This window comes from Trachypithecus francoisi, unplaced genomic scaffold, assembly GCF_009764315.1.
Source record: "Trachypithecus francoisi isolate TF-2019V2 unplaced genomic scaffold, Tfra_2.0 Lachesis_group21, whole genome shotgun sequence".
Taxonomy (NCBI): domain Eukaryota; kingdom Metazoa; phylum Chordata; class Mammalia; order Primates; family Cercopithecidae; genus Trachypithecus; species Trachypithecus francoisi.
Genome location: NW_022681467.1, coordinates 48,300,563 through 48,372,651, shown reverse-complemented (window position 1 = coordinate 48,372,651; position 72,089 = coordinate 48,300,563). Strand labels below are relative to the sequence as shown.

Genomic DNA, 72,089 nt, shown 5'->3' with positions numbered 1-72,089 from the left:
GCTGTCAAGCTCACAGTGGCGGGTTCAACTTTTACAAAATTCTCATTTTTGCTTGAAAATAAGGATTTTATCATTGGCAACAAATACCACTTGCTATTTTCCTTGCAGTGATACTCATTTTGCTCATTTTCAAAAAAAAAGTCAGCCAGATTCTGAGGTCTGAATTACCATAATTTGTCAGTCATTCTTCCAAATAAAAACGTTTTATGAAAGCCATGTCTACTTCAGCTCCCAATTCAATCATACAAGTGTTTTGCTAGAAACAACCATCATGATACCTTATAGAGCAGAAGTGCTATAAATACACTTCCCTTTTTATCACACAGAACATTAAAAAAATCAAGATTTAATAAAATTAAGAAATGTTACTACTTCATCAAGGCTGTTCTTCAGTTTCATTTTTCCCCCCGCAAGTGGTGCAGAATACCAAGACTGCTAGCACAATTGGTGCCACCACTTGTCATACTAAGGCATCACTGTCTACCCAGCATTGATCTTGCACCATTATTCCAAAAGTCAACTAAGTGAAAAGGCAAATTACTTCTTAATATTTTTATGAACATACTTTTGATTTTGTGGATCCTAGGTCTCTGAGGCCCTTTGGAATCATCAGAATAACTCTATAACATGGCTGTTATTATCCCCATTTTATAAATAAGAAAATTGAAGCAAAGTGAGCTCACTTAAGATCATACAGCCACCAAGAAGGACCAGGATTTAGCTGGAGTGTGTGCTCCTAACCACTATGATGAAATAAAGGCGTGGTTGTTATCTGCATATTTTACAACCACAGTTTTTTAAGACATTGGCTATGGTGATAAGAAAAAAGAAAAAGGACCTAAAGCAAGACAAAGGAATGAAGAGAAAGATCAAAAAGAGGAAATTATCTCTGATGAAAGATTCCCATTTATCCATGAGATTAAAATGCCTCCCTGGACACAGTCAGAACACAGCACACTTAAAATCTCATTGATTTACAATGCAATTTAGATTTTTTTTTTGAAACGAGGTAATATAAGAACAAGTGTAAACTAAAAGCCTTGGATGACAAACTTGGGTCAGCGTCAGAGTTCAAGGAGAAGGTGGTTACAACTGAGCCAGGTTCTCAAAGAGCAGTGCATTCCTTTCTCTTTAAAGGCAATTTATCAGGATTTATCCAAGCCTGTAAGAACAATCCCTTAAGACCATCCAATTTCCTTTCTTTCTAATTCCATACTTAGCAGAGCAACCTTCTGATAATTAATTTGGTTCCTCAGGTAAGTCAATACCAGGAAAGAGACTGATTGAGTTATTGTGCCGGCTACATCGCCTGCTGTAAATGAATAAATTGGTTTGTGGATTTATCAATCTACCTCCAAGAGTTCAGTTGGCAAACACCACTTTTCCTAGGGTGCCCTGTCATTTGACTTGCAGACCTGCAATGCTATGTCACCAAAGTGAGAAGGGCTCTTTTAAGACTTTTGTAATCCTGGCCATTCTTGTCATAGGAGGTACCACCTTGTGTTATGTCAAGAATATTAAAATGCACTCATTCCCTGGGTTGCCATGTTGACAAGCCCAGTTTTGAGTGGAGCTCCCTGGAATTGTATAATACGTGACCCTGCTTCCATTGTATATGAACTAAAAATGTATTTTGTGAAAAACAAACGGAAAGACTGTTTATTAAGCTCCTTATTTAGTTCTGAGTTACTCATTTGCCCAAAAGTTCCCAGCAATCATTATGTATAGCAGAGAATGCTGCCCTGACCACCCTATTTAAAAGTACAACTTATACTGCCCACACCACCATGGACCCTACTTACTTCTCCTCCCCTGCCTTATTTTCTTTATGGAACTTATGAATATAAGATGCTGGTGCAGGACAGGCAACTCCGGATTGGAGTTTAGCCCATGAGGGTTCTTGGCTTCACCCAGGAAACAATTCAGGGGTAAGCCAGTGGTAGAGTAGAAGAAAACAACTTTATTGAAGGGACAGTGTTATAACTCCAGCAGTGTTACAGCTCCGTGACTGCTCCTGCAGAGCTGGGCTACCCCATGGGCAGTGTGCCAAGAGTAGCAGCTCAGGGCAGTTTTGCAGCCATATTTACACTTACTTTTAATGACTTGTAGATTAAGGGCCAGTTGATGCAGAAATTTCCAAAGGAAGGGTGGTAACCTTTGGATCCTTGGGTCATTGCCATGGAAAGGGGTGGTAACTCCCGGGTGTTGCCATGGCAATGGTAAACTGACATGGCAGACGGGTGAGGTGTCTTATGGAAAGCTGTCCCGTCGGGTCCCTGTTTTAGCTAGTCTTCAATTTGATCTGGAGTCATCGGAACCCAGTCTCCAGACTAAAGTCCCGCCTCCCTCCTCAACACCATAGATCTAATTTATCTTGTTTATTGTCATTCTCTTTTCACCACGAGGTCTGGTATTTTTGTGTTTTATTCACTACAGAAACCCCAGCACCTAGAACAGAATGGAACCTAGTAGATAGCTAACAAATATTGGTTGAATTAATAAATGCATTAATTTCAAGTGAATTTTTTGTTACAATCATGATTTTTTTTTTTTTTTTTTTTTTTTTTTTTTTTAGTTTTTAGGTCTCAAATATTTTAGAGGTCCTCAAAATCTATCTAGACTGTAGGTACTCTGCCTTTAGGCGGGGCTCCTCCCCCAGCTTCCACCTTGTAGGCACAGAGTACTTGATACTCCTTCCTGGGGACAGCAGACTCTGCTGTTCTCCTCTCACGCCACCTTGGATCCCTCTTACAGTCCCTTGTGGGTCATATACCCACTTCCCCCCTTTCTTTGGGCTTTTTTCTACACCTGTGATTCTTTTTAAGGAGCTGCCGCAGGCTATGAGGGCTGCTTTGCTTACAGGGAAGATAACCAAAAGTGCCTGGGAGTTTATGCCTCTTCCAGTGGCTCTTAGCCAGGGACCAATGGTAGGAGGAGTATGAAGGCCCACTTCTTTTGCTGCCAGTTGAGAAAACAATCTGGGGTGAGATTTATACTCCTGAGCTCCCCACAGGATCAGGCGGAGGCTGAGATTTGCCTGAAGTCACATCTTGCCTGGCTTCTTTCCCTTCCCTGGGCTGCTTCTCCCATCACCCTACACAATTCTTCTGGGGGAACATTCTCAGTAAATCCTTGCCCATGAATCCTCATCTCAGGTTCTACCACTGGAGAATCTGGCCTGGCAACCCAAAAGCAGCCTCATGTAACATGTGCTTAATTTCCTTAGGATGAAGTTCACTATGGCTGCTGCTGCTGCTGCCCGCACACCCAAGAATCCAGGTAGGACCAGGTACCTCCTTCGTGTTCTTCATGGAGCAAATGGCCTTCCGGGTGCACAGCCATCCCCAGACAAATACCTGAGGGGAGGGAGAAATAACGGGATGAAACAGTTTAAAAAATGACCACATGATGCGCAGAAGTACAAAGGTTGGAAAATAGTGCCAAAACATTGAGAAATGGGTTCAAGCTAAACTCACCTACAGATTTATTATGCGACCCTAGACAAGCCTCCATTTGATCAACTCCAGCTATCTTGCCCCCTAAGTTCAAGCCTGTGTTGGGCTTTTGATTCTCCCAAAGAAAATTATACCACTGCAATAGCTCTTGTTTCCAGCCTGCTTGTTTGAATTAAAGCTTTGCGGCATTTTAGTTTATGGTATCTCTGGGGAGGAGTGAATATGTCAGTGTAATTAACTCATCTGATGAGAGAGGTCTTGTTTATTTCCCCTACAAAATAACAGGTGGTGGTTGAGCTCCAATACATTATGGTGATATGAAACGCATTTAGAATAAATCACATTAAATAAATAGGGAAACAAAATGATTTCGAGGTACATTTTTTATTGTTTTAAATTAAGTTTTGAAAGTGAACAGCTGCATACCAAAAAGCCACACAACTGCTACTCACCTCCAATCTGCTTCTTTGAGAAAGGGTTAATGGCATTTTTAGGTTCAACTGACTAGGACTACTAGAAACTTGAGTATTCTCAAATTATTATCCAGTCACTGGCTTTCTGAGCACCCTCTTTTCGCATGGGACGTGGCAGTCTAATCAACTTGAGTGATCAGTTAAAAAAAACCACATGCATTTCATTTCACAAAATCCACAGTGGCATGCATTTCAGAAACATGTAAGAGTAACCCCATGTGCTGGGCATTAAGTAAATTAAAACAAACATGGAAGAGTCTTTGCTATGGGAAGTTCACAGTCTAAAGAAATATTGTAAATAAAAAGGCATTTCCAGGTATTAAAATTGTAAAGAATATTATTCCTTCCTCCAAAAACTTTTTTTTTTCTTTGAGATGGAGTCTCACTCTGTCACCCAGGCTGGAGTGCAGTGGCATGATCTTGGCTCGCTGCAACCTCTGCCTCCTGGGTTCAAGCGATTCTTGTGCCCCAGCCTCCCAAGTAACTGGGTCTACAGGCATGAACCACCACCCCTGGCTAATTTTTGTAATTTTTGGAGAGAGGGGGTTTCACCATGGTAGCCGGCCTAGTCTGGAACTCCTGACCTCAAGTGATCTGCCAATCTCAGCCTCCCAAAATGCTGGGATTATGGATGTGAGCCACTGTGCCCCGCCAACCTGCAAAAACTGAATGTGACTTCAGAAATTGATTTTTCTTTTTTACAATTAAGTGAATCGAGATCCTAGAAAGCAAGAACAAAAAATAAATTCAGCAAACCAGAAATGATGAAGAATTCCTGATGTGGTTCAAGGTGAGAATATTTGATTGGAGCTGTGGAGATATTAGGCAGAGACAACCTGTGAGAATATGATGTGAGAATATGGGAAAAGGGGAAGGAGAAGGTAGAGGGGAGGCACCGAGGAGATGAGGAGGGGTAGAGGGAAAAAGAATGCAGAAAGCAAAGAAGGAAGGGGAAGAAGGTAAAAGTGAGAGGAAAGAAGAAGGTGGTGAAGGAAGGAGAGAAAGGGGAAGTGGAAAAGAAAAAGGAAAAGAGGTAAGTACTTGGAAAGATTGAATGGGTGGAAAAAGGAAGCAAAAGGGCCGGGAAAAAGGAGACAGGGTGGAGAAAGTGAGAAAGTCTAGCAAAGCTGGATCAGATGGATGAGGACAACGTCATGACTTCCGGCACATAATAAAACTCCAGCCTCAGGGTCTACAATCAGAAGGAACAAAAAGGGCCCTTATGAAGCTGAATAAGGACCCTCAAAGATACTAGGTCCTTGCCCCTGGAACCTGTAAATATTACCTTATATGGAGAAAAGGTCTTTGCAGATATGATTTAATTAAGGATCTTGGGATGAGGAGATGATCCTGGCTCACGGTGATGCAAAAAAATAATTTTAAAGGCATAGAATATAGATCCAAAATTTCTACCGTTTATCAAGAACGAGTTCTAGAAGGAAAGAAGAAAATTATATAACAAATAATCATAATAAAAGAAAATTTTCTAGAGCTGAAGAATAAGAAGTATCTTTAAATTGAATGGGGCCTTTGAACATTAAGCAACAGAAAAACTGATGGCAATAAAAGACCCGCCCCTATAAACAGTATGATAAAATGTCAGAACAAAATCCAAAGATAAAAACCTGAAAATAGAAAAGCTAAAGTCATCTCCCTTTAAAGGCTAAAGTTCTGATTGTCTTTAGCTATCATTGTGGGCTAGATAACATTGTAAACTAGAAGACAGTGGATCTGATCAAACAGGTGCTTGACTATTTGCTAACACGTAAGAAATCAGAAACCTTACCATCCACAGAGTCTCCTTGAGTTCCTTTAAGATATACCACAGGAAAATTACCAAAGCATCTATGGTAGAAGAAAATGACATACAAGAAAGGGTAGAAAATAAGTAACCAGTAAAATATAAGGTCAAATTGTGGAATCAAAAAAAAAAAAAACAAAAAAAAAAAACAGTTGAATACAAAGAAACAGAGAGTAGAACAGTGGTTACGGGAGCAAGAAGGAGAAGGAAATGAGAGCTTATAAGTCAAAGGGTACAAACTTGCAAGTAGATAGGGGGAATAAGTCTAGATATCTAATGAACAGCATGAGGACTATAGTTAATAATATTATATACTAAAATTTTTCTAAGAGAGTAGATTTTAGGTGCTCTTACCACAAAAAAGAGACAAATAAGGAAGGGGATGGATATGTTAATCTACTTACCCGTAGTGATCATTTCACTATGTAATGTATATCAAAACATCATGTTGTACTCCTCAAATATATACAACAAAAATAATAGTGAAAATGTGTAAAAACCTTATAAAAGGATAAAAAAGAAATAGACCTTTAAAGAAGGCAGAATTAATACAACCTCTTCATTCACACTTTGATAAGTTGGATAGAAGCATAGCCAAGCCAAATGCTTCTAAAGTGTGAATAGTTTTAATGTGATTCTGGAATTGAAATTTCAAAAGGTCACTGTATCATAGATAAGGAAGTGAGAGTGGAAAGGAGTGAAACATACTAATGTTTCTTTCCTGCTCAGAGGATACTGACTGACTCAAGATACACTGGGTAGATAATTTTCCATGTATGTGATTTAAAGTGTACATATAAATGTCAAAACATAGAAATAAGATATAAAACTGTGAAACTACTATATAAACACAAAAATAAGTAAATCCAATCCACTGATAACAGTCAAGTTAAAAAAAATGTACCTAGCAAAGGAAAGATACCAATGCAATGGTATATAGATGTTCAATTAATAAATATAAATGAGTTAAATTTAGTTATAAAATGTTAGATAATTTTTAAATGATAAACATTTTAACATTACAAAATATTATTCAGTATGAGTGAGAAATAGGGCAATATGGGCAAACATAAGACCAAAAGAAGTATTTTTAAGATGGCAGAGATTTTGGTCAAGTTAAAATGCTGAGGAGAAGAAATTGATAGAGGGGAATGAGATGAGGAAGCGGTGATTTATAAATTGATATCTCTGAAAGGTAGGATTGACTGGATCCAGAGCCAGATGAAGGGATATACCTCAAAGAAAAAAAAAAAAAAAAAGAAGCTTCCAGGTTATTCAGATTTTTCTATATGTCGTTTATAAGCTGTCACTGAGAGTCAATAACCAAGGTTTCTCTATTATCACCATGGTGGGAGGATTCTTTATACAAACACATTTTTTGTTAAAATATTGTGAATATTTATTATTATGGAGTTAAAAAAAAAGATTATAAAGAAGATTTTTAAAACTTCCTAAAACACCATCTTCCAACTTCTTTCCACTGTTATTTTAGTTAAAAAATAATGTTTCGATTATTCTTTTTTATGACCAGTGTTGCCAAATACTACCTGTTTTTTGCTTTATGTGTGACCTTTCCATTGAACAACTAGAAATACAGCTTTTGTGATGGAAAAGGAGCCATAATTTAATTTTAATAAATCATAATTCTGCTTGATTATTAAAAAGCATTTGTATGAAAAAGTACATTTCCAGTTTAGCCCACATGGTCTTCCCCAATTTCTACAGACAATTCCTTGCTAACATGGCTCTCTTTCCAAGGAGCCCTACTACCTCTAGAATGGAGATGAGGGTAAGTTCAAAGACGTACAAGGTTAGAGGCAAGTCTTCACACCCTGGAAGTCTCATCAATGAACAGCAATGGTAGATAGTGATTGAGAATATGGACCCTGGAGCCAAACCTTCTGTTTTTAAATCCAAGTTCTGCCATTTATGAGATTTGTGGTCTTAAATGACATAATGATCTTCTCTATGCCTCAGTGTTCTCATCTGCAAGATGGGGTGGGTGTGTAAAAATACCCTGAACATCATAGGGGTGTCTAGAGATTTTAGTGTATTGATGAATATTAAATGCTTGGTTACAAGAGTGTCTAACACAGACAGTAAGCATTATTTAAACATTAGCTTGCATCATAAAATTATTTCCTAACTGTTGGGTTTTCCTGAGAGTATCCGGTCTTGATGAGTCTTTCTCTTGTGTGAAATTTCATGTTTATACTAGCAAAGTTCTGAGTTTCTACTCTATGCCAGGCCCTGTACTAAGTGTTTTTATGAGCAGGGTCTTTATTTGATCATTCATGTAAGAACTATTAATATTTATTCAGTCCCTTCTTTGTATTAAGAAACATTATGTCCAGAAATATTATAGTGAAGAAAATCAGGGATTATCTCTAGTTCATTTACAATAGTCAAATAATTTCCCATTTAATTCTCACAATGGTCCCATCAGGAAGATACCATTGTGCCATTTTGCAAATGAAGAATTTGAGTATCACGAGGGCCAAAGGGCCCAGGCCTGTTAATAGCTGAGTCTGGCTCCAGAGCTCAAACTCTTCACCATTTTTTTTATACTATTGCTGGTGATGGGCTCTCTGGGCTGGTTGTGGCTGGCAGAGAATCACATTTGTCTCACGCCTGGTTGGTAGAGGGCCTTTCAGCTGCCTCCCTAAATGCCCTGCCCTCAGGATCACCTGGACCCTTATTGCCCATGGTATTGACCTGCCTCTACTTAGGAAACGGCCTGATTAACCAGAAGCCCATGCCAATGGCCAAATCCTCAGCAAGGGTTTGATCATATTTTCTCCTTAATCCCTCAGCATGGGAGAACCCCAACAATTGGGCTTAAGCATGTCATTCATTTTTCTTTTGATTCCTCATGCCTTTTGAGAACCTCTTTTCAACTGTTCAGTCTACTTCCTGGTTGGGCTAATCTTCACCTGCTATATCCTGTTGTGGTCACTTCTGGTACCCAGATACCTGTCCTAGTACTCCAGAAAACTGGTTGAAGCTGGACACTCTCTGGAAAACCCAGCAACAAAAAAAAGACCAGAAGCCTTAGGGCTGATACCAACAAAACACTTCCCTCTGTCATTTTTATTGAGGACACGGTATACTCAGTCTGCATGGTGGCCTACCTCCAAATTCTACAGGATTTGAAGTTTTGAATAATCCCAGGTATTAGTTGAATCCTGCCTCTACCACGTACCTGCTCTGTGACCCTGGACCAGTTCCTTAGAATCTCTTGCCCTGCTTTTGTATGTGTCATGTATAAACTTTAGATCGGTGAAACAGTTCCCAACTCATATGGTTATCATAAGCAAAGAGATGTACTAAGTTAAACATTAATACAGTGCTTAACAAAGAATATGTCCAATAATAATAATAATATCATTATAATTATTATTTATTTTGGCCATTTAGATCTGGGACCATGCAAAGTATGGTCTCAATGGTACTTTCATTCCTGGAAAAGCTATCCCTCCTTACACACACACAGAAAGTCTTTTTAACTCATAGTATAGCTAAAATGTAGTCACTTTTAAACAAAACAGAAAAATAAATATATTGAATAAAACATGATTTCTCATTTATCCTGAATGTTGACGTTTGAAGGAAAACATATAATCGAGGATGAAGAGACAGAGGAAGAGAGAGATGAGGTAGCAGTTTTATAGGGCCTTGCTACTCAGTATGGTCCACAGATCAGCCTCATTAACATCACCAGGAGCTCCTAAGAAAAGCAAAAGTCCAGGCTCACCCTTGTCCTAATGAACCAAAATCTGTATTTCAAATGATCACAGCTAATGCCTACCCACTTTAAGGTATACACTTAGCAGCACTGTCCAGGGCTTAAAGCTGGTGGTGCTGGCTCTTCATGAAGTCAATTTTCACTTTGGAAAGTCTAGGTGACCTTTTTCTAGATGTGTGTCTCTTAGTACAACTTTTTTACTTACCAGTAATAAATAAAACATTTTTTAAAGTTCAAAAATTAAAATAGAGACAATGTTGGTGAGGAGAAAGAGAGGGACAGAGACAGAGACAAACAGATCAAGACAGATTTTCCTAAATGACTGCATTACAAGTCTCAGAGGCTACAGTGCTTGGGCTCTGGTTGCCAAGCAGACTAGCTGCAGTGCTGAGATTGGACAACACTGGTTTCAGTTCAGGTCCTGCATTTCTTCTAAATCCTACGGTGGCCATGAAAAGATGATCCAAAGAGGATGTTTCCTCATAAATCGGTGGTGCTCCAGGCTTGACTCAAATGGATACTTGCACTGGATTTTGAAGAAAAGGAAGAACAGAAAAGAAGGAAAGAACACAGGATTTGGAGTCAGAGTCTTGAGTTCAATTCCACTAACACCATCGATTCACTGGTGGGAAGTGTAGCACAGAACCAAGAGCCTAAGTGTCAGTTCAGGCCAGGATTCAATACTCAGTCCTCCACGGGCCAGTTTCAGAACATGGTTATGTTAGAAAACCACCCTGCTGTGGTCTGAATGTTTGTGATCCTCAACATTCATCTGTTGAAATGCTAATCACCAGGGTGATGGTATTAGAAGGTAGGGTCTTTCAGGAAGTGATTTGGTCATGAGGGCAGAGCCCGCATAAATGGGACTCATATCCTTATCAAACAGGCTCAAGGGAGCTCATTTGCCCCTTCTGCCGTGTGAGGACAAAGCAAGAAGGTGCCATGTGTGAACCAGATAGATCCAGAGTCTGTTGATGGCTTGCTTGATCTTGGACTTTCCAGCCTCTAGAACTGTGAGAAACAAATTTCTGTTGTTTATAAGCTACCTGGTCTATGGCATTTTGTTATAGAAAAAGGAAAAAGTATTTTATTACTTTTCGTAAGTAAGATTCTTTACTGACAATTATAGTAAGCTTCAACTATATAGAGTCCCATATGGTTGTTCTCACTGAAAACAGATAAAAGAAGCATCATAAATACAGAAAGTGAAAAGGTATCTTTGTGAATCAGGAGTTACAAACCAGACAATTTGAATTGGTTCTGGTTCAAAGACCTATTTTGTTGCTCTAAACATGAAAAAAAAATTAAATATCAGAGTGCCGATAATAATACAGATTTTTGACTTCTTTTAAGGAAATTTGTTAATACTGAAACCACATTTCGGCAGTATAACTACCAAATGGCACTGACCTTGGCTTATCCCTATGGAGTTCAGCGAGACAGTACCCTCCAGTCCCTGTTTTCTTATATATGCCCGATTCACCCAGTTACTTTGGCTGATGAATCTTGAGAAGTATTTCAATTTGCAACCCCTGCCATAAATGAGAGACCTCTGTTAACCAATTCGCGGTGAGCTGGAGTGAGGTTCCTTCCCCACCATCCAGTCTGGAACCTAGACTCAAGGGACCAAGGTCCTCAGTTCATAATGGGCATGTTATACAATCACAATGCAGAAGAGTTATCATTTCATTTAAAAGCAGTGACTGCTGGAATTACATTTCCCATGTAAAACAATAACACAATTCCCAGTTGATCAGCAAATAAATAAGAGAAAACAGCTTTGTAATTATTTCGATAGTGGTTGGGCTCAAAGAAACCCATCAAATCCCATTTCATGAGAGACAGCACTAAGCAGAATTGAGCAAACATTTTACCTGAGTCTAGTCCAACACATCCTGCTCCAAAGATGACTCCTATAATGAAAATCTGTCGTTTGCAAATGACTCATCATCTGAAAACTGTGCAGAAGATGCTGGAAACGCGGGTGATGCATGTGAAAATGAAATTAATCAATATGAAGATGAAGATCAGCAGTCTATCACAGCTGAGCTGTTTGATAATAATGAAACTGGGGAAACAGACAGGGCTCAAGAAACTCATGAAAGTGCAGGAAATGTCAACAGGAATTATGAATTTGTAACTATTGCTAGAAATGGAGAAACAAGAGTAAGCAGACAAAAGAACAGTATTATGTCGAGAAACAACCCTGTCCATTTCTACCTCCTTTATCTAAGCCACCAATGTTGCTCCTATGTATTATGACACTGGACTCCTTACTTGCCTGATCCACATCATGTTATCCTCACAGCAGCCAAAATGATCCTGCTGGAATGCAACTCACGTCAAGGCACCCCTCTACTCAGAATCGTCCACTGGCCTCTATGTCACTTGCCATAAAAGCCAACATCCCCACAATGACCAATGAGATCTGCCTCACTGGGATCCCCCTTCCTCCTATTGCCCCTTCACTTACTCCAGGCACACCAACCAGGAACACAGTGTTCCCAAGACATGAGCCGTGGCTCCTTCTTGGAGCACTAACAGGTGCTCTTCCAAGAACTTGGAAGTTGCCTCTCTCAGGCAGCCTCAGAACTTGTTACCTCACTTCTTTACAATCTTCCCTCAAAAGACTTGTCTCAACCCAGCCCTCCCTAGCCAACCTATCTGAAGTTACAACCCTCTACGTATCCTAGCCAGAGAAATTCCCTACTCACCACCCTCCTTCATTTTGTTCTTTAACATATTCTTATCTCAAATACACATATTTTAGCCAAGCATCTGGTTTATTGTCTGCCTCACCTGTTAGACTACAAGCTCCAGGAGATCTGGAAGTTTTGCTTGTCTTATTTTCTGCTGCATCTCCAGTACCCAGATATGTACCTGCAATGCAGTAGATGCTTAATAAATATTTGTCAAATACGTAACTATAATTCAGAGATGTACAGGAAAAGAATGATGATAGCAATGTGTAAAAGAGATTTGTTAAATTTGCCAGAAATATGCCCAGGTAACAGCCTCCAGCCTCTCCCAGAAGATTTGTAAAGGTGGTGAGACAACACCAATCTTCTCCCAAGTGAACAGATAAAACGAAGGTTCTGGGATCACTAGAGCTGAACACTCTTCCTGCATTGGTGGTATCCTGGTCCTTTTTTCCCCTCTAGGGTAGTTATATGGTGACTCCCAGCCTGAAATCACCAGTCAGTCTCTTTCTCTCCCATTTCTTTATCAAGAATCAAAATGGATTGATTTGCAATTCAATTCAACAAACATTTATTTACTGAATTGAATTTGCAAGTGTATTAAGGCTTCAATGTGACATAAAGGGAAAATTGTTAAGTTAGTCTTACAATGAGTTTTACTTCCACTTATTTATGAAGATTAATGATAAATATTTGGCATCAATCTGATTGCTTTTTATTTGCACATGTCTTATGTAAAAACCACTGATGGTAATTCAGCAATATTTGATGCCTATCTGCAAAACTACAGCAAAGGGTATGAATTAGGAAATGGTGCATTTGCAAGATGGCCATTCTCAAAATTTATTATCAGCATCTGAATGGGTCCTCCTCCTGTATCTAGAAAACTGATCCTCTTCACTGCTTCAAGATAGACCACTGGACCACAGAGGAAAGGACATATTCAGTAATAGCCATACACCTAAGTTGGTATATATTTTGCATGGAGTCTCACTCTATTGCCCAGGCTAGAGTGCAGTGGCATGACCTCTGCTCACTGCAACCTCCTCCTCCTGGGTTCAAGCGATTCTCCCGCCTCAGCCTCCTGAGTAGCTGAAATTACAGGCACACATCACCACACCCAGCTAAGTTTTGTATTTTTAGTAGAGACAGGGTTTCACCATGTGGGCCAGGTTGGTCTCAAACTCCTGACCTCAAGTGATCCACCCACCTCGGCCTTTCAAAGTGCTAGGATTACAGGCATGAGTCACTGCACCCAGCCAGTAAGTATATTTTTCATTATCCTTGTCCTTCCTTCAACTTAGAGGAGATATCTCAAAGGTCCAAGAAGGCCCGCTGACAAATAATCATGCTGTGTCTGAGTGCACTGTTTGCTTCCACAATATTCTACAGAAGTGTTTCTCAACCTCAGCACTATTGACTGTTGGAGATGAAAATTTTTGTTGTGAGAGTCTGTCCTGGGCATTGCAGGATGGTTAGCAGCATCTTTGGCCTCTACCCACTAGATGCCAGCAGTACCCTCCTCCCAATCAAAACATGTCTCCAGACATTGCCAAATGTTTTCTGGAGGGCAAAATTGTCCTCAGTTGAGACCACTGTTGTAGAATGAGTCTTTCCATAAATTGAATTATGTTTTCAGCACCCACTGAAAATAGTACATAATTAGGCCCTACGAATGTATCACCGTGGTGTGTCTTATAGTCATCCCCTCCTCTTCTCATGTATTATCTCACCGTACTTCAGGGTCTTGGGAGTGTCCTAATCAGAGAGCAATTTGGTTGTTAAAAAAAATAGAAATCTACTTAATTTAACCAAGTAAGGAATTATATGTCCTAAGCATGCACAAGAACTTCTCAGACCAGAGAAGACAGAGTGAAGACTTACAGGACTTACAATGTAGACAAGTAGTCAACTCTTTCTTCTCTCTCCCTCCTCCTTTCACTCCCCTCTTATCATTTGTCCTTCACATGATAGCAAGAGTGATCCATTTAAAATATAAATCTGGACTAGGCACAGTGGCTCACGCCTGCAATCCCAGCACTTTGGGAGGCCGAGGCGAGCAGATCACTCAAGGCCAGGAGTTCGAGACCAGCCTGGCCATCAAGGTGAAATCCCGTCTCTACTAAAAATATATATATATAAATTAGCTGGGCATGGTGTCATGCACCTATAATCTCAGCTACTCAGGAGGGTGAGGCAGAAGAATCGCTTGAACCTGGGAGGAAGAGGATGCGGTGAGCCGAGATTGCCCCACTGCACTCCACCCTGGGTGACAGAGTGAGACTCTGTCTCAAGAAAAACAAACAGACAAACAAAAATCACATCTATATAAACCTGGTCATGTTATTCCATGGTTTTCCATCATGCTTTAAATAAAATCACCATGATGACAGTGACCTTCTGATCTGGCCACTGCTTATGTCTCAGAACTTATAACTCTCTCCCTCCCTCTCACTTCTATAGCCACATAAGCTTTCTTGTCCCGCTATATATGCTCACATCCCATGGATCTGCACCTGCTCCCTCTGCCTGCAATGTCTTTTCCCCAGATAGCCCTGTGGCTCACTCTCTCATTTATTTAAGTTTCTATTCAAGTAGTATCTTCTAATAGATATCTTCTGCAGCTATTCTGTCTAAAGTAGCAAGGTACCCTGCCCCCAGTTCCTACCTATTCTCTATATCCTTATTCTCTTACCCTTTCTTCATTGCCTTTAACTCTGTAACATAATTTCAGATGGCATTATTTATTTATTTTCTTCCTCTCACCTCAATTAAGCACATTCTGGGAGGTTAGGCCATTCCACTCTCATAATTTCAAAGCCTAAAACAGACGATGGCATTTTAGTAGGTTCTCAGTCAATATTTGTCAAGTGAATGAATGTACATCTCATTCTGTATTCTTTGAGGAGGGACTCATATGTTCAACACACTTACAGGTAATCCATCATAGATAGTCCAAAATGGCAGCCTTAAACCTTGAGTCTATGAAGTGAAGTTTGAGCTTCACTCCAGTTAATTAATCCAATCTCAGTATTGCTCTAAATTTGGAGGAAGTAACTGTCTTTTATAGTCACTCTTGGCTGGGTGTCCATTCCTTGTTCAAGCAGCTGACATCAGAGATCAGGTTTCAAGGCTAAAGCTCTTAAGCCATAAATAGGGCAGATTCTATAAGAAAAAGGAATAGAATGGGCTAAGATGCTCAAATATTAGGTATTGGGTATTTTAACCTCATCCTCCCCTCCGCTATCAATACTCTAAGACTTTCCTGACTGCTAATTTTCAGGGAGCCAGGAAATAAAACCCCTTCACAGAGTGAAAACTCAAGAGTTATGTTGTCAAGAAAAAATGGCTAAGGTAATACATAGGCCAGAAACCATGGCAAGCAGATGCTAACCCCACCCTATAGTTTGCTCATAACTAAGAGTTTTAATCTTGAGATCAAAGTCAAATGCCAAGATCAAAGTCAAAGGAATCTGACTGAGAAGAATGTAAAGTAATCTCAAAGACCATGAAGGCAAGAAGAAAGTATGCCCCAATTAGAAATCAGATGCAGCCCAGGTTGCAGTATGGTTGGGTATACACATGGGAACGTGTATTGGGGGAGAGAAGGGAACATTGACAGTCAAAGATTTAAGACAGGCAGGAAGAAATAAGCATGTGGGCTTCTATGCTTGGAATATATCCCTCCTTCAGGCGCGGTGGCTCACGCCTATAATCCCAGCACTTTGGGAGGCCAAGGTGGGCATATCACTTGAGATCAGGAGTTCAGGACCAGCCTGGCCAACATGGTGAAATCTCGTCTCTACTAAAAAAGTACAAAAACTAGCTGGGCATGGTGGCACATGCCTGTAATCCCAGCTACTCAGGAGGCTGAGGCACAAGAATTGCTTGAACCCAGGAGGCAGAGGTTGCAGTGAGCTGAGATCACGTCACTGCACTCCAACCTGGGTGATAAGAGCAAGACTCCATCTAAAAAATAAAAAGAAAAAGAATATGTCCCTCAAAGTTCATGTGCTGAAAATTTAATTCCTTATGTGACAGTTTTGAGAGGTGGGGTGGTTTTAAGAGCTGATTAGGTCATGAAGGCTCTTCCTTCATGAAGGGATTAATGTTATTTTCATGGGAGTGGGTTTAGAATCACAAGAGTGAGCTCGTTATAAAAGTAAGTTGGACCCCTTTTCCTCCCTCAAATGCTCTCTCTCACCCTTGTGGATACTTTCAACCATGTTATGATACAGCAAGAAGGCTCTCATCAGATGCCAGCACCATGCTCTTGGACTTCAAAACCTCAATACCCATGAGCCACATCAATGTCTGTTCATTATAAATTATCCAGCTTCTGGTATTCTGTTATAGTAGCACAGAACAGACTAAGACATGGATTGAGCATGAGGAAATAGGTAAGAAATTGAATTCTTACCTATTATTTGATAAGAATGTCTTTCACAAGAGGGTAGACAGAGCAGTACCCTTTAGCAGCAGATCAACTAGGATGAGCTCTGATTGCTGGAAAGGATGTCCACATACTGCCTTAGGATGATAGGCCTTTCTAGTGTGAGATGTGTGCTCTGTACCAAACAAAAGGCTGAGCTCAGCAGCAGGCAGTGATTGCAATTGGGCGCTAGGCTCAGGAGATTTCTCATGGTCTTAATAACCAGCTTCCATCATGAGCCAATCCATCATGTACACTATTTCCATGTTAATGTTGTTAAAATGACACTAACAGCATGTCACTCCTTTCTTCAGAAGCCATCAGTGGCTCATTGATGCCTAGTGGATGAAGTACAAATGTCTCAATCCTGCACTTACAACTTTCCATAATTTACACTAAAGAGTTCATTGTACAAGAACCAAAGAATGCAGGACTGGGCCTGATGGGTTAAACTGTGTCCTCCAAAAAAAGATATGCTGAATTTCTAACCCCCAGAATCTCAGAATGTGACCTTATTTGGAAATGGGGTCTTCGCAAATTCATCTAAGTTGAGATGAGGTTATTAGAATGGGTTCCAACCCAATACTACTGGTGTCCTCATAAAAAGGGGGAAATTTGGACATAGACAGTACAGAGAGAAGATTATGTGAAGACACATATAATCTTCATAGAGAGAAAATGGCTACGTGACAATGGAGGCAAAGAGGGGAGTGATGCATCTACCAAGCCAAGGAACACCAAGGGCTGCTGGCCTTGGTCTCAGAAGCTAGAAGACTCAAGGAAGGATTCTCTCCTAGAGCTGTCAGAGGGAACGTGATGCTGCTGACGCCTTGACTTCAGACTTCTAGCTTCCAGAACTGTGACAGAACTAATTGTTGTTGTTTTAAGCCATCCGGTTTATAATATTTTGTTAAAGCAGCCCTAGAAAACTAACATATCGAAAAAGGGGCATACCAGGATCTTCGATTTAATTTCACATGGGAGTACAGTGACCAGCGTCTCAGTTTGCCTGGATTTTCTCAGGAATTTTCAGTGATAAAACTGGGAAAGTCCCAAGCACACTGGGACAAGTTGGTCACCTTGTGTGGCAGCCTCCCCCCTTACTAGGCAGAGTTCCAGAGAGGAAGTAAAGCAGCTTTCACAAAGTTCCTCTTTCAAGAGTCAAGTTAGGGAAAACTGTTAGGTAGGATATGGCAGCCTTAACCACAGGGGCAAGGAAATGTCAAGAGAGCTAAATATGAATTTAACATGAAGGTCCTAGAAATTACTATTGGTGAACTAGTCCCCACAGGAGCTAAATCAGGAGAGAGATAAAACAAAGGGTAATTTCATCTTAGGGAGATGATGAGAAATAAAAATAGTCCATATTTGGCCCTCCTGGAGCAGATTCACCAAATGTTCCCCAGCATTGATATTTTTAAAAATTTGTATTTGTTTATAGAATAAGTAGAAAGATATCTTTTTAGTATGAATTTATTTCTTGTTAGGGTAGAGCACTTTCAAATATTTACTAACCACTTGTATTTCCTCTTGTGTGAATGGAGTATTTGCCCATGTTTCTTCCATAGGTTTTAGTTGTGAAAAATTGGTTCACATGAGTTCTTCAATAGTAAATATATTTACAATGCATGTGCCACATATATTGCACATATCTATCCATGTTTATAGTATGCTTTTTTTTTTTTTTTTTTTTGAGATGGTCTCTCTCTGTTGCCCAATCTGGAGTGCATTGACACAATCGCGGCTCACTGCAAGCTCCGCCTCCCGGGTTCATGCCATTCTCCTGCCTCAGCCTCCTGAGTAGCTGGGACTACAGGTGCCCGCCACCACGCCCAGCTAATTTTTTGTATTTTTAGGAGAGACGGGGTTTCACCGTGTTAGCCAGGATGGTCTCAATCTCCTGACCTCGTGATCTGTCCGCCTCGGCCTCCCAAAGTCCTGGGATTACAGGTGTGAGCCACCATGCCCGGCCTATATAGTATGCTTTTTAATGTGGTCTATGTTCCTTTCAAAGTATAGAAAATTTATTTAAATTGTTGATGCTTCCTTTGTGATTTTAAACCATTTATTTTTAATTTTGCTCTTAGGCAGTCCTTACCCACAATTTAAACTTGTTTTTAATTTTTAATAGATAATGGTAATCTTTTATCCTTGGAAAGAGAGGAGCATAAGGTTAAAACACTCATCATTCCATTTCATTACAAAAAGTCATGTCATCTTCACTTACTGTACTAAATGGCTCTTGTTCTTCCTTCCTATGGCTGGCACAGCATAAACCAGTGCCTGGACTAGGGTGAGGGGAATAAGGTGCAAGGGCACCAAATGGAAGGATTAAATAGTAATTAGCTAATTAGTATGTTTGTAAACATAAATACAACACTAAAAATCCAAAGAGTGACAGAGGGTAACAGGGGAAACAATGTTAGAAAAATAAGGAGGAGAGTAAGAAGAGAATGAAACAACTTTAAAAATTGGTATCAGACAAAATCAATGTGCAAAATCACAAGCATTCTTAGACACCAATAACAGGCAAACAGAGAGCCAAACCATGAGTGAACTCCCATTCACAATTGCTTCAAAGAGAATAAAACACCTACAAATCTAACTTACAAGGGATGTAAAGAACCTCTTCAAGGAGAACTACAAACCACTACTCAACAAAATAAAAGAGGACACAAACAAATGGAAGAATCAATGTTGTGAAAATGGCCATACTGCCCAAGGTAATTTATAGATTCAATGCCATCCCCATCAAGCTACCAATGACTTTCTTCACAGAATTGAAAAAAAACTACTTTAAAGTTCATATGGAACCAAAAAAGAGCCCGCATTGCCAAGACATTCCTAAGCCAAAAGAACAAAGCTGGAGGCATCATGCTACCTGACTTCATACTATACTACAAGTCTGCAGTAACCAAAACATCATGGTACTGGTACCAAAACTGGTACCAATGGAACAGAACAGAGCCCTCAAAAATAATACCACACATCTACAACCATCTGATCTTTGACAAACCTGACAAAAACAAGAAATGGGGAAAGGATTCCCTATTTAATAAATGGTGCTGGGAAAACTGGCTAGCCATATGAAGAAAGCTGAAACTGGATCCCTTCCTTACACCTTATACAAAAATTAATTGAAGATGGATCAAAGACTTAAATGTTAGACCTAAAACCATAAAAACCCTAGAAGAAAACCTAGGCAATACCATTCAGGACATAGGCATGAGTAAAGACTTCCTGTCTAAAACACCAAAAGCAATGGCAACAAAAGCCAAAATTGACAAATGGGATCTAATTAAACTAAAGAGCTCCTGCACAGCAAAAGAAACTACCATCAGAGTGAACAGGCAACCTACAGAATGGGAGAAAAATTTTGCGATTTTCTCATCTGACAAAGGGCTAATACCAGAATCTACAAAGAACTCAAACAAATTTACAAGAATAAAACAAACAACCCCATCAAAAAGTAGGCAAAGGATATGAACAGACACTTCTCAAAAGAAGACATTTATGCAGCCAACAGACACATGAAAAAATGCTCATCAACACTGGCCATCAGAGAAATGCAAATCAAAACCACAATGAGATACCATCTCACACCAGTTAGAACGGCAATCATTAATAAGTCAGGAAACAACAGGTGCTGGAGAGGATGTGGAGAAATAGGAACACTTTTACACCGTTGGTGGGACTGTAAACTAGTTCAACCATTGTGGAAGACAGTGTGGCGATTCCTCAAGGATCTAGAACGAGAAATACCATTTGACCCAGCCATCCCATTACTGGGTATATACCCAAAGGATTATAAATCATGTTGCTATAAAGACACATGCACATATATGTTTATTGTGGCACTATTCACAATAGCAAAGACTTGGAACCAATACAAACGTCCATCAATGATAGACTGGATTAAGAAAATGTGGCACATATACACCATGGAATACTATGTAGCCATAAAAAAGGATGCGTTTATGTCCTTTGTAGGGACATAGATGAAGCTGGAAACCGTAATTCTCAGCAAACTATTGCAAGGACAGAAAACCAAACACCAAATGTTCTCACTCATAGGTGGGAATTGAACAATGAGAACACTTGGACACAGGAAGGGGAACATCACACACTGGGGCCTGTCGTGGGGTCGGGGGAGGGGGGAGGGCTAGTATTAGGAGATATACCTAATGTAAATGACGAGTTAATGGGTGCAGCACACCAACATGGCATATGTATACATATGTAACAAACCTGCACATTGTGCACATGTACCCTAGAACTTAAAGTATAATAAAAAAAAAAAATAAAAGTGGTATCAGAAATAAAATAGAGAGGAAATTTCATTGAGGTGGGGTTGTGAGGATGAATTGAAAATTATTATTTCCTCATTAATGAATGCAATAGATACTGAAGAACCATATTAATTATTGCTCATTTTTATGTTATTTTGTACTTATAGAACTTACCTGCTCAATCCCTATTTCACAGGTTTGCTATGTGATATCTTTGGCTGGAAGAAGTGAAAGAATGGTGCCTTGAAACACTAAAAGTCAAGAGTCTTAATGGAATACAGTCCATATTCTATTCCTTCCTTATGCACTTGAAGAATTATCATTCTCAGTCCTCTGATAGACTGCAACTGCTCTCTGTCCTTCTGCACCTAGCATCCCAAATGTCAACATGGACTTGAGAGAGCTGGCTGTGAGCTTACCTTCCACTCTCTGTACCACTGGGGTACCACAGAAAGACAGTTGGTCTTTGTCCTGTCTCCTGACACATATTTCTTAAGTTCCTTGTAATTTCCTGTGTGATAAGGGTGACAGGAGCATCTTTTGCTCAAATGAGGTGACTCTTGGTGGGTCCCTAGATAGCTTCAGGATGGGGAATAGTTGCCAGAAAGACCAAGCCTTGATTAAAAGCATGGAACTTTTAGCTCCCAACCACAACCTCCAGGGAGGGGGAAAAGGGCTAGAGATTGAGTCAGTCATCAATGGCCAATGATTTAATCAATCATGTCTACTTAATTAGACCTGCACTGCAAACTCAAAATGACCAGGTTCAGAGAGTTTTCTGGCTGACAACCACATCTGTGTGCCAGGAGGGTGGGGCACCTGAACTCCATGAAGAGAGATGCTCCTGCACTCAGGACTCCTCTAAACTTTGCCCTATGTACCACTTTATCTGGCTACTCATCTTTATCCTTTATAATAAACCAGCAGAAGTAAGTTAAGTGACTTCCTGAGTTCTGTGAGCCATCCTAGCAAACTGTCAAACCTGAGGAGAAAGTTGTGGGAACCCCCAGTCTATACAGCTGGTTGGTCAGAAGTATAGGTGACCTGGGATTTGCAACTGGTGTCTGAAGTCAGGGCAGTCTTGTGGGGCTGAGCCCTTTAACTTGTTGAATCTGTTGCTAATTCCAAGTAGATGGTGTCAGAGATCAATTGAATTATTGGACACCCAGCTGGTGTTCAGAGAATTGGATAATTCGTTGATGTGAAAAGAAACCTCTGATTTGGTGTCAGAAGCATTGTTAAGTAAAAACAGTTCACCTGCACAACTTCCCTCTTTTTGGGAATTCCCTTGCATAATTTCTGCCTTTGATAGCAGAGCTTGGTGGCTCTTTTGATCTCATCATCCAGAAGTACAAAGTTCACCTTTTAAAGGAGAATTAATTATATAAAATATTGTATTTTTAAATTATTTATGTAATTTCTCTTAAGTAAGATTTAACATGCATAGGGTAATATTAATTGATTTAATGTGGCTCATCTTTTGTTTTAAATTAAATTTCCCTAAAAATAATTTTTATGTATAAATTCCTTATAAGGTGTGTATTTTTGTGTGTGTGTGCTCTCAACATTTATCGAAGACTAAATAATTCCCATTGACAAACGGTGTTTTTACTTTAAGCTGCACTTTCCTATAATGTGATTTCAACATATAGGAAAAACCAAATCATTCCATATATATTTTTCTATACACATAACCTTGATGTGTATAGAATCTAGGTGCTTGGAATTTAGGTTAACAAGATGGACGTAGCCTTTTACATCAGGATGTTTAGTATAGAGAGTGTGTTAGGAAATGACTTCCCTCTTCTGGCCTAGAAGTTCTGCTTCTCTGTCCTGCAGCACTTAGTTGGTGGACAGGAATGGTCCACAGGCTCTTGGAAAATTTGTTGGTGTGTAGCAAACAAGCTCACCTCTATTGGTTCCTGGCAGGAAGGAAGGATGCAGCAGCAACTCTGCAATTGTGAGCAATAATTTCCAAGACAGATGTAAGACTGTGCTAATATTGTCAACACCTTGTTGATTAACTTTCTTTGGAAGAGCATATATAGCAACTAATCAATAACAAGTCCAAGTCTTCTCTTCTCCTACTACTCACTCTTTGGTTGATGGAAGTTAAAAAAAAAAAAAAAAAGAAAGAAAAAACTTATGTTTATGCGATTTTTAACAACTACCAGAACAAATCCTGAGTCAATGTTTGACAATCTAAATCTCTTTAAAGTCCTCCTAGGGATTGCAAGTTGTTTATTGATCAAATCCTCGTGTTTAGAAAATGAATTCCTCTATGAAATTGGGGGAAGAAATTCCAGTCATATGAATGAGTTGGTCTTTTCTTCCAAGGCCAATAGTGAAATAATTTATAAAGAAGAATTATAAGTGAATTAGCAATTGAGACACTGGGACTTATCTTCAGAGGAGAAAATCTAAATATTTGTCCAGTTGAAAATAGTCACACTTCTGTCTGTTAAAGAAAAAAGTAAACAAGAGACACAGTATTTAAGTCCTAAGAAGAGTGGCTAGAAAATGAGGATTTAAAATTTTATCCAAGATAAAGAATGAAATAAGCACATTTTTACCTATTTCTCCTTTAAACTAGTTACATCTGTTGAAATTACACATTTATGGACATTAACAATTTGGATAGTTGAGCAATCCTTTATTGCATTTGGTTCCTTAACTATTACTTTTAGGCAGGAGTGATATTAAAACAATCAGCAACCTACATATCACTGGCATGGCACTAACCAATCAGAACAGACATTCCCTTGTGCAGCCTTTTTTCTTTACTCTTTATTCTGTATTCTGCAGCTGCTTGATCCATAAGGAGTCTTAGTGTAGGACCTTAGGTGACCAGGATGAGGTAGGAGATCTTCAGAGGAAACTAGAGAAGGAGCAACATATAAACTAGTAAGGCAATACCAATCATCTTTGCTGAATATAAACTCTTGCTTTAAGTCCAAAGTCAAACTCCGTTATAAAAGACATCACAGGACCATCCCAGTTTTTTTTTTTTTTTTTTTTCTGGGATACTATTTTGTCTTAAGCAATTGTGTTATTAGCATAATCCCAATGATACGTTCTTGAGTTAAAGCTGAAAGAAAAAACCTGAGGCGTAGTCTTCAGGTTAAATGTCAACAAGGAAATGGGAGGTTCTTAACAAAATAGAAAGTTTTAATGTTATGTGCTTGTCATTCCAACCTCTTCTTTTTTCATGCTCTTAAATGTTTTGGTATGTTACATTTAGTTTGGATGGTGTATTAATCAGGGTACACCAGAGGGAAAAAAAAAAGACCAATGAGATGGGGAGAGAGAGAAATAAGATTTTTTAAAATTTGCTCATGCAATTGTGGGGACGGGCAAGTCCAAAATCTGTAGGGCAGACAGGCAGACTGGAAATTCAAGTACGAGTTGATGTTGCAGTCTAGTATCTGAATCTGCAGGGTAGGCCAGCAGGTAGAAAACTCAGGCAGGGTTTCCATGTTCCAGTCTTGAGACATAATGGTGTCTTCATCTGGAAACCTCAGTCTTTGCTCTTCAATGAACAGAATAAGTACCATCCACATTATGAAGAGAGCAATTGGCTATACTTAAAGGCAATTGCTTTGAATGCTAATCACATTCACAAATACCTTCACAGTAACATCTAGACCACTGTTTGACCAAATCATTGGGCATCATAGCCTTGCCAAATTGATACATAAAATTAGCCATCACAGATAAGTATTTTTGAAACTTAATAATAGGAAGGATGATGGAACTGCTAAGGTATGGCAAAATAAAATACCCATGACTAATCCAGTTACCTTTAAATACATACTTTATGGTGGGCCCGGTGCCAAGTGCCTCTCTCTTCTACACCTTACAATAGCTTGAAGGGGTAAATATTGTTATTATTCCACTTTGTACATGACCAAACAATGATTAGGAGAGATTGCATCACTTTGCTGTATTAATTTCCTATTGTTGCTATAACAAGTTAGCACACATGTTGTGGCTTTAAAACAACACAAATTCATAATCTTACAGTTCTGGAGGTCAACAGTCAAACTGGGTCACACTGGGCTAAACTCAAGGTGTCAGCAGGGTGGGGGCTCTAGATCTAGAGGAGAGTCCATTTTCTTACTTTTTCCAGCATTTAAAAGCTTCTTATATTCTTTGGCTTGTCATCTCTTTTTCCATTTTCAAAGTCAACAGTCTAGCAGTTTCTAACCTCTCTGATTCTGACCTCCTTTTTGGGATGACATTTGTTCCACTCAGATGATTCAGGATAATCTCCCACTTCAAGATTCTTAACATAATCATATCTGCAAAGTTCCTTTTGCCAGATAAGGCAACATATTCACAGATTTCAAGGACTGAGACACTAGCATCTTCAGGGAGCCATTACTCTGCCTGTCACACTTGCTTAGTCTCACACAGCTGATAGTAGTGAAGCCAGGATTCAAACCCAGTCTCATCTAACCCCAGAGTCAACGATCTTGACCATGGTGGCTTTTCACCTCCCACAAATACCATGCAAAAGGAATTTAAGTCATTAGGGTGACTATGTATTTGAGCATGAGCAGCGATCATCAAAAGCATTGGTCATAGAGAAGCAAGCAGGTTCACAAAGCACTGCTTAATAAATTATCCACAGGCACATGGAAATGCTATGTTACAAAGAATGCTTAAACCTCTGGGATTTTACTTCCATGACCAACTGAAACAGTGAATTATTCAGGCTTCCAACACTAAACTAATGCTTCTCTGATCACATAGATTAGTAACAAAGCCAAATTTGGAGAAGACTGAATTTTTAAAGAGTATCCTGGAAGAAGAAAGAAAGGAGACAAACAAGGACGCTTTAATGCCAAAGTTAGGGCTACTGTCCTCACACAGAACACCCCAAAATCTCAAGGATCAGTTCGTAGACTTGACTAGCTCCAAGAAGCCACATGGATAAAATAGGGTTGGAAGGATTCAGAAGATAAAGCTTGGAAACCCCCAGCTTGAGACAGAAGGAAGAAGGATGTATTTACCTGGATAAAGAGAGTTCAAAACAAAACTCCAAAAAAATCACAAATAAAATTGCCCAAGGAAAATGAAAAATAATAAAACAAACAATCCTGTGTGAACACACTGTCTATTCTCCTTTAACGGTCTTTTTGCTAATTTCTCAGTTTGTCAAGTTGCAAGACAACATTTAAAAAATGACCATGGAAACAGCCTGTTTGAAGGGCTGGTAGCAGAGCACAGTGGGCAAGCATGCCCAGTTTATAAGGCAGATGCACACACACACACACACACACACACACACAAACTTACCTTGATTTTTCAATAACTTGATTTCTACTTCCATTTTCTCCACCCTGGGAGATACTTGGCTCTTGATTTAGAGATATGATCAGCTCTGAAATACTACTATTCTCCTTATGTTTATGAGAAGGAAGATTAAACAAAAAGAAAAGAAATTTCCATCTGCCTTCTATAACACTTCCCTAGGAAAAACTGATTGCTTTATAATAGGCAGCAGTGGTTCTCAATTGGGGCTTTTTGTGCCCCAGTGGGCATTTGGCAATGTCTGGAGACATTTTTGGTTGTCAGAACAGGAGGTGGGGAGGCTGGTACTACTGGCTTCTAGTGGTAGAGGGGATGCTGCCAAGCATCCTATGATGCCCAGGACAGCCCCCATAACAAAGAATTATTCAGCACAGAATGGCAATAGTAATAAAGGTTGAGAAAGCCTGACCTATAGCCTAGTGGATAAGAACAGGGCTCTGGAAGTAGATAGCCTGTATTCAAATCCTGGCTTCACTACAGATTAGTAGAACACCTTAATGTTTCCATACCTCCACTTCCTTATCTCTAAAAGAGATAACAAATACACCCACTTTAGAGGGTTCTTGTGGGCATCAAATAAGTTAGTCAAGGTAAATGCTTAGAGTACAGCCTGACAAATAACATGCATATCACAAATGATGCACATATTGTTAAATATATCTCCGTAGACTACTAACCTCACAGGCTAAAAATTGCTTACCTGTTTAGCTTCCTCAACTCACTCACTGAAGTGTGAGCATCCTAAGGACAACACTGGATCTTTATTGTTTGCTTCACCTCAGCACCAAGCACAGAGATTAAGGAGACTTAGAAGAAATGAGATGCCAAAGATTCAATCCACTGATGGTAGCCATTGTCATTGGCCGTTGCCCACATCCACTCAGCCCTTGGCACTCCAGGCCCCATGGCTTGATGTTCTCTATGATCGAAGGCTTTCTCTGACCTGAAGTGCCAGGGAATCGATACCGCCAGTAAGCAGACAACAATCAATAACAGATGGAAGTGGTGTATTAATACCCCAGTTCCCCCGGCCCTCACGAGCGTCACTGTGAGGCACGTGTTCCCCACTATCTGAGGCTTCCCTAGCAGGTGTAAGCTCCAATTGCCCAGAACAGTGCCTTGCTTGATGACATGCCCTTTCCTGATTGCCTTCGCATCCTTGTCTTATTTTCCCCTTCTTCTGCCAGTGTTTTGTGGCTTAACCTCCCATGTAAGCGACTGTACTCTGACCCTGGTCTTCGAGCTGGCACCGGAGCAACTACAACTAACACAGCACTCCAGGAGTAGGATGGACCAATTTCTCCAGGAAGATGATCTCCCTGGCTAAATATTCCTGCACATTTGTGGGAGATAAAAAATCACAGTGCTTGGACTCAGGCTTCACTCCTGTCCATTTCTCATCTCTTGGGAAGCACATCCCTTTCCACAAGATGGCAGGTACGGAAACGGGAAGTAGAAGGGAAAAAAATCCATTTTCAGAGTGATGAACTAAATAATTTGCCTCCAGGCTTTAAATGAAACTTGAGGTAATCTTCCGAGCAGAGCTTGGGGGCACCTGTGACTTTTAAGTGGAGCTACTCTGTTTCTAGGGAAATACACACTTTTAAAAATTATGCTTGAGGCTAAAAGCTTCCAACAATAAATCTCCCGGAGGCGCACTCCTCTAGGGACAAATATACCGGGAAATCTTCAAGAGGGTGCTCGGTTTATCACTTGGTGTCTCTTTCCCACTGAGGAAGGAAATCCCTTTGTTTCCACTGAGAAATCAAGTCCACTGGGACCTCTTCGAAGGATCAAGAATTCTTCAGCTCCTCCCATCCCCACCCCTTAAAGACCACAGATCATTTCATTCTGAAAATAATCCTTTGGGGGTTGAAAGCAGACAGCATATTAGCAATCGATGCTGTTCCTCTTGACCTGAAGAAAAAAAAGGAAAATCAGACATACAAATAACAACAAGTACCCATCCTGCTGTGAAATAAAAATATAATCTCACATCTGTTCCTTTATCTTTCATGGAAAACCGGGTGATATTATTACTAAGAATTTGTTGAGCACTTACTATGTGTCTTAGTCTGTGTTCTATTGCCTATAAACAGAGTACATGAAACTGAGTAATTTATGAAGAAATTTATTGTTCACAGTTACGGAGGTTGAGAAATCCAAGGTCAGGGGTGTGCAGCTAGTGACAGTCTTCTTGCTGATGGGGACTACAGAGTCCTGAAATGGCCCAGGGCATAGCATGGGAAGGGGCTGAATGTGTTAGCTCAGGTGTCTCTCGCTGTTCTTATAAAACCACCAGTCCCACTCCTATGTTAACCCATTATCCATTAATCTATGAATGGATTAATTCATTCATAAAGTCAGAGCCCTCATGACGCAATCACCTCTCAAAGGACCCAACCTCTCAGTACTGCCACATTGGAGATTAAGTTCCAACAATAGTTTCAGAGGAGACAAACATTCAAACTGTAGCACTCTGTATAAGGCATTTAAATTTATCTCACCTAAAAACTCCACAAGATAAGTAACAGTATGTCCATTTTACAGATGGAGAGTCTGAGAGGCAAAGCTTTAAAAAATTGATGCCATTAGCTCATAAATAGCAAAGCTGGGATTTTTTTTAACACAGGAGAGCCTGACTTTAGAATGTTACACTCAGTGATTACCTTACGTGAAACTTAAGTCAATTTAACTAATAAACATCATCTGAGGAAAGCTAATTAATTATTCTGCTAGATATCAGGCAAGAAAACAGGGAAGATATAAAAACTGACAGTCATCAGAGGGAAAAGCCCAATGAATGGGGAATAATTGCTGCCGATGGCTAGTGAAGTCTTCCATCTAAGATTCCATAATCATCATAAACTTTATTTCTCATATGTATATGAAACGTGTGCAACTACAGTACAGTTGTTGAGGAATCTAATTTGCAGGAAAATGCAATTAAATCTAGGAGTAATAGAATTAATAGAAAAATGAGAGTTGGAGATGAATCTACCCTTACTAAAGAAAATGAGGAAAAGAGACCCATGTTCTACTGCACTGAGACCAACACTGTGACTGGAAAGCCTCACAGTCTCCTGTGAAGTGAATGTGCTAAACTCTCTTCACATTCCCCATCTGTCTCACACTCAGAGCCGTGTGTCAGACTGCCCTAGCCCAATTCTGAGCTCCAACACTCACTAGCTTTGGGGCTTGGGAAGTTCCCTCATCTTTTGTAAGCCTCTGCTTCTCACTAAAATGCAGCCAGGGCTAATACCTTCATGAAAAGATTGTTGTGAAGATGAAATGAGAAATGCATGCAAAGGCATGACTCCGTGATCAGCAAGTAATAAGCACTCCGTAAATATTCCTGGGTCTCCTTCTGCCCTCACCTGAATCCTGAGAGTGCCAGGCAGTGCACACAGACACCACTGGCCCCAAGCTCTATCCAGTGGCCTTTGAGCTTGGCTTCCTTTGCAGACCAGAGCAAAGAAGGGAAACCTTGGTTAGGTGAACTAGCCTCTGCATTGAGTTCCTGGGGGAGACTCTTACATTGGTGATTCAACCATGTATAGGACTCCAAGTTCAGGGGAGGGCCCTCCTTCATTCCCAGCCCCCTGGGATAAGATCTTACAGGGATGAGCCTAGAAGAAAATCCAGCTGTAGCTGCATGGATTCTCATGGTGCTTTGGTATGCACTGAGCAGAAAGAAAATGCTTATAACCAGGGGTAGATGCATAAACAGGTGGGTGTTAGGAAGACTGATGAGTAACCCAGTATATGACCTCTTTCTTCAGAGGTTCATAAAAACAGCCCTTATTGACTGAAATTACTTTAAAGAAATTATTCCTAGTCCTCATCATATATCAATAAAATTGTTCCATTATCTCCAGTTTACAGGTTGGATTGATCTCAAAGTTCAAGTATCTTACCATAAAGCCCTAGCTGGGAAGAGGTTGATTTGGAATACAGACTCAGACATCCTGGTTCTGCACCCTGTAATCTTTTCACTCTCCCTTCTGTGTCCCTCTTGAGTGATTAGTGTTCCTATAGATACCTGGAAACAGTGGGCTGTAGACAGAGAGATGAGCTGCTCAGCTCAGACCTCCCTTCAGGAAAGGCCTTACCATCTAGCTGAGGGGTGTGGGTGAGCAGACTATATCCCCCCTTGCTATCTGTTCTTGAATTCAGGGACTGCCACAGCTGGAAAGTGCCAACTGAACCCACGTCATGCTTTCAGAGCAGCTCCCATAGTGATAGAGCACGGCAGGGGCATAAAGGCCCAGTCATTTCTGTCCAAGGCAGGACACTCTGATGGGCAATACCAGCCCCAGAGCTCCCTAAAGGGTTGGCAGGGATCAGAGTTTCATGTCAGTTCAACATCTGCCTCTGCCCAATCTTGCTTTCTCCTCTTCTTTTTATAGGTGTTAATCCCAATAAATACCTTAAACTCCCAATTTTGCCTCCAAAGAACCCAACCTGCAGTACAAAATGAAGTACACAGTGTGGTCTACAGAGCCACCCTGATCCTAAAATCACAATCATTCCCATTCAGAGGGCCCAGGGAACTCAAGTCTTTTAAGCCACGGAAAGGTAGGCTCAGGGAAAAACAGAAGTTGAGTTTTGGAGTCAAAAGACCTCTATTGGACCCTTAGCTCATCCACTTTCTATCTCTGTGTTAAGCAATCCAAGTGACCTCACTCAACCTTATAGGAAAATTAGAACCAATATTACTTCATGGGATCAATCAAGACAATGCAAATAAAAATCATAGTGCATTTTATAATGCTTATCACTGTCATCCTGACATATCCCCCTCTTTCCGTTATAGATGAACGGGCATAGTTATTTGTGGCATGGGATAAATGCTTCTCTCTTTCCCAGTAACTCAATTCCCCTCTCACTGAAGGAGAGTAAATTCCATTCTTTTCCAAAAGTCTCCAAAATCAGCAGGCCCAGCAGCAAGAAAGCGAGGAACATTGTTATTCTTGTACAGCAAAGCTGTAGCATATAATTAAATCATTAAGAGGCAAATTAACTCCTCTAGCAATACTCTTCTAAGTATTTGTGGGCAAACCCATTAGCATTGTGCCAGTAAACTCTGAAATTTCTTTGCTTGCAGACTGAGTAACTACGGCCTCAAAGGCAAGGGGTGGGGTGGGTAGTGTGGTGTACAGTGATTTGACCTACCATGGAGATATAAGGGAGTGTTAGGTTGGGAAATAGGATGCTAATGGTGTGTTGTGACTGGATTTCATAAATCCTTGAAAATATAGCTGCCAAATTTCTTCTACATAGAGCCAACAATAAATCTATTTGTTTCCCAGGAAAATCATTCAAGAGTTTTTGGGTTTCCATTCACTTAGTCTTCATCAACTGCCCCCAATTTTGCTGAATTCACTCAGCTTGGATTATTTGGTTCTGGAGAGGACATAGCTAGACAGGGTTACTGAGTCAGTAGAATGGGCATCTTCCAGTGGGACATTTTGGAGCTGTTTATTTAGCAGGGTTTTCAGAATAATGAATATAAAGTTGGCTTTGACTCTGTAGCCAAATATATATTTATGCTATTGACTCAAATTCAAGCTGACCAATCTGGTTGGCTGTCTGCAGCCTTCAATTCTTCAAGGCTTGAGTGTTTTAGTCAATATGTTGATCATTTATATGATGACCCTGCTTAAACCATTTAATAAAATGTAAATAACATGAAAGTGTATTGGAAGTCAACATAGCTCATTATTGCTGCCTATACACTCATCGAAATCCTGAGCAGGGCGTCTGACCGGATTGGAGGTTTCCTCCAGAGTCATGCAAAAATTTCAGCTGTGAAAAAACATTTTTATGGCATGTAAGATTAGCCCACACTAATGCAAGGTCAAAAATAATAGAATCAATAGGCAAACTCAATACTGTTAACATTTTGAGAAAATTACTACAAGAAAACAATGTCAACAGATTGAAATGGGTCTCCAAAGTCGTCCCATTGATTTCCTTTCACTTTGGTGACAATCTAACTCTTTCTTTTATGCAATATGGAATGTTTTAGCCTTCTTTTCCCCCAGCTCTGCTTTAAACATGGAATATTTCTGTTGTACTCTTTTTGACTGATGTCAAACATTACATGTGTCAGAAAAACGTATATGGTTGTCCATATTTAAGACAACTGAATATGAAAATTTATTCCATCATGTAGAGCCTTTCATGGGTCTTTAATTTAGGGCTCAGTTGATAAATTCAAGAGTTATTTTAATTATAGCAAGGCATCCAAATGCAAATGTAAACAGTGTCATTAATACATTATCAACTAAGTAAAAATCTAATAGAGGAAACACACAGACTTGAACATAGTTTTATATCAACTATATTGCAAGCATTGTCATCACCCTTGATGTGTGAAGGAGAGCTTACTGTTTGGCAGATCCAGATTCTTTAGTACTGAGAGATCAGACAGTAGCCATGCATTAGCAAAGGAGTTAGCAACTCCCACCTCACCCAAGACTTTTCTGTCCCAGTCTTTCCATTTTAGTCAAAGGCTCTATCACCCCCAACTCCAACCACTGATTTATTCAAACCAAAACCTTAGGAATTACCATTACTTTCTCTTCTCATAGTCAATCCTCTTTCTCATAGCCAATCCATCAGCAAGTTGTGGCAATTTTAACTCCAAATTATATTCTGAATCCATTTACTGAACTCCATCTCGGGTTATGCACTGCAGTAGCCTCTTTCCTGGTCTCTTTCTTCCTATTTTCTATTGAACAGGGCATTACAATCACTCAGAAACACAAATCAAGTCCTTAAAACTCTTTCATGGTGTCATTGCCCTTAGTATAAAATCCAGACCTCCATATCATTACCTGCCAGGCCCTATATAACCTGTCCTTGTCCACTCTCCTTCCTCATCCTTGGTCACTCTATTCCTAACTTCCTGAGCTCCAGCCCCACTGTTCTTTCGTGACTCAGAACATGCCAAACTCAGTAATATTTCAAGGCCTTTGCCTGGGCTGTTTCTTCTTCCTGGCACATTTTTCTCCCAACTTTATTCATCACTGGTTTCTTCTCTTTGGCTAGGTCTCAGTTCTCCTGGAAGAACCTTCTCTGAACATGTCATCAAAGGGTGTCCTTAACCTCACCCTCATGCCACTTAGTAACTTTTATCATCTTCATCATTTCTAGTTAATATGAGATTCCTTAAAGAACGAAAAGTAGAACTACCATTTGATCCAACAATCCCACTAGTGGGTATCTACCCAGCGGAAAAGAAGTCATTACACGAAAAAGATACTTGCACATGCATGTTTATAGCAGCACAATTCACAATTGCAAAAATGTGGAACCAATCCAAATGCCCATCAATCAACGAGTGGATAAAGAAACTGTGGTGTATACATATACGATAGAATACTACTCAGCCATAAAAAGGAATTAATTAATGGCATGTGCAGAGACCTGGATGAGATTGAAGACTATTATTCTAAGTGAAATAACTCAGGAATGGAAAACCAAACATCGTATATTCTCACTCATAAGTAGCAGCTAAGCTATAAAGATGCAAAGGCATAAGAATAGCACAATGGACTTTGGAGACTCAGGGGGAAAGGGTGGGAAGGAGGTAAGGGATAAAAGACCACAAATTGAGTGCAGCATATACTGCTCAGGTGATGTGTGCACCATAATCTCACAAATCACCACTAAAGGACTTACTCATATAACCAAACACCACGCGTTCCCCAGTAACCTATGGAAATAAAAAAATTAATAACAAACAAATAAATGAAATAATAAAATATGGGGTCTTTTGTGACTTTTTTCACTTAGCACAATGTTTTCAGGTATCACCCATGTTATAACACATATCAATAATTCATTTTAAAAAAAGGTTAACATTTATAACTCTGACTGCAGCGTATAAAAGAAAAGGGAGGGGGAGAGCTGAATCATTTTCTCTAGCATAAATCCCTTTGTTCTCAAGCTTGATTCACACAGACAGCCAAAATCTCTTCATTTATCCATTAAGGGCATTAGTACTCATCTTGCTAAATTTTCTTTGGAGTAATTTTTCAACCTTTCAGAGTTTCTCCCTAATTTCAGGGTTCTTGTCTACTTCCCATAATGCACCTGGGTATCAGGGAAAGGTCGATTCCTCATGGTGCCAGGAAGGTACTTCTGGCCTGTGAGCTCCCCTTTCATGACGGTTCCTTCTGTTCATGGTCTTCCGGCATTGCCCTCCACACTTACTGCAATTACTGTTACAAAGTGTGGCCTCCTTGCTCAATGGGCATTCAAGGTTGGTGTTCACCAAGATGCAATTGAGACCCACCAGTCCTTTGGGTTCTGTGTTGGCCTCTGGTGTTAATGAACCTGGATCTCACCATTGCTTCTGGGCATGAAGTCCAAGTCCTAAACTTCCTCTACCTGAACCCAGTCTTCTTCCAGGCAAAGAGTTCATACAACATTTCCATATCCCCATGAGTACAAATGGCTGCTTGTTTCCACACCACGTCGGGGTATGTGCGGTCCTGTGATGCTGCCCAGGCCAGCCAATGTTACTCTCCTTTTTCCTACCTCAGCCTCCCGAGTAGCTGGGACTACAGGCATGAGCCACCACACCCAGCTAATTTTTTGTGTTTTCAGTAGAGACGGGGTTTCACTGTGTTAGCCAGGATGGTCTCGATGTCCTGACCTCATGATCCACCCACCTCAGCCTCCCAAAGTGCTGGGATTACAGGCGTGAGCCACCGTGCCCGGCCATCACTCTCTTATTTGAAACTATGTAAGAGGTGTCCTTGTAACTAACATGATGCTTCTCTATGAGGCCTCGTTTGCCTCAGTCTTCAGACTAAAAATTGTGTTCCAGAGTTAAATTCAAGATGACCTGAAACCTAGAATCACTAGGATACTCCTCTGAGGATTTCCTGCCTCCTCTCTCCTTGCCACATTTCTGGGCTCCTCCTTCTGGCCTCTAAAAACTTTTCCTGCACCTTGTGCACATGTACCCTAGAACTTAAAGTATAATAAAAGAGAAGAAAAAAAGCTATTTATCAACATACTCTTTTTCAGTATATAAAAAAACTTTTCCCTTTTTATGTGATCAGAAATTTATTTTAATACACAACCTCACCTTTGCCACTCTAAGTTTCCTTCTGTGGTCTGCCTACCCAGCCTTGATTGTGGGATGTAAAAACCCAGTTTGGAGAATACTCAGAATAATAGTACTTTCTTGAACTGGCTTATACAACTCATACAAGGCTTATAAAACTATCTTCTTACTACATCTCTATTTTGAAACTCAAAGCTAAGAGTTATAATTAAGATAATTATATTTCCATAAGTGTTGCTTGAGGATTTTTAAATATTTTTTTAAATTCTGAAGTCATCTTAAAATTGCAGAAAAGTTTCAGGTATAGAAAAATAAACATTTCCCCCCCGCACTGTAAGAGTAAGTTGCTAACCTGATGTCTGAACACCTTAGTGTGTATTTTCTATAAATAAGGACATTCTTTTACACAAGCAACCATCAAAATCAGGAAACTAACATGAATCACAGGATATATTCCTATTGTCCCACTCATGTTTCTCTGATTGTCCTAGAATTGTCCTTTGTAGTCAAAGGAGCAAGTTCAAAATCAACTGCTTGCTTCTATCCTCTTCAATCTGGAACACTACCTTGGTCTTTCCTTGACTTTCATAACCCGACACTTTAGAAGATCATAAGCCAGTCATTTTGTATATGTTCTCTGGCACTTCTGTGGCTGCCCACCCTTAGTGATTGTGAGATAACTGTATCATAATCTGAAGCCATGGTTAAGAATACAGATTCTAAAACATCCGGGGGTCACATTCTGTCTCTACCACTCCTGCATCTCTGTTACTGCAAAAATGTGATTTCCTTGTCAGTCGAATGAAAGGAATGAAAGTGATCATTGTGCTTATTTTCTGGGGCTATTATGAGAATAGTCTTCTTCCTGCACACTCAGAGCCTGGGTTATGTGGAAACTGATGACCTCTGGCTGCAGCTCTTACAAATGACCGGCAGGTGCAAGAAATATAAATATCCCTTACTCCTAATTGGGACAATTTGATGATGGCTTACACTCGGAAGTTCCCCGTGGGATAGAGGGCTAGAACCCAAGTTACCTTCCCTAGAACTTGTAGATACTGCATACTCGCTTGGCCTCCTTCTTCTCCTGGCTTTATTTCCTCATTTCCATTCTGGTATTTTCAGTAGGTACTTCCTAATAAATTACTTCCACACAGATCCTTCTTTCAAGATCTGCTTCTGAGGAACACAACTTAGGACAATTTCCATCTTTTTAGAAAGCAGTTTGCCCGCCATATAGAGAACAGATAGAAAATAGATCAGTTCAGAAGCTGCTAGGGTCTATATATTTTTTAAAAAAGTAAATCATTCTACCCAAAAGTCAGATGTTTATCACAGCACTATTCACAAAAACAAAGACATAGAATCAACCCAGGTGCCCATCAATGGTGGATTGAATAAAGAAAAGGCGGTACATATAGACCATACTATGCAGCCATAAAAAAGAACAAAATCATTTTTTTGCAGCAACATGGAAGCAAGTGGAGGCCATTATCCTGCATGAATTAATGCAGGGACAGAAAAACAAATATTGCATGTTCTTACTTGTAAGTGGGAACTAAACCCTGGGTACTTACGAACACGACGATGGCAACAATAGACACCAGGAACTACTAGAGGTGTGAGGGAGAGATGGGGGCAAGAGCTGAAAAATTAAAAATCAGGTACTATGCTCAGTATCTGGGTGATGGAATCAATGGTACCCCAAACCTCAGCGTCATGCAATATACCCACATAACAAACTAGTCCATGTACTCCCTGAATCTAAAATAAAAGTTGAAATTATTTTAAAAGATGGCTTAATTTTATTGTAATTGGAGAAATGCAAAATTGAAATGAAAAACCATTTTATATCCTACACATGAGCAATAATTTTTAAAAGTGTAAATACTATCAATAGGCAAGGATGTAACAGAGGAAAATTCTTATGTAACACAGGAAAATTATGATATACTGCCAGGAGGAGTGTAAATTGGTAGAACTACTTTGGAGATCAGCTTAGCACTATCTAGTAAAGCTGATGTGAATATCCACAACCATGTAACAAACCCATGCAACAAAACTGCACGTGTACCCCTGCACATGAATCTAAAATAAAGCTTGAAGTTATATTTTTTAAAGAATAGAAGCTGCCAGAGTTGCCCAGATGTGAACCATGTGGGCAAAGAAATGAACATACACAGGATATATTTGGAGATGGAGTCTACAGGACTGGCTTCTAAATGGCACATAGGGAATAAGGAGGGAAAGAGGCATATCAAGGGTGAATCTGAGATCTATGCAAATTGTTTCACATGAGGAACTGAACAGCACTCCAGCTATGGAGAGCTGATATTCTTAGAATCTCAGTTAATAATACTAAACATCGTTGGTAACAAGGGCTGTAGACACACAATAGAATTTAATCGCTGGTACCACAGTCTCACAATGGGAAATTACAATGCCCTGAATTTAATAGGTTTCATTTTTCAAAGTGAATATTTCGCTTTTACAATCTCTCACTGCCAGCGATGCTCTTGGATTCGAACTCATTAGAGAGTTTTCTTTTATCTAGAAACAGGGCCCTTGGCTATTCATACAGACTGGTTAGCTTTGTCTGATGGCAACAAAGGCCACTTGCCTTCCTCTTCCTCCTTTGTGTTCCAATGTCTTTGATTACCTCAGACAGGCCTTCAATTGTTTTTTCCATTTTAGCACAGCAATGACAGCATAAGGAGAAAAAACAAAAAAGGTGTCAGAAGACCTGAGTTCCAGTCCACCAACCCCAGCACTTGGACGAGTCACGCATCATCTGATCCCCAGGTTCCTCAGCCGAGTTAATCATTACATTCTGCACATATTTATGAGTAGTTAGTGCTTCAGGCTCTGTTGTGTATTAGGGATACGGTGATAAAATCGTCCTCATCCTTGACCTCACAGAGTTTACAGGATTCCCCATCCCCACCCACAAACAAAATGTTTTGTTAAATTAATGGGACAGACAAATGTACACTTACTACAATTTTTGTAATTTATTCACAGTCTTTTAAATGGCTCCACCTACCTTCTAATATGATCAATTATGTTTCAAATGCCTGTTTTGCAGATTCTGAAGAAATGATCACATACAGTTGTGGAGGTCTATAATCCCCCATCTGGAATTTTCAGGCCAAATATATTTCAAAATTCAAGTTTTACTTAGATTTTAGGTTAATAGGTTCAGATATATTAAATCATAATCTCAAAGGAAACTGAGGCAGATCCCTACAATCAAACCCAATATTTCTGCAGTGCAACCTAGCCTCTAAAGTCACTATATGCATGTGTGTATATATATATACACACATATATATAGTCTTTATTCATCTTGCTGTGTGGGGATATCCCATATCTCTTAGTTCAATTTTGGCCATCAAATGAATCATAAAACAAATTTAAAATAACCAGCTTTGGTCTTCAGGTGGGGTTTTTTTTTGTTGTTTTTTTTTTTTTTGGATTTCAGAATTGCATGTAAGAAATTGCAGGCCTACAGCTCATAATTTTGAAATAAGCAGGACATGGGTTGAGACTTAAAAACCAAATTTATCAAAGATATTCATTACAATTGCATTTGCTATGATGGTATTTGACCTATAGATGACCCAGCTTTATAAATAAACTTAAAGCACCTCCAGGTCCATTAATATTTCATTGATCCATAAAATACTTTCAAGTACTTATATTTATCTGTCTCACAGAAAGACCGTATCTGATGTAGAAACCACACGCACAAAGAAAAGCAGCCTCACTTTGGTGTCCGGGATCATAATTCACATGAATGTTAGGAGTCAGCTATAATATAATTTTTAAGGCCCCAGGAGGGACTAATGAAAGTTGGCATGACAGAATTGGACCATGCCATATGGTGGGTCAGCTTTTCCCATGCTCAAGATAGCAATATTAGAGTGATCTCTTTAAAATGCACATTGGAGCCAATGTCTTCCGCTTAAAACCCTCCAGTGGCTTCCCACAGCACCTGGAAGAAAGGCCAAATTCCTTTACTTGATCTGGCACCATATGACCTCATCTTTCTCCATCTCTCCTGATGTTCCAACCACCTGGCCTCCTAATTTACAAAGCTCCCACCCACCTCAACACCTTTGCCCAGCTATTCCTCCTGCCTAAAAGCACTTGAACTGGCCACACCCTTATTCCTAATGGCTTCTCTCCATCACTGAGGTTTCAACTTAAAGGTCACCCACATAAAAAGATCCCTGACCACAACTTTATCTGAAGGAAGGCACCTAGCACAGCCTTCATCAGGTTTTCTGCAGGAAAGTTGAGGCAGGACAGGTGAACAGCTTAGAACTGTCTAGTTTAAATAATTCTAGTGGGCTCTGGGACTTAAAGCTGTTCCTAGTTGCAGGGCTGGTACCTGGCCCCAGGTTGATTTAGGGTAGGAGACCTATTGGGCTGGTGTGTGAGAGTAAGCTACAGGAGAGGGCTCAGAGTATGAAATACGGAACACAGAAGAAATGGAAACAACTTTGGTCATTAATTTGGCCTTGTGATTAATGGATGTCAAATAGACAAATTTAAAAGCTATGGAAACACAGACTGCTGGCACACAACACTAAACCAAATACAAGACTGTTTTAAATAAGATAGAAGCATATTTCTTTCATGCATAAAAGCAGTCCAAAAGTAACAAATCTAAGGCCAGCATGGTTGCCCAGTGGTGTCATCAGGGAACATACATCCTTGGCTTTCCACTTCCCCAGCCCAGCACAAGAGTCCCTTCTCAAGATCACTTTGCACTCATGTCCCATTGCTGTTGTAACAAATGATCACGAATTTAGTGGCTTAAAGCAACATACATTTAGTATTGTACCATGCTGAAAGTCACAATCCAAAATGAGTCTTACAGTGCTAAGAAAAAGATGTCTAGCAAGACTGTGGTCCTTGTCAGGGCTCGAGGAGAAAACCAATTCCTCGCCTTTTCCAGCTCCTATGGGCTGCCCACACTCCTTGACTCATGGCCTGTCCCTCTATCTTCAAAGCGCATCACTCCAACCTCTGCTTCCAAAGTCTTTGACCCACTTGCTTCCTTCATCTAAGAACACTTCTGATGACAGTGGGCCCACCTGGATAATCACCCCTCTCAAGATCCTTGACTTAATCACATCTGTAATGTTCCTTTTGCCATCTAAGGTGAGGTACTCACAGGTTTTGAGAATCAGGACACGCAAGTCTTTGGGAGGCCATTATTCTGTCTACCATGCACTGAATTCTCCAGGGTGGCAGCTAGCACTCCAGGCATCAAATACACATTCCAGGCAGCAGAAAGAGAAAGGAGTGGAAAGTGTCACTATCTTCATCTGCTTAAAGAGCCTTCTCTGAAGTCCTCATAGCACTGTCTCTTCTGTCTCTTTAGCTAGATTTGGTCATAATGTATATGTTCCAAAGAAATGCAAAAGAGGCAAGGAAATGCAGACTTTTATGCCAGGGGTTGTGTCCAGTTCAAAATGAAGGTTTGCTACTAAGGAAGAGGTGGAGATAAATATATGGAAGCCCCTAGCGTCAATACTACAATCTTCAACAGCAACATAGGTGTCATGACTGCAGAAACCTCTGTCTTCTGGCTGTTCTCTCCCACAGAGCTTGGACAGCCATCTGGGACCCAGCTGGCCCAGCCATAGACTGTGGATATGTGACATGAAGCCATTCCTGCTGGAAAATCTGAATCCTTTGAAGACAGGGCCTTGTCTTTCATGCTCACTTATTATTCTCAGTGCCTAAAACAGTGCCTGGTGCCCAACGGGCTGGCAGTAGCTGTTGATTGCGGAATGAGTCTAATCTCTTTCATATCTAGTATAGAGGTTCTCCACTGGAGGTAATTGTGGCTCCCAGGGGACATTTGCCAATGTCTGGAGACGTTTTCAGTTGTCACACTGAGATGAGAGGGTGACTGGCGTCTAGTGGGTAGAAGCCAGCGATGCTGCTAAACACCCCATAATGCCCAGAACAGCCCTCAACAACAGATGATGACTTAGCCTCAAATGTCAATACTGCCAAGATCGAGAAACTCCACTGTATGATAGGGTGTCCAAATTCTTAGACCCAAAAATTCCAAATTTGTTTTAAAATGCCCACCATGAACCGCCTGCTAGGACTCCGGGTGGAAACAGCCCCATTGTCCTTATGACAGGGCCCCATTGCCCTCCTGTTCAAATGTAAATTCCATGGGTGAAGGGTAAAGTGCCTTATGACTCCATCCACACTTGCCCATCCTGTGTCATACCTTGGGGAACCTCCACAGCCATTCATGCTGGAGAAACAGCACCCTCCTCACAGGTCACCAAACACATTTCCATATCCACAAGCCCCTTTGCTCAAGACACTCCTCTCTCCCTTTTCATCCGTTTAATGTTTATATGTCGTCCAAGTACCCGTGCAAGAGCCATTTTCCTTTTGAAAACTTTTTCTGAAATATTTTTCATCTTCCCATCAGGTTGTGTCATGTTCTTGCCTAAACTCCCATAATACCTTCATCATGGCAGATCACTTTTTATTTTTATCGATGTGTGGTTTTTTTTTTTTTTTTTGAGACAGAGTCTCCCACCGTCGCCCGGGCTGGAGCGCAATGGCATGATCTCGGCTCACTGCAACCTCTGCCTCCCAAGTAGCTGGGATTACAGGCACAGAGCACCACACCCAGCTAATTTTTTTTGTATTTTTAGTAGAGACAGGGTTTCACTATGTTGGCCAGACTGGTCTTGAACTCCTGACCTCATAATCTGCCTGCCTCAGCCTCCCAAAGTGCTGGGATTACAGGCATGAGCCACCGTGCCCTGCTGATGTGTTCATTTCTTTCTTTTTCTTTCTTTTTTTTTTTTTTTGAGACAGAGTCTCGCTCTGTCGCCCAGGCTGGAGTGCAGAGGTGCCATCTCTGCTCACTGCAAGCTCCGCCTCCCAGCACGCCATTCTCCTGCCTCAGCCTCCTGAGTAGCTGGGACTACAGGTGCCCACCACCACGCCTGGCTAATTTTTTGTATTTTTAGTAGAGACGGGATTTCACCGTGTTAGCCAGGATGGCCTCAATCTTCTGACCTCGTGATCCACCCGCCTCGGCCTCTCAAAGTGCTGGGATTACAGGCATGAGCCACCGTGTCCGGCCCTGATGTGTTAATTTCTTAGGGCTACTATTGCAAAGGACCACAAACTGGGTGGCTTAAAACCACAGAAACAGCTGGGCGCAGTGACTCATGCGTGTAATCCCAACCCTTTAGGAGGCCCAGGTGGGCGGATCACCTGAGGTTGAGAGTTCAAGACCAGCCTGGCCAACATGGTGAAACCCCGTCTCTACTAAAAATACAAAAAGTAGACAGGCATGGTAGCAGGTGCCTGTAATCCCAGCTACTCAGGAGACAGGAGAATCGATTGAACCTGGGAGGTGGAGGTTGCAGTAAGCCAAGATCGCGCCATTGCACTCCAGTCTGGGCAACAAGAGCGAAACTCCTTCTAAACAAACAAACAAACAAAACAAAACAAATAGAAACATTGCCTCACAGCTCTGGAGGCGAAAAGCCCCAAACTGAGTTGTCATCCAGGTAATGCCTCCTCTGAAGGCTCTAGGGGAGGATCCTTCCTTACCTCTTGTAGCTTTTGGTAGCTCCAGGGGTTCCTTGGCTTGTGGCAACATAACTTCAGTCTCTGCCTCCACTTCACGTGGTCATCTTATCCCTGGGTCTTTCTTCTTATAAGAACACCAGTCATGTGGCATTAAGGGCCTACCTTAATTAGCTACCTCACCTTCACTAATTATATCTACAACTATCCTACTTCCAAATAAATTTACGTTCTAAGTTATTGGGTGTCAGGACTTCAGCATATCTTTTTGGGGGACAAAATTCAACCCATAACAACTAGCATAATAAGAATTAAATATGTTGGTCTTTGAAAAGGATATGAGAAAAAGTCAAACAAACAGGTTTAAGTTAAAGAGGAGAACGTATTGGACATACCAAGGAGGTAAATGTAGCTCAGGCATAGCTGGATCCAGGAGCTCAAATAGCAATCAAAGGGCTTGATATCTGTCAGTCTCTAAATTCCACTTTGCACTGTGCTCAGCTTCATGTTCAGTAAGATTTCTCTATGTGGTAACTCCCAGAAATTGTGGGTTTACATACTCTTATACTTAGGGTCCCTATCAAGTGCAAGTACAGCAGATAAGAACTTTTCTCCTGGTTTTTGCCAAGTGTATGATTGAATATTACAGCAATACTTGGGGTCAGGTGGCTAGCTGAACCTACTGCTGTGCTAATTGGCTCAGCCGGGTCCCATGTCCACACGTGGGGTTGGGAACACACACAGGGTCAGCACTCTCTGTAACTCAAAGCCTGGGAACAAGGAAGAAGTATATCGAGGAAAATCGGAGACAGGAATGGATATACGGCTGGAAAATCAGCAAATACTTAACCCAGATAGTTTTTTGTCCCCTTTTTCCTGGGAGATGCAAGCAGGCTGATGTCAAAAGTGACATCCATCTTGTTTGATTCTGTGAGAAATAATACCAGACAGAGTATTTGGCACATAGCAGTTGGTCAATAAATGTTTCTCAAATTGAACTGGGATTTTCTTTTATCTGATATTTTTCTGGCCCTCTCTGGGCATCTCTTCCTTTCTGTTGATCTAAGTGTCATGCATTTCTCCTCAAGTGCCTCCCTTTTGTCTCATCAGTGAAAGTTGTAAACTATTCTAAATATAACTTGTCTTTTCTTCTTCTTTCCCAAAAGTATGATCTTACCATTGGTGGACAAAGAATTACTATGTAAAGCTACATATGTGACTGTTACGACTGTGATGACAACGTGTTTGAATGCCACCTTTCTCCCCAGGTTCCCACCAGAGTCCTCAGAAGATGTGTGATTTATAAGAAAGAATATTATGCACAGAAAAATCCCAACCATTCATTTTCTGCCATTCTCATGTCATGCGGTGAACAGATGTTGGTCAAAGAATAAGTCAACAGCAATTGGGTTCACCAGCTTTCACCAACGGATCATAAAAGAGTTCATGATTTTAATCAAAGTTTGTCATCCACCCAGAACTTAATAAATGAATTTCCACCAAAAGGAAATTTAAGCTTCTGAAAGTTATCCAGCCCAACAGTAACAGGGTGAACTGTGGGTCCAGAAAGAAAATAAAAATCAATCATGACAATTATCCTACTAAATTATCTTAAACTGCAGTGTATCAAAAATGCTCAGGTAAATGTCGACTGTCATACCAACAAGTAGTGCTGTTCCCATCACTGACCTTTTTATTGTTAAAATGCATGTCAATATGCAAAACAGAAGTGTTCCATATCAGAACTGAATGCACTATCCATTTTGAGAATTTCCCAAAATAATCTGCAGGAAATGGAATTCAAGAGACAATTCGGTTTATCTAAAGACGTGTACAAACAACCTTTAAAAATTGTCTTGCCTGAAGAGTCACATCTTCAGTTTGTCAGCTCCCGTTTCAATGGATTCAGACCTGAGCTTGCTTCAAAATAAGATGCAGTGGAGTGAGATGTCCTGATGGCAAAACATCCTGAAATATCTCATTTATACACAGGTCACTTCTCTGCCAACTTCCATCATCTAGAGTATACCTGAAAACCCAGTGAAAAGCAAGAGAAATGGTCCTTTGAACAGCCCATATAGATGTGGTCAAACTCAAGCACTTTGCTAATGAAAGAGCTACAGTCAGAACCTATGGACTCTGAACTCTTCTTAAAAATCTGACGATCTCGGTGTAACAGTGAAGGGCCTATCAGAAATCAGATGGCTCATTTAGACTGGGATAATTCAAAGGCAGTTCAGTAAAGGCACTATTTAGAGAGGGGTTCGGTGTAGAAAATTCGAAGGAGCTGTTACCATCCTGAGGTCTGAAGGGAAAGAGGAGGGTGTTGTTCCCAGAATGAGGAACAAGGAAGAGCTCTGTGAAAAAACGCTACCTGAAGAGGAATGATGACCATGGAGGAAACGACCAGCCAAGGCAACCCCAGAAAAAGTGAGTCTAGAAAACATATATCCCAGCATCCTCTCTTCCCTCTTATTTCTTGCCAGCTTGCCCAGCTGAAAGGCAGTGTGAGCTAGGGAGCCAGTTGATGCAGCCCCTAAAGTTCAGCTTTGCAGCCAGAGAGCAGGGTAGGACAGGGTGGCAAGTGGCCCTGCTGGGGCAAATAGACCATGACATATATACTTGGTTGATCACTGTGGGTTTTTCAACCCACAGTACATGTGGGGAAACTAGAAGCAACTGCTGCTAAACGCAGTACATGGTCATGCCCAGAAGGGAACATCTAACAACAGCAAAGAATAAATCAATTTTTCCTGCAGATACTGATATTCTAATATGTGAACAGGAACTTTTGAAAGTTTCATTCAAAGATACAGATTCTCTCCCCAAAGGAATTCAAATAGAAATCATACGGAATGGGACAATTTAGGATCGGGCCCAATTCTCCATGGTGCCAGAGGACATCCCTGTAGTACAGACACCTTAGTAATTTAATAGCAAGTAGTCCAGGAAAGCTTTTTAAAATCCATAAACTTATCTTAAGCAGGTAGAGACATTTGGGAATTTTTTTATAGGGCTTTTTCCCCATAGTAGTTAAGATTTATTTGCTAATTTATGAAACACACAGTAGTAATAACTAACATGTTATTGAGTTCTTACTATGTACTAGGCACTTTACACACAAAAGACATCTCATCCTCACCCCAGCCTTATGAGCAAGCATGATTATCTCATTCCTATTTTATACATGGCAGTTAAGTAATTTGCCCAGGGTCCCACAGCTGGTAAGACACAGTGCCAGGATTAAATCCAGGCAGTCTGGCTCCAGAGTCTGTCCTCCTTATTGGACACACAGCCTCTCTAGCTCACATTTACAGCACCTGCTATGTGTAAGCACAATGCAAAGCAGATGAGAACAAAAAGAAGAAAGAAGAAGGAAACCAAAGAAAAGAAAAGAGAGAGAGAGAAAGAAAGAAAGAAAGAGAGAGAGAGAGAGAGAGAGAAAGAGAAAGGAAAGGAAAAGAAAGGAAAGGAAAGGAAAGGAAAGGAGAAAAGAAAAGAAAAGAAAAGACATCCATGGCACCTCAATGAGTCTATAGTGCAGAAAAAGTACATGGAAATGCATGGTATATTATTTTTCTATTGCCATGTAACAAATTACCACCAATTTAGCAGCCTAACATAATGAGCTCTTCCCATTCATGAGCTCTCAGTTCAGTTGATCAGAAGCCCAAGCATGGCATGGCTGGGTTCCCTTCTCGGGATCTAACAAGACTAAAATCAAGGTGTCGGTTAAACAGCATTCATATCTGGAGGGCCTGGGGAAGGATCCATTTCCAAGCTCATACAAGTTATCAACAGAATTCAGTTCCTTACAGTTGTAGGACTGAAGTCCCCATTTTCTTGCTGGCTCACAACTCACAGAGGCCACCCACACTCCTTGCCATGTGACCCCATCCATCTTCACAGCCAGCATTGGAGAATCTCCCTCATGCCAAACCACACTCATTCTTTGACTCTCTCTCTACAGGAAGAGCATGGTCTCCTGCAAGGGCTCACCTGATTAGGCCAGGCGCACCCAGACTAATCTGCTTATCCTAATGTCAACTAATTATGCATCATGATTACAATGGTAAAATCCCTTTTTCCATGGGCCTGGTATCTCGTCATAGTCACAGGTTCCTCCCACACTTAAGGGAAGGGGATTACACAAGGGTGAGGGTCAGTGAAAGTCATCTTAGAATTCTGCCACCAACACCTGGCAACGGTGGCATGAGGCATTGATGTGAGATGGTCACAAAGCAGTGTGGAGCTGACCCAAATGACCTTCTAATAAATTATATATATAACATATTACAGTGCTATGTAATTATAATAATATATATTACATAGTATATGACATTTATATTATACTATACAATATTTATATACTACATAAAAATATTTTATATGTATATATTATATATAATATATACTTATGTATTGTATTAGTCCATTCTCATGCTGCTATAAGGACATACCAGAGACTGGGTAATTTATAAAGAAAAAGAGGTTTAATGGACTTACAGTCTCACGTGGCTGGGGAGGCCTCACAATCATGGCAGAAGGTGAAGGAGGCGCAAAGTCACATCTTACATGGTGGCAGGAAAGACAGCGTGTGCAGGGGAACTGCCCTTTATAAAACCGTGAGATCTAATGAGGCTTATTCAATATCACTAGAACAGCATGGGAAAAACCCACCCCCATGATTCAATTACTCCCCACTGGGTCCCTCCCACTACATATGGGGATTACGGGAGCTACAATTCAAGATGAGATTTGGGTGGGGACACAGCCAAACCTGGAGAAACTTGACTTGCAAGTTTTCCATAGTGGTTAAAATTTATTTGTCAAAACTTATAATAAGTTTTATATTATATATAATATAAATGCCTATTTTATTATATACAATATAAATATCTATATAACATATAGATATATGTATTAGAGAGACAGAAAGTCATTAATTAACCTTGCAAACCTGGAGTCAGACTATGGGGATACTCCTTGGGCTCAGTCTCTATTGTTCAAGTCGTTTAATTCCTCCAAACTTTGGAGAAGTTTCCTGCTCTGATGTCCAATAAGTGACAGTATATTTCTCATAAGGTTGCTATGAGGAGTAACAATTAAATCCATGTGGCTTCCTAGCACAGCACCTGGCAAGGAGTAGGCACTGGGTACTGTTAGCTATTAGAATTAATAATAGCATTGCTGTTAATATCTTTATTGCTATTCATATTTGAGTGAAATAAGCCTAGACTGAGGTCACAGCATAGCTGAGAAAATTTCCATTGCTTGTGTGGTTTAACATGGATTCTGGGAGCAATAACCCTGGTCACTGATGCATCAACTCTGGAATAAATGCCAGTGGCCGCTGGCAGGAAAGGAACAAGAGCATCCCATATTCCAGCTCCATTTACTAGATGGCTTATTGCTTTTATAGATCCTTCAGACAAGGGCACAAAGGCTTCCAGAGAGAAAAGCCTGAGATACTCTAATATGTATATGGACAGGAACATTTGTAAGATTCTTCAAAGCATATGGTCTCCAACCAAAGCAGACAAGCAATTGGAAACAGAGAAAGTTCTCCTCGCCTATTTACGCTATAACAAGCTTCTCTTTTGCATCCACTTTAATTGAAACAACGTTGTATGTCAGGCTACTTCCTGCAAGTTGCAACTCATTTCAGCTCCTTTTGCATCATCACTCAAGAGAAGGCACTCATGGAGGCAAGCTGTGGGGGCTGTTTCATTATTGGGGACTGTGTCCTTTCCAGAAGCATCACCTTCTTCAACTGGTGAGGAGTGTTTTCTGACTTTTTCTAGAGCAGTGTCCTCCAAAGTGGAAAATAAGCAAAAAAAGACATTAGACCTTCTATTTATACTTACTTCAAACTAAAAATAAAAAAGAAATTAAAGTGTGTTATATTTTAATAAGCAGCTTGACACTTGCCTCACTCCCTCTGCGTCGGTTACATATGGTATTGCAGAAATTCTAAGAGAAGGTGAGAATTCCACAACTCAGAGGAACTGGGGATGGGGGACACAATGGCATTCTTTTTTTTTTTTTAATTATACTTTTAGTTCTGGGATACATGTGCAGAACGTGCAGGTTTGTTACATAGGTATACACGTGCCATGGTGGTTTGCTGCACCCACCAACCCATCATCTACATTAGGTATTTCTCCTAATGCTATGCTCCCCTAGTCCCCCACTGCTCCCCCCAACAGGCCCTGGTGTGTGATGTCACCCTCCTGTGTTCATGTGTTCTCACCGTTCAGCTCCCACTTATGAGTGAGAATGTGCAGTGTTTGGTTTTCTGTTCTTGTGTTAGTTTGCTGAGAATGATGGTTTCCAGTTTCATCCACATCCCTGCAAAGGACATGAACTCATCCTTTTTATGGCTGCATAGTATTCCATGGTGTATATGTACCACATTTTCTTTATCCAGTCTATCATAGATGGGCTTTTGGTTTGGTTCCAAGTCTTTGCTATTGTGAATAGTGCTGCAATAAACGTACATGTGCATGTGTCTTTATAGCAGAATGCAAATCAATAAACATAATCCAAACAGAACCAATGACAGAAACCACATGATTATCTCAATAGATGCAGAAAAGACCTTCAATAAAATTCAACACCCCTTCATGCTAAAAACACTCAATATTGATAGAACATATCTCAAAATAATGGGAGTTATTTTTGACAAAACCCACAGCCAATATTACACCGAATGGGCAAAAGCTGGAAGCATTCCCTTTGAAAACCAGCACAAGACAAGGATGCCCTCTCTCTCCACTCCAATTTAACATAGTATTGGAAGTTCTGGCCAGGGCAATCAGACAAGAGAAAGAAATAAAGGGTATTCACATAGGAAGAGAGGAAGTCAGATTGTCTCTGCAGATGTCAATGGCGTTCTTACTGCCTTTAGCCTCTAGCCTACCGAGGTTTCTTGCAATTTACACATGCCTGGTAGTGTGGATTCACAGACTGCATTACCTCCTCTTAACTATAGCAGCTCTCACAAAAAGGACTAGTGGCTTAAAGATTCCTACAAAGTAATCTGAATTGAAGGAAATATTAACAATGCAAGCATCTGCATGCAAAGAGAAAATGGCTGTAACTTCTCCCACCACTCATAGGAGCTTTTTACCAGTTATATTGTGATGTAAAAAAAAAAGATGATGAGCACCTCGGATCTGTCAAAACAAACAAAAAAGGAAGTTATCAAGCAGATTATGTAACATACAGATTTACATTTAAAACCATGATCCGATATTTTCTGTACTAGAATATAGGTTCCAGAACATCAGGGATCTTGCGTTTTTTCAAGCTTTTTACTCATATTCTTAGCTTGGCACATAGGAGGCACTGCATAAATATCTATTAATAAATAACTTAATCTGTAATGATGAGGCTTACATTTTTCAGAGATAGCCTCAATCATCTCTCCCCTTCCATAGGCTGGCTTACAATGTGATCTTGCTATTCCCTCATCAAGAAGTATAGTATAGGCCTGGCGCAGTGGCTCATGCCTGTAATCCTAGCACTTTGGGAGGCTGAGGTGGGCAGATCACCAGGCCAACACAGTGAAACCCCATCTCTACTAAAAATACAAAAATTAGCTGGGCGTGGTGGCAGGCACCTGTAATCCCAGCTACTTGAGAGGCTGAGGCAGGAGAATTTCTTGAACCTGGGAGTCAGAGGTTGCAGTGAGCCAAGATCACACCACTGCACTCTGGCCTGGCGACAGAGTGAGACTCTGTCAAAAAAAAAAAAAGAAGGAGGAGAAGTATAGTCTAATTCCCAGCCCTTGAGCCAAGGCAGGCTTATGACAGCTTTGATGGATAGATTATGGCAGAGGGAATGCTACGTGACTTCCAAGGCTGTCAGGAAAAGCCACACAGCTTTCCCTTTCGGTTTCTCCTGAGACGCTTATTCTGGAGGGAGCAAGATCTGCTATTCAAGAAGTCCAGCTACACTGAGACCATCGTGGTGAAAGGGGCACATGAACACTCTGACCAACAGCCCCAGTGAAGGTCCCAAAGCTGCCAGCCATGGCAATGGCACAACTTGGACATCCTTCAAATGACTGTAGCCTCAGCTTCATCCAATATCAGACTGTACTACACAAGGACCTGCAAGTGAGAACCAGTCAGCTGAGCCCTTTCCTAATTCCTGACCCAGAAATCATAAGCAAAACAAACTTGTGAGTTTAAATCACTAAATTTGGGGATCATTTGTTACGTGTTACTAGATAACTAAAACGATAAACCTCCTCCCAAATATATGCTATGGCTTAATATTTTTTATTTATTTTATTTTCTTTCTTTATTTTTTTGAGACAGAGTCTCACTCTGTTGCCAGGCTGGAGTGCAGTGGCGCGATCTCGGGTCTGTAACCTCCACCTCACAGGTTCAGGCAATTCTCCTGCCTCAGCATCCCAAGTAGCTGGGATTACAGGCACTCGCCACCAGGCCCAGCTAATTTTTGTATTTTTAGTAGAGACAGGGTTTCACCATGTTAGCCAGGATGGTCTTGATCTCCTGACTTCATGATCCACCTACCTCAGCCTCCCAAAGTGCTGGAATTACAGGTATGAGCCACCACGCCTGGCCTATTTTTTATTTTTTTTGAGATGGAGTTTTGCTCTGTCGCCCAGGCTGGAGTGCAATGGCACCATCTTGGCTCACTGCAACCTCCTCCTCCCAGGTTCAAGAAATTCTCATGCCTCAGCTTCCAAGTAGCTGGGATTACAGGCACCCACTACCAACCCTGGCTAATTTTTTGTATTTTTAGTAGAGACAGGGTTTCACCATGTTGACCAGGCTGTTCTTGAACTCCCAACCTCAGATGATTCGCCCGCCTCGGCCTCCCAAAGTGCTGGGATTACAGGTGTGAGCCACCATGCCCGGCCATGGCTTAAGATATTTTTTAGTAATGCTATAAAGCCATCGCAAGTCATGAAACATGGAAAACTAAGCATGCAGTTCATTTCTAATACTAATTTTATTTAGTGAGAGCAATGATATTTTGGTACTATTCACAAATAGAATAATTAGATTACAAGTAATTTCAGTTTTATCTTATCAATTTGCAATAGACCTAACGTTTGTGTCCACCCAAAATCCACACATTGAAATTCTAATCCCCAAAGTGGTAATAGGTTGGTGCTTGTGGCTTTTGCCATTACTTTTAATGGTAATGCCGATGGCACAGCTAGCACATTCTTCAGATGACTGCAGTCTCATCTACAGCCATTGGTTTTAATGGCAAAACCACAAATACTTTTGCACCAACCTAATATTAGGAGGTGGGGCCTTTAGTGGGCAATCGGGTCATGAGAGTGGGATCCTCATGAATCCTATTCCCTCATCAAGAATTGTAGTCTAGCTGGATGCAGTGGCTCACGCCTGTAATCCCAGCACTTTGGGAGGCCGAGGCAGGAGGATCACCTGAGGTCAGGAGTTCAAGACCAGACTGACCAACATGATGAAACTGACTCTACTAAAAATACAAAAAGTAGCCAGGCATGGTGGCAGGCACCTGTAATCCCAGCTACTTGGGAGGCTGAGGCAGGAGAATCACTTGAACCTGGGAGGCGGAGGTTGCAGTGAGCTGAGATCATGCCACTGCACTCCAGCCTGGGCAAGAAGAGCAAAACTCTGTCTTAAAAAAAAAAAAAGAAAAAAAAAAAGTGTAGTCTAATTCCCCAGCCCTTAAGGCAAGGCAGGCTTATAACTGCTTTGATGGATTGATCCTATTCATGAGGATTCCACTCTCATGACCCAGTTACCCACTAAAGACCCCTCTTGTCATGTGAGGATACAATGGAAAGTCAGTAACCTGCAGCCTGGAAGAGGACCCTCACCAGAACCTAACAATGCTGGCACCCTGATTTCGGACTGCCAGCCTCTAGAACAATGAGAAATATATGTTTGTCGTTTAAACCATCCAGTCCATGGTGTTTTTGCTACAATGGCTCAAACTGAGACACCATTTAAAATGATAACTGCTTATGTATGCTTTCTGGTGGACATAAGATATCAATACTTCAGTGCAAGTATATAATTTATAAATAAGTACACAAATATTGGGAATGCATGTTTAAAATATTGCAAACTGAAATGTAAGATTAAATTGCTAGATTGGAAAATGAAGAAAATAAATCAAACCTCTCCCAGCATCCTGCACAATATTTCAGGAGGTTCTTGGACTTCTGTCATCCAGACCTGGCCTCACTTTAATGAATCCCATCTCGGGTATCTAGCAGGCAATGCGCACAGTGCTTGTGTGCCGTCTATGCTGTAGTTGCCAGACTTCTTGGATTCATCCCTGTTCTGCTTCTCACTCCCTCTGCACATTTAGGCAAATTACTCTAACCTTCTCCTCCACCCTTTTTCTTGAGACAAGATGGAGTACAGTGATGTGATCACAGCTCATTGCAGGCTCGACTTCCCAAGCTCCAGTGATTCTCCCACCTCAGCCTCACAAGTAGCTGAGACTACAGGTGTGCGCCATCACACTCAGCTAATTTATTTTATTTTATTGCTATTATTATTAGAGAGAGGGGTCTCACTAGGTTTCCCAGGCTGGCCTCAAACTCCTGGGCTTAAGTGATCCTCCCACCTTAGCCCCACAAAGCGCTGGGATTAGAGGCGTGAGCCATCACACCTATCCTCTAACTTTTTTCTGAGCCTCAGTTTCCTAATCTGTAAAAGTCGACTTATAAGACTAGATAGCTCATAGGGTTATTGTGAAGATCAAAGGAAAAACTTTCAGTAAAGAACCTGTTCAGCATTGTATGTGGATAGCAGACTCAGCACAGGTAGTCAACACTCAATAAACATCATCTGCATCTTCATCCTCATTATTACGAGGGGCAACCTCCGAAAGAACACAGGAAAGGCAGGAAAGGCATGTAAAATGGGGCCATAGAGCAGATTCTGAGTGACAGTCCTAAGGACTCAAATGAGGAAGATGCTCAGTCTTATAAAGAGAAAAAAGAATAAAAATCATGAAACTACCACAGTATCATGTGCCAAAAAATTCTGAGATAGCAGTGATTTGGAGAAATATACTGGTGAGAATATGAAGTTCTGTAAACTTTCTGGAAAGTAATCATCTGTGTTCATTTAAATTAAAATTATACATACCCTTTGACCCAGAAATCATACCTTTGGAAATATATCCCAAAGCAACAGTGTACAAGAATATGTTTAAAAATGATGTGTGTATGTGTGTTTATGTATATAGGCATAGTCACATACATGCGTATACATGCATGCATTTGTGTCTGGTTATAATACCATAGAAAAATGACTACAAGGTTATGCACTAAGCTGTTAAAATTAGTTACTTTAAGAGAGATGGAGATGGAGAGGAATAGACCAAAAAAATTCCTTATGCACTAAATTGCTACCCTTGCTATAAATCACTGGTATTTATTTATTTTTAAATAAAGAAACTAGAGAACTTGGAACTTCACTGTTTATCTTAGATAAAGCCACATGTAAAGCACATCCTTCCTTCTCCTGAAGAGGAGTTTCTGGTCTTTAAAAGATGAAGTTCCAAATGGCGGATCCTCGTACTTTTGACCACTAAGGATGGATGGTGCAAGTGTAGGAGAAAAGGAGATGGGAGAGAGAGGAAAATCAGGCAAAAAGTCAAAATCTTGGAATTTTGCATTTCACAGTCATGTAAAATAAACCAAACAGGCAAAAAGCAATTATTAGAACTTTTCTTACTTAAAGTGTCTCCTATTATACTTCCCAAATTATAAACATATTTGTGATTGGCCAAGTACATATATTCTAGTATGTAAAAAAAGAAAATACACCATTTAGATAGACTCAGGATATTTTTTAAGTACCTACCAACTGTCAATCACCCTCCAGTTGCTTTCAAATATCAATTTCATCTCCAGAACATTCCAGTGGTTGAGTCAGCAAGCACTCCCAATCATTGGCACTTTAGTTTGAAATACCATCATGAGCCACTCCAGTTTCTGAGGGAGATTGTTCTGGAGTACAGGGGATTTGGCCTAAAGGAGATGTTTTATTTGGGATTGTTTTGGCAGCAGGTGTCAACATCTAATTTAATCTGATTTTAGCAAAAAAAAAGGGCCTTTATTGTCTTACCTATTGTGGAATTTTTTGCAATAAGCCTACCTCCCAGGGCCAGATCTGGCCATTCCAAGATTTCATCAGGATTCTTTCTCTAATTTTCATCTCTGCTTACCTCAATGCGGGCTTTATTATCTGGGTGACTCTCCCTTCACAGTAACAGCATCCAACATGCATTCTATGCACTTTGTAGCCCTAGTGAAAAGATGTCTTCTTGTTCCCCATAAAGTCCATTCAATTACCTTGTCACATCTGGGAGCTGGCCTGCTGATTCAAAGTCTGTGTTTGGAATCCCCTGATGAATCCTATACTCTTTAGAGTTCGAGAACCTTGGGATCTGAGCTCTGTTTAAAAAAAAAAAAAAAAAAAGGATACCCCTGCTATACCTGCCCACAAACCTACAGACTTGAGAAGGACAAAAAGGTGGGGCTTATGAACATGGGCTCTGACAACAAACCAGGGCCATCTCCCTCCTTCCCTACCTGCCACCCCTTAGCTTGTGATGTGTGGAAGTGATTTAACTTTCCTGCGTTTCATTTTCTCATCAGGAAAATGCAGCTTATTGCCAACTACATGAACTTCTGGCCAGCATTAGTGTTTTCTTCAAGAGTTCCATAAAGGAGCAGCCAAGAGGGTGGGGAATGGAACCCCATGTTTAGGAGGAGTTTGCTCTCCTGCTTACCAATGAGGTGAATTTGCTCTGAAATTGTTTCCTCGCCTGGGAAGAAGTAAAGTTAATGATAGCACCTGCCTTCTACAATTTTCTGTAGGATTAACATCACAGGTGTTCTGCACTGTGCCGGCAGATAGCAAGCACTCAACATATGGCAGGTGCTGGGGCTCTCACTCGGATACAAGTCTCATGAGCTCAAGGCTTCGTGTCTTGTCTTAGCTGAGCTGTAACTTAGAACAGTGCCTGGCATATAATGGATGTCCAACAGATACTTGTCAGAGAAACTGTTGAATGCTTGTCATCAGTTCAGTATCACCTCAACTCAGCCTTCTCTTCTACAACTTCTCCTACTTCCCAAATTTTCTGATTCAGATGTTATATTCAGTGCATAGTTATCAAGCACCTATTTTGTTGCAGGCACTCATCTACACTCTGGGAACGGAGCTGTGACTAAGACATGCAAAGCAGTTACTCTTGGGAGTTCATATTCTTCTAGAGAGAGGGAGGGGGGTTGTATATTCGGTGAGAATAAGGTCTAAGAAAGAAAGAAAGTGCAGTGATGACAAGGAGTTGAGGGGTGGGAAGTCAAAAATATGTGATCTGGGAAGCTTCGGACAAGATGGCTTTTGAGCTCACTCCCAATGCAAGGAGCCAGCCATGAAAAGGGCTAGTAGGAGGGAATTCGAGGTGGAAGTCCTGAGGTGGCATTATGGATTGAATTGTGTCCCCAAAGAGATATGCTGAAGTGATAACTAGTACCTGTAAATATGGCCTTATTTGGAAAGAGAGCCTTAGCACATATAGTGAAGTTGAGTTTTACTCAATTCAGGTGGGCCCTAATCTAATGACTAATGTCTTCATAAGAAGATGAGGAGATGTAGAAACACACAGGGAGGCAGAGATGGGGACAAAGCACCCACAAGCCAAGGAATGCCAGGAATTGCCAACAACGTCAGGAACTCAGAGAAGGAAATGGAATACTCCCCTAGAGCCTTTGGAGGGGATACGGCCATGCAGACACCTTGATTCAGACTCCAAACCTCCAGAACTATGGGAGAATAGATTTCTGCTTTTTTTCACCACCTGGTTTGTGGGGCTTTTTTATGGCAATTCCCAGAAACTAATTCAAGTGGAAATAAGCTTGACATGTTCAAGGGACAGAAAGGAAGATTGTTGACAGTGGACTGCAGGGGAGAAAGTCAAGAAATAAGGGCTGAGAGTCAGGAAGAGGTGAACTCAGCAGAACCTGGTGGGCCATGGTGTAAACACCACCTGCTGCTCAGCCTGCAAGGGAAGCCAGGGGAGGAGCTCACTGGGGGAAGGACATGATTTACATTTTTCAGAATCACTTGGGCACCTATACGATGGGGGCACATAGCAAAACAGAGGGACCGGTTAGCCTGGAGACAGTCATTGCTAAAGTGGCTTTTATTACCCTGTCAGTAGCATCCTTTAGATACTGAAAGGAAGGACCATCGACTGAGTTAAGTGAGTCTGGAAGCACCTTTCAACCCAGGAGTTGCTCAAGGAAGAAGGGTGGATGCTCATTTTGTGTGTGTGCCTCCAGATCTTTCACCTCAAACCACAATCTGCCATCTTTCTTCCATTCTAAATTCACTAATGTTCCAGAAGTGAAGCACATCTTTTCTGCGGAAGTGGATAGGTGCATACATCTGCACGTAGGCATTTGCACATGGCTGTAAATTCACGGCTCATACTGAAGGAAGAAGCAAGTACCATACATACATTCCCGCTGTGTATGGTCAGCCTGTGTTTTCTCTTTCTTTTCCTAAGCATGAAAATGCTGCATTTTGTATTTTTCCCTCACTGTGATCATTCTGTTTTTGTGACTGTGTATCAGTTACCCTGGCAACGTGGTAGACTTGAATTTGATTGGCCAGGTTGTCAGGTTCATTGTGAGAGCCAGGGGCCCATTTTTGAGCGCTAGACCTGTGCATGTTTACCGCAGCTACACAGACAAGCTTGGTCAGGAAAACCTGATTGAGGAGAACGTCTGCATCCCCTCTGTCTGCCAGAGGGACCCTTCCAGCACCTGCTGTGTGAATGTCCCTTGCATTGCTTTTGAAAAGATGCAAGAGCTCATCTCTATCTTTGAAATGTCTGTCAGAAAATGTGCTTAGCATTGGTATGTTCAGACCACGGTGCAGAATATATTTATTTATAATGAGAAATTAATTCTCAAAGAAGCTTAGGGAGAATGGTCTAATTGCTGGACCATGGGATTAGAACCTGTGACACAGATTTAATTCAGACTTGCTGTGCATTATTGAGTAAGTCACAAACTCAACCAAATGCTTCGTTTTCTGTAAATAAATTCCATTCATAAAGAAAGAGCTTCATCTTAAGAATGAAGTTCTAAGAGCACTGAAGTTTTAAACTGGGATAATGTTGTAGTCTCGTTCTTCCAACACTATTGAATCATTTATTTAATCAATTTACCAGATACCTGGTTTACTGATTAAAGTCAGCTTCTATTCATTTACCAATTATCTAGGAAAAAAACAAACTCCCACCTATGGCTGAAAATCTTTATTAGCCAATGAATAAATAAATCCAAAAAAAGTAAAGTTAGATACAGACCAATGCCTTAAAAAGTAATAACTGTGTTTTTCTTATTTGCTCAAATTCCTAAGTAGCCGTACCTGGCTCACTTCTTGCAATCCTTTTGTTTTCAAAGAAAGCATATCATCGATGGCTGGATCTATCACACTCTCTGTATTTGAACATATTATATCTAACTGTGCTATATAACCAGAATGGTCTTAATATAGATGTAAAAGTCATTGGCAAGCAGTCATTTTTCACCTGGGTTAAGTGTTACAGTATGTTCAGCTCCAGTAAAGCTAACATTTAGGATGTCCAATTCAAAGAAGAAGAAGAAAAAAAGTCTGAAGGGAAAAGAGACAAGCAGCACATTCCAAATATCCTTCCAAAAAAGATGATTGCACAGTAATAATTAATTCCTCTGCTAAAGTTACTAGGGAAAAACGTGAACCATCTAAAACTCAGACCTCCCGCAACCTCCCCATTCAGGAAAAAAAAAAGCCTTGTTACTTGTGCACAGGGCGACAAGAGAATCAGAGAATAATAGGAAACTAACTCCTTCAGGGTTGAGCTGATAAACCAAATTAATATTAGCTTTTGAACATCACATGCTTTCTGAAAGACCTGGTGTGGTTGGATTTTGTTAGTGAAACTTGTTTGCAAGACTATCAGTAGTGCAGTCAGATTAAGCGTTGTTTCTAAATCTGCTAATTTGCTTGCACATGGCACAATGACACAGCCTTAGATTTGTGTAAGGAGTGTTAACTTGTTAAGCATAAATATTTTAAATATACCACAATTTTTATAACTTTTTTTTTAGTCTGCCTTTATTGTCTAACACTTTGGGAATCCTCCAAAATGGAAGTGGCAGCACTCTTGACCCTTGAGAGGCCTGCTTGCTCTCAGATTTGTGTGCAAGGAAGGTTCTTCCAGAAATAACCCTCTTTTTTTTTCTTTTGAGATGGAGTTGCGCTCTGTCGCCCTGGCTGGAGTGCAGTGGCGCAATCTCAGCTCACTGCAAGCTCCACCTCCCGGGTCCACGCCATTCTCCTGCTTTAGCCTCCCAAGTAGTTGGGACTACACGTGCCCGCCACCACGCCCGTCTAATTTTTTGTATTTTTAGTTTCACCGTGTTAGACAGGATGGTCTCGATCTCTCGACCTCGTGATCCGCCCGCCTTGGCCTCCCAAAGTGCGGGGATTACAGGCATGAGTCCCGGCACCCGGCCCTGGAAATAACCCTCTCTTGACCAGGAGGCACTTGGTCAGAGGCTTCTGCGGTGAGCCCTGGCTTGAGGCTGCTGGTTCCTGCTGGTCTTGTGCCCTACCTGCTTGGAAGCCACCCTCTCCGGCCTCTCCCTTCCTAGAACTCCGAGCCACAGACAAGTGCCCAGAACATTACCCTGCGATTTTCTTTTTTTTTTTTTTTTGAGACAGAGTCTTGCTCTGTCACCCAGGCTGGAGTGCAGTGGCGCGATCTCGGCTCACTGCAAGCTCCGCCTCCCGGTTTACGCCATTCTCCTGCCTCAGCCTCCCGAGTAGCTGGGACTACAGGCGCCCGCCATCTCGCCCGGCTAGTTTTTTGTATTTTTTAGTAGAGACGGGGTTTCACCGTGTAGACCAGGATGGTCTCGATCTCCTGACCTCGTGATCCACCCGTCTCGGCCTCCCAAAGTGCTGGGATTACAGGCTTGAGCCACCGCGCCCGGCCGACCCTGCGATTTTCAAAGAACATGGAGAAGAATAAGAAAATGAAAAAACGGCCGGGCGCGGTGGCTCAAGCCTGTAATCCCAGCACTTTGGGAGGCCGAGACGGGTGGATCACGAGGTCAGCAGATCGAGACCATCCTGGCTAACATGGTGAAACCCCGTCTCTACTAAAAAATACAAAAAACTAGCCGGGCGAGATGGCGGGCGCCTGTAGTCCCAGCTACTTGGGAGGCTGAGGCAGGAGAATGGCGTGAACCCGGGAGGCGGAGCTTGCAGTGAGCTGAGATCCGGCCACTGCACTCCAGCCTGGGCAACAGAGCGAGACTCCGCCTCAAAAAAAAAAAAAAAAAAAAAAAAAAAAGAAAATGAAAAAACGCAAATAAAAGTCTGTGGAGATGGAATTAACAGGAAAAAATAATACGAAGGCCAAGGAGGGGAGAGAGGGTGAGAAACAACAAAAACTCATTTAGAGCCAACAGAGATCATCTGAGGGAAAGCAAAGAATGGAACCCAAATGAAAGATTCTGTGAAGTCTAGGGAGAAGACTTGGGGATGTGCACAGAGATAAAAGGATGCAGTGATTAATAAAACAGAGGGGAAAATGAAAATGCAACACAAAGCCCTCCGGTTCTACATACAAGCCAAGGTACATATGCCAGTAAAAGCAGGGAAATGGGGAACAAAGGATGTCATAGCAACCTCAACGAGCCCTGTTGTGCTCCCGATTGCAGCACTCATGGACATCCATCAGGAAGCCTCCAATACCCAAACCAGGTACCCACGAGGGGAGGGCTGTGGCCCCCAGCCAGGGGGATCTGAGCCCCTGCAAAGCACTCTTGTCTCACTTTCTTCCTTCCTCCCTCCCAAAAATCCAAACCAGTTCTGCGCCAAGCCTCTTTCTTCTTTTTCCCACAGCTGTTTTCCTGAAATGCAGGAAAACAAACCTGGACCAAGCATCCTGATGCTTTCACACCCCCCAAATTATGCTTCCCAAGTTGTTTCAACCCTGAGTAATGTGGGAGCATTCCCTTGTGCTCTCGAAAAACTCCCTGCTCCTTTAAAACAAAGACAATGATAATAACAAAAGAAAAACGAATAAATGTGTTTTGCTTGCTGTTGCAAAATCAGGCATCCCACCGTTCGAATTCATTTAGGGATGTGGACATCCAATGGGATATATAGCTCATTTACCTGTGCCTAATTCAAAGAGAAATGCTCATTTCCTTCCACCTCTATCTTCTACTTAAATTATAGGTCTCTTCTTTATTAATAGACCATCACTTCTTTCTACTATCTTGTGGTATGAGTGGGGGAAATACTGGGACATTTGGAACGAAACAGGAAAGATGAATGTTTCACCATCAAGACTTGGAACGCAGTGGAAAATAAAAGAGAACTTTTACAGGAACCTAATGGAGATATTGACATGTGTGTCTGGAAATCTAAACTTAGTAAAGTGTAAGGCAAGAACAGGCTTTCTCACTTTATTTCTGTATCTGGAAAGTTTCAGCGGCTGGTACCATATGAATATTTATTAATGCATTGTGAATCAGAACCTGTGATTATTACTCAAACTATCTTTTTACCTTGCAAGCTTCAACTCAGAAGAATAAAAACACATCTGCTTTTGCTCTTCCCATATTTTATTCAATGTTTTAACAGCTTTGCTGTAAATATCTCATCCATTACGATTTAGTTGTGACTATATCGGCTTCACGTCTCCTGCTTTATTACTGTCATCACAGTGAAACAACACAGTTAATTCTGTTAACTAACAAGTTCATTGTTCGAGCTAGTCAGCCATCTCTCGTTTGTTGGGTCCACATGTTAAAAGAGAATTGGTTATAAATCAAAGAAGGGCCTGAGTGGGGCGTGTTCCCTTTGTTCAGATGAGTGGGTCTTTATTTGAGATTGTCATTTAATATGCCGTCATGGAAGAAATGACTAAATCTGAAGATAGGGCCAAATTCAATTGTATTAGATGAAGAGGCTGCACAACCCTCCAGGAATTCAGCTCTAAAATATGCAAGCGTACATAGAGCTTCAGATTCTCTGCATGAAACCTGTACTTCTTTTATAGCTCCCATTCAATTTAGACCTTGTAAACCTACCTTCTTCTAGATCTTTCCAGAGGAAACCTGGTAATATTTTTCCCTCTCAATGTGAAAACTGACTCAGTCAGTGTGGTCTGATGGTTAAGAATGTGGACTTTCAAATTCAGCATCCTGGTTTGCTTTCCACTCTGCCATTTAGGAGTTGTATGGACTTGAATGATTCAGTTAGCATCCTGATCTGTAAAATGGGAGAGCAACAACACCTACCATGTTAGGTAGTTGTGACAATTAAATGAGAAAATGTCTATAAACTTCTGTATCAGTCAGGACTCAGTATAGGAAATCAGAATCATTCCAGATATTTCAACAATATAATGAGTTATTCAGGTATTAGGTGTGTACCAGTTACCTATTACCATGATAGTGTTGGGAAACACATGCCTGAACACATGCACACACATACAGTGGCTGACAACGAGCATGTATTTAAATCACAGATCTGCAGGTCAGAGATTTGGGCTGGGCTGGGCTGGGCTGGGCAGTTCTTCTGGCAATGCTAGGTTCACTCTATGCCTCACTGGCTGTTGGCTGGTACACCGAGCAAATGGCTAACTCTCCATCAGGATAACCTGGGTTTTTTTTTTTTTTTTTTTTTTGGCAGAGACAGAGGAGCAAAAGGACCTCTCCTTGTGTGATGTTGGCTAACATCCCACTGGCCAAAACAGGTTATATGTCAGGTCCACAGGCAAAGGTTGATATAGATAGAATGCCCACTTTTATGAAATAAACAAATGAAAAAAAGAATGAGTTCTGAGGGCATTTGAAATGGGTACCATAGATCTTGGTCTGTATCAGAAAGAGAAGGGATGGGAAGGAAAGGGAAGGGAAGGGAAAGGAAGAAAGGAGGAAACCTCATTTTAAGAAGGTCATTTGAGTCTACTAATTTCAAAACACAAATGAGCTGAATTTATTAGGAACAAATTCTGGTTCATTAGAACTAATTTTTCTAAGACACATTCCTTAAGGAAAACATACCTTAGTTGTGATTCTAAATCTGTCTCCTGAGAAATCTTGGATGCCTGCTGATCATTTTGAATTCCTTGCTACCCTCAACTTTCTGGCTGCATGTAAGAAATCATATAAATGAATTGAATAAAATTCACAAGTGTTATATGCCAGCAAATGATGAACTCACAGGAAATATGACTCAAATCCACTTTTTTCATTTTGTTTTTTTCTCATAATAAATAGAAATGAACAAATGTGGCTTTAATGACATCTTGGAGTGAGAGCTTTTATTGATATATTATCAGTTGGAAATGTGTAACACTTTGGTAAATAAACTCCATTCTGCATATTTATAACCAGATTGAAAAAGGTGTATTTGTTATTTCCTGTGACATTTTCTAATGATAGTGAAGTTTTATATATGAAGATATACACGTACCATCACAAAAATGAACAATATTTCAGCTTACAAAACGTTTCTTTGATTGAAGATGTTTTTGTACTTACTTAGTTTCCAATTACTTTTTTAACCTGTGCTCACACACTTAAAAATACCTTCTCCTCCTTCCTGTAAAGCTGTAAACAGATGCTCCAAATTGTGTCAGTTGAGACAAAATTTGGAGCATCTGTTTTAGGGTGACAAGTCCTTCTTTGGGCAGTTGAAGTTTTGATCATTAGCTAATTACAGTTTGTATCAGGTCAAAGTCTGGGTTACAAGAAAAGTGGAAACTGGCTTAAGAAAAAAAGGGAATCCAGTGATTCACATCCGCTGGCTTCAGACACAGTGTGATGAAGGTATTTAAATGATGCCCTAGAACCTGGTATCTCCCTGTCTCTCAGCTATGCTTTCTGATTTGTGTTAGCGTTCTTTTAAGACAGGTTACCTCCACAAAGTCACAAGACGACAACAGCTGTAGAACAACTTCTTTGTTTCATAGATAGAAGAAAATAGTCTCTCTCTTTCTTTCCCCCCACCCGCCCTCCACCTCCTCTCTTGCTTTCTTTTTTTCCTTCCCTCCCCTCTCCCCCTACCAGTTGAAAAGTCAAGGATATCAGCCTACCTACCGTTGGCTCAATTGCTCACATGCACATACCTGGACAAACTTTTGCAACCAGGACTGTATCAGTTATCTATTGCTATATAACCAATTACACCCCCCCCCCTTCTTCTGCCAAACTTAGCAGCTTAAAATAACATGCACTTATTACCTCACAGTTTCTATGGGCCAGAGATCCAAATACGGCTTCACTAGGTCCTCCAGCTCAGAGTCTTTTGTAAGTTCCAATTGTGGTGTCAACCAGCACTCCAGTCATTTCAAGGTTCAACAGGATCCTCTCCCAAACCCACTCAGTGGTTACTGGCAGGATTCAATTCATTGTGGACTGTTGGACTGAGAGCCTCAGGTCCTCCCTGGCTGTTCAGCAGAGACCATGCTCAGCTTTTTGCCATGTGGCCTCTCTGTAGGGAAGTTCACAACAAGGCAGTTGGCTTCATCAGAGCAAGCAAACGAGAGAGATGGAAGTCACAGTCTCTGATAACCTAATCCTGGAAGGGATATCCCATCATTTCTGTCATATTTTTGTCATTATTAGTGTATTAGTCCATTTTCATGCTGCTGATAAAGACATACCCGAGACCGAGCAATTTACAAAGAAAGAGGTTTAACTGGACTTACAGTTCCACGTGGCTGGGGAAGCCTCACGATCAAGGCAGAAGGCAAGGAAGAGCAAGCCACGTCTTCCATGGATGGCAGCAGGCAAAGAGAGAGAGCTTGGGCAGGGGAATTTCTCTTTTTAAAATCATCAGATCTCAGGAGACTTATTCACTATCATGAGAATAACATGGGAAAGACTTGCCCCATGATTCAGTTACCTCCCACTGGGTCCCTCCCACAACATGTGGGAATTCAAGATGAGAATTGGGTGGGGACACAGCCAAACCATATCAATTAGCAAGTCCATCCACACTCAAAAAGCAGGGATTACACAACAGCGTGAATACCAGGAGGTGGGGACCCCATGGGAGCCATTTCCAAAGCTGCTTACTACCAATGGATAATGACATATGCTGGTTGGTTTAACTGAATCTCAGCCCGCCACTAGAGCTGGGGGAAAATCAACCACAACATTTTCTAAACTACGAGTGAAGGTGACCATCACAAATGGGAATCTGCATATGGCTAGAAAGTTTGCATGTGGTTTGAATATGGCTGAGTGGACAACATTTATGATCATTACTCACAATAGTCCGATGATACAGTATCATCGTAAGTGTGGAGAATAATACATTAAGTCACATTCCTGATTTTGACACTGTTTCATCTGTTTCATGAGTCACCAAGACAACATATTCAGAGGCAGTGAGTTAAAACTACAGAAATGATGGTCGCATGATAAAATTGACCTTAACATACTTGAATCTAGATTTAAACAGCACAGACTCATGTCCCACTGACTCTATATTTTCTGCATAGAGTGTCCGATGTCGAGATTTCTCAACATTTGAGACCGAAAACGTGTACTATTTTTCAGAACTTGAAAATAATAAGTGTTTATTTTCATTTGTGGTGAGGAGAAAGGAAAAAGAGTATTTCAACCAACAGACTGCAGTCATTTTTCTATTCTAGGGGTAATTGACTAATCCATATCCATGTTGATAGCTCTTTGCTTAGGAAACCTTGATGGCTTATTTGGATGAGAAAGGTGAGTTCAGAGACTGATGCTGCAAAGATAGTTGAATGGGTGTGTATAAGAAAGAAGGAGCTGGGGGCCATGGCTCATTTCTGTAATCTCAGCATTTTGGGAGGCTGAGACAGGAGGATTGCTCGAGCCCAGGAATTCAAGAGCAGCCTGGGCAACATAAGGAGACCCCCATCTCTACAAAAATAAATTAGCCAGGTGTAGTGTTGTGCACCTGTAGTCCCAGCTACCAAGGAAGCTGAGTCAGGAGGAGCCCTTGAGCCTAGGAGGTTGAGGCTGCAATGAGCAGTGATCCCACCACTGCACTGCAGCCTGGGAGACAGAGTGAGACACTGTCTCAAAAAACAAAGAAAAGAAAAGAGAAGCAAAGAAAAAAAGAAAGAGGGAAAGAAAAAGAAGAGAGAAAGAAGGAAAGAGAGAGAGAAGGGACGAGAAATAGAGGAATAAAGGGAGGGAGGGAAGGAGGAAAGGAGGGAGGGAGGGAGGAAGGAAGAAAGAAAGGAAAAGGAAGGAGAAGGAAGGAAGGGAGGGAGGAAGGAAGGAAGGAAGGAGAGGAAGGAAGGATGGAAGGAAGAAAGATGAAGGAAGGAAGGAAGAAAGAAAGATGAAGGAAGGAAGGAAAGAAGGAAGAAAGATGAAGGAAGGAAGGAAGGCAGGCAGAGAGGGAGGGAGGGAGGGAGGGGAGAGGAGAGGAGAGGAAGGAAGGAAAGGAGGGGAGAGGAAGGAAGGACGGAAGGAAGAAAGATGGAAGGAAGGAAGGAAAGAAGAAAGGAAGGAAGGAAGACAAGGGAGGAAGGAAGGAGAGGAAGCAAGGAAAGAGAGGAAGGAAGGATGGAAGGAAGAAAGAGGGAAGGAAGAAAGATGGAAGGAAGGAAGGAAGGAAGGAAGGAAGGAAGGAAGGAGGGAAGGAAAAGAAGGAAGTTTTCAGATGCTCAACATGGAGGGAGAAAAAGAACCCTTAGCTTGAAAGAGGGCCCAGAGAATATTTTTGAGCTTTAAAAGAAAAGATAATCCCAGAATACTGAAGTTAGGGACCCCTGACATTGGAGTTAAATGGCAGTGACCGATTCTGTCTGTCACCTGTTTAATAACCATTCTCTTTTATCTCATATATAATAAACAACGACTTTATTTTCAGAGTATAAAAACATTCCGTGAAATATTCCCTTTCAAAAGTTCCCTTTTGGAGATACATAACCATGTGAGACAACACGGCCATGAAATAAACTGATTCTGCCAGTGGCTCCTAGGAACACATTTGCTTTCCTGATAAAAGAGCACAGATGCAGTTGCAGAAGTACCTGTGCCTTTTTTTTTTTTTTTTTAATTTCTTAAATGCAGATGTAAGAACTGGTACTGAAGCAGTCATCTTGTGACCATAAGGAAAAAGCCAAGAGTATCAGAACCAGTGGCCTAGCCATTGCACAGTCATCTAAACACACCTCTAGACTTGTTATTATATATAAAAAAAAAAAACCTGATCTTGTTATTTGCAATTCAACATAATCCTAATTATGTAATATTGATCAAATTGATACAAATAAGAAATAAATTACTTGGGAATAAAACTTCCAGTAGTTTGTCAAGCTTCTCCAACCTTCTGATTTCTTTATGTACTTGATTTTCCCATTGCATTTTTCCCCAATAAATATTCATCTTCAGTACTCAAGAGTCTTCGTTATGTAAGAGGGAAGTTTCTCTGAAGATAAAATCACAACAGCCCTTATCCCCCAGCAGTTTCTTTCCTCGGTTATGCCATCTATTGTCAGGGCATATCAACAAAACACAACAAATGGTCGGATGTGGCTGTCCTTGGTCATGATCTCTTTCATTCTTGAATACCTACTCATCACTTACAGGTCTGCCTTAGTTTACTGTGCAGAAGCCACTTGTCATGTAACATCCAAATCTGGTCATTTAGAACTTAACTTCCCTCCATCTCTTCATACTGAGATGCAGTGATGGGAGATGTCCATTTCTTCTCTCAAATGTTGTTTATACACACATTTCAGGCATAACCTTTGTGGGAAACAAAAATGAATGAGGAATCAAATTGCTCTCAACAGCATCTTGTAGACATAAACTTTCAAGAAAAACAAAAAGAAAACCTCAAAGGTCTTGTAGAAGAGATAAGTCATCCACCCAACCACCTAAAATATAAAGTGAAAAAGTAGCAACGGCCATACCAGAGGCAGAAATTAAGGCAATGGGCATTCACAAGGAGAAAAGTTGTATTTCTGCAGTATGAGAGAGAGGATCACATTTTAAATGGACCTTTAGAGAGGGAAACAATTACATGGGTGAAGTCAGGGTGGGAGGAGCTAATGAATGGAGAGAGCATTGCAGAGGCTGCAGGGAGCCATCGAAGGTGGTGGAGCAGAGCCATGGTCATCTGCATGTAAGCTTCCAGAGTAATTTTAGAAAGTAAACTATTTTATTTTTTTTGAGACAGAGTCTCGCTCTGTCGCCCAGGCTGGAGTGCAATGGCTGGATCTCAGCTCACTGCAAGCTCTGCCTCCCGGGTTTAGGCCATTCTCCTGCCTCAGCCTCCCGAGTAGCTGGGACTACAGGCGGCCGCCACCACGCCCAGCTAGTTTTTTGTATTTTTTAGTAGAGATGGGGTTTCACCGTGTTAGCCAGGATGGTCTCGACCTCCTGACCTCGTGATCCGCCCGTCTTGGCCTCCCAAAGTGCTGGGATTACAGGCTTGAGCCACCGCGCTTGGCCTAGAAAGTAAACTTTTTAAAATGTATACTTGCTACTCTCCAGTGTGAAGATCAAACAAGATGCAAAACGACGAAACACCATACCTTTTGTAGATACTAAACTTCTCACTACGTAATGGTTCAGGGAAGAACCCACCTTTTGAAAAGGTGGAATAGAATAGCTTAAACCAAAGCACTTTTTAATGCTCCACAAACTCAGGATGGTTCATAATTACAGAAGTATTTCCCACACATCTATACGCCAGTTTGTTGAGACATCTTAAATTCCTTTGAAATACATGTGGACTATAAATCAAAATATAACACAGCAAATAAACTATGGTTCTTTTGTCTTTAAAAACCATTTGCTAATCATATTTAGTGTAAATAAAACTCTACTGTTCACGGAGGATGTGATTGCTGTCTCTCTAAAGGGGTAGTAGCTACACAGGTCCGGCTTCTTGCTGACATGTGGAAACACCCGGAGTCAACAGATCTCCTGATTTTTTTTTCAAGGAAATAGGAAATTCAGATTTGTATGTAAACTGTGCTAACTACTGGCTCCATTTATATATATGTGTGTGTGTGTATATATATATATATATATATATACACATACACACACACATACACACACACACACACACACACACATAAAAATATGCCAGCCAGGCCAAATTTGCCTGCAGGTTAGATTTATTCGATCCATTGGCTGAGACTTTGGACTTAATGGCTGTACTTCTGAAGTCGACCCTATGAAAAGAATGCAAAATACCAAAGGAAAAACTGTAAAAAAGTGAAAACCTGTAACGACTCAGTTTAATTTACTTCAAAAGTTAAGTTATTATGTATCCACTCAATGGATTATTATGCAGATTAATAAAACCTATATATTAACATCAAAATATATATATAAAAGAAAACAGCAAAACTATGAAGATAGTAAAAAGATCAGTGGTTACCAGGAGTCGGGGTGAAAGAGAGATTAATTCAAAGAGCACAGAAGATTATTAGGGCAGTATGATTCTATGTGACAGGATAATGGTGGATACACGTTATGATACATTTGTTAGAAACCCATAGAATGTACATCACTAAAAGTAAACTCTAATGTAAACTATGGACTTTGGGTGATGATGTGTCAATGTAGATTCATTGACTGTAACAAATGTACCACTCTAGTGCATGATGTTGCTGGTAGGGGAGTCTGTGCTTATGTGGGGATATGAGGTATAATGGGAGCTCTCTGTACTTACCACTCCATTTTGCTGTGAAGTCAAAACTCCTCTAAAAAGTAAAGTCTATTTTTAAAAAGGAGATAAAATTCTTTAAGCAGCATGATCACAAGTATGTAAAACCAATAGATATAAAATTATACCAATCAAAATGACTATTGGAAAGATAAACATTTTTATACTCACAAGTGCCTTTGGGATGGGGTTACATGTAAATTTTTTTCTCCTGCTCTATTTTCCAAGTGTTCTTCAATGAGAAAATTAGATCACTGTCCTCACTTTGCAGAGCAGTGTGGGACCATAAAAACGATTGTGCAGGCTGCAACTGTGCAAAACCATCCGATTGCTAATAATCAGTGGTAAAAATTGCAGTTGTTCTGTGACCTTTAAAAATGTTTGTCAAAACATTAAAAAATCACTTATTCTCACTTATAAGTAGGGAAATATAAAAATAGTAAAACTAATACTTTAGTACACCACAATTTTAAAATTAGAAACATTGAAAATTGAAGATTTTTTCCTTATTAAAAACTTACCAAGAGTAGTTCGAACAGTGCTTGCCTTCTTCTCATTGTAGAACTTATGAGACAAAACAAGCATCTTCTCCACATCTTCGTGAACTGTTATGCTTAATTCAAAGTTTGAATCAGCTTCCAAACCTTGAGTGTGAAGCTTTCAATGTTGTCAGTTATCTCTGAGAATCCCTTTAATGTGAATTTTTTGCCAGCATCCTTTCCTCTGGGACATCTTCATCCTTTTTGTCACAACCACTTTCCTTACTTATTTTGATAAGCTCGCCTCCGTAAAGTTCCTCCAGCTGCACAGTAGAGCCTCCAACCACAGCAGCATCAATATTCCTACGATTAACTATTTCTTTAATAACTCCATTTAGGTTCAATGCAAGTTTCACTTCCAGCACTACCACTTTTTATTTCTTTAATGCACTTTTATCTTTGTTGCTAATCCTCTCTTAGGATTACTCACTTTTATTTTATTGTTTTGTTTTGTTTTGTTTGTTTTGTTTTTGAGACAGAGTCTCACTCTGTCGCCAGGCTGGAGTGCAGTGGCACAATCTCAGCTCACTGCAACCTCCGCCTCCCAAGTTCAAGCAATTCTCCTCCCTCAGCCTCCTGAGTAGCTGGAACTATAGGCGTGCGCCACCACGTCCAGCTAATTTTTGTATTTTTGGTAGAGACGGGGTTTCACAATGTTGGCTAGGATGGTCTCAGTCTCTTGACCTCGTGATCCGCCCACCTCGGCCTCCTAAAGTGCTGGGATTACAGGCGTGAGCCACCGCGCCCGGCCAGGATTACTCACTTTTACAAAATGTCACATGGTTTAATAATTGGGAGACAAGGAGACAACACAACTTCACGCTTTGCTGTCTGTGTATGAACTGAATACGGATGCATAGTGACCAGTCACTGACTTCGAAGAAGTGACATGATCAGTCACAGATCATGATGTGCATGTGTTATTTATGTAGTGATTTATGAACTAAAGAGCTAGCAGGGAAATTCGTGCTTCATGCAATTACAGGTAATATACTATGGTAACTAAAAATTGACCCATATTGTTGGGGAACTGGAGTTATTTAATTAAAACATGGTAACTGAAATTTGTGCCTATTGGAAGCAAGGACCTCTGGTATTTCAATATTGGAAAAATAAACTTCATCATAAAATATCCTTGTTCCTTTTATTGGTCATGGGCAGTCTCAAAGACTAAAGATAGACTTCTGAAGAAGACATGCTGCTGGCTGAGTTCAGTTGATTTATGGCCCTGGAGACCTCATGGAGCATTTCATAATGCTGTTTTGTTCTGACTCCCTGTGAATAGGTACATCTGGAGACATATATATTTATGGAAAATGCTAAATATTCTTTCTCCCCTACCTTATGTCTAAGTAGGTCATGATAGCAATATTTTGAGTAGTCATTACATTGTAGCCAATGTATTTCCAAGAACATATTGAATGTAGCTGTAGGACGCCCATGGGTGGTGACAGTGAATGCCTCCTACTTCAAAGTCCTTTAAATATGATTGTTCTCTGGGAAACCACAGCATCATGGATAAAAGCAGAAAAATGCAAAGTCAACTTAGAAATAAAATTTTAAAAGTCAACTGATGTCCTTGGTAGATGCAAAATGGATAAAATTTAATAATTTTAATTTTTTTTTTTTACCATAATAGGGAATTAGCAACATAGCAGTGGAAAGAAAAAATTTTAGTAGGAAAATCACCTATAAGAAATATCATTTTAAGTGGTGATCTTAGTGTGTTCAGGCTGCTATAACGAACTATCAGAGACTGGGTGACTGATAAACTACAAATGTTTATTTCTTACAGTTCTAGAGGCTGGAAAGTCCCAGATCAAGGTTCAGACAGATTTGGTGCCTGGTGAGGGCTTGCATTTCTTTTGTAGATGATCATCTCCTCACATGTCCTTATATG

At 40.7% G+C, this 72,089-nt stretch overlaps 1 long non-coding RNA gene across 1 annotated transcript; it reads right to left on the bottom strand.

The window, feature by feature from the left end:
* Positions 1-24,227: 24,227 nt before the first annotated feature.
* On the bottom strand, positions 24,228-55,988 carry LOC117068298. The gene is made up of 3 exons (XR_004431059.1): positions 55,669-55,988; positions 55,102-55,238; positions 24,228-28,127 (listed from the first exon to the last, which is right to left on the bottom strand). It is a non-coding gene; the product is annotated as an uncharacterized LOC117068298 (long non-coding RNA).
* Positions 55,989-72,089: the final 16,101 nt, after the last annotated feature.